General features: G+C 39.6%; 2 protein-coding genes, 1 long non-coding RNA gene and 1 pseudogene across 14 annotated transcripts in view; 3 read left to right on the forward strand and 1 right to left on the reverse strand.

Annotated features, from left to right (window-relative positions):
• The first annotated feature begins 239 nt into the window (after positions 1–239).
• On the forward strand, positions 240–18,420 carry LOC307143133 (NACHT, LRR and PYD domains-containing protein 1 homolog; annotated as a pseudogene). Its single transcript has 6 exons — positions 240–281; positions 5,002–5,032; positions 5,149–6,781; positions 12,052–12,093; positions 16,742–16,871; positions 18,358–18,420. The product of its transcript is annotated as an NACHT, LRR and PYD domains-containing protein 1 homolog (transcript).
• Positions 18,421–22,818: 4,398 nt separating this feature from the next.
• On the forward strand, positions 22,819–50,538 carry srsf11 (serine and arginine rich splicing factor 11). Of its 10 annotated transcripts, XM_079844169.1 has the most exons (15): positions 22,823–23,111; positions 26,045–26,178; positions 30,504–30,624; positions 30,855–30,964; positions 32,940–33,029; positions 33,123–33,172; positions 34,693–34,826; positions 36,107–36,188; positions 36,262–36,375; positions 36,470–36,559; positions 42,361–42,441; positions 45,715–45,807; positions 45,930–46,107; positions 48,251–48,304; positions 49,697–50,532. In XM_079844169.1, exons 5-15 carry the CDS (start codon positions 32,988–32,990, stop codon positions 49,889–49,891), a joined length of 1,113 nt encoding a protein of 370 aa, XP_079700295.1. In that variant the 5' UTR covers positions 22,823–23,111; positions 26,045–26,178; positions 30,504–30,624; positions 30,855–30,964; positions 32,940–32,987; the 3' UTR covers positions 49,892–50,532. The 10 variants fall into 10 exon arrangements, with proteins under 10 accessions (XP_079700297.1, XP_079700292.1, XP_079700293.1 ...); XM_079844171.1 differs by lacking the exon at positions 48,251–48,304 and having other exon boundaries at positions 22,819–23,111; positions 49,697–50,531; XM_079844163.1 differs by lacking the exon at positions 30,504–30,624 and having other exon boundaries at positions 22,824–23,111.
• Positions 29,610–30,087, forward strand: LOC307142955. The gene is made up of 2 exons (XR_013818536.1): positions 29,610–29,743; positions 29,945–30,087. It is a non-coding gene; the product is annotated as an uncharacterized lncRNA (long non-coding RNA).
• A 2,978-nt stretch (positions 50,539–53,516) lies between the features above and the next one.
• The window catches only part of ankrd13c (ankyrin repeat domain 13C), a 37,568-nt gene continuing 25,160 nt past the window's right edge, over positions 53,517–65,924 (reverse strand). The window contains exons 5-13 of one of the 2 annotated variants that reach the window (XM_079843881.1): positions 65,433–65,478; positions 63,558–63,624; positions 63,199–63,343; positions 62,987–63,118; positions 60,870–61,031; positions 59,612–59,691; positions 59,426–59,524; positions 59,243–59,343; positions 53,519–55,197 (exon numbers count right to left, since the gene is read on the reverse strand). In XM_079843881.1, the coding sequence (XP_079700007.1) occupies positions 55,067–55,197; positions 59,243–59,343; positions 59,426–59,524; positions 59,612–59,691; positions 60,870–61,031; positions 62,987–63,118; positions 63,199–63,343; positions 63,558–63,624; positions 65,433–65,478 (963 nt within the window). In that variant the 3' untranslated portion in view covers positions 53,519–55,066. Of the gene's footprint in view, positions 55,198–59,242; positions 59,344–59,425; positions 59,692–60,869; positions 61,032–62,986; positions 63,119–63,198; positions 63,344–63,557; positions 63,625–65,432; positions 65,479–65,924 lie in introns of both variants that reach the window. The other variant, XM_079843880.1, reaches the window with a different exon arrangement.

The raw sequence follows: 65,924 nt of genomic DNA on the forward strand, positions 1-65,924 counted from the left end.
TTATAACCTCCGAGTGGAGCCTGTGTCCGCTCGTGTACTCGCCCCAAATGGCCAGTAACTGGACAGGCTCAGGTGTCATCGCTTGCTGCGCCATTCCACTCCGCGTACTGGATACGTGCGCTATTCTACTCAGGTGAGCTTCTCAGTAGGCCCTGAGCTCCTCCAGCACTTATGATGTCGACGGCAGAGTGTTTGCCAAAGTGGTCAGCTTTCGCGTTCGGCTAGGTGCCGCCGTGTGCATGGTTCCCCCGTTGGGTAACCCCCACATGTGTATCTCCACCGTAAGTCTCTCTGAGCACATGTCTTCCCTTGGCAAGTCACTTTGCCACGCCTGGGGTTTAAAATGTTTCAACCTGCGGCTGGATACCCCGGTTTACTCCATATGTTAAGTCCCCCCCTTAGGGCAGGCATTATGTTGCATTTCTCCACGTGGGATATGCTTCCCACTGTATCTTGGTATTCTTGTTTAGTGCAGTCCTTCGTCCGTTTAAGACAGGGAGCTTGCACTGCGCAGGGCACTGGAAGACAGTCGAGTGGCGGGATTTAATCGGGACCCCCATTCGTCAGTCACTGACGTTACTCAGAGTGACTGAACGAAAGGGAACGTCTCAGTTACGTATGTAACCCTCTTTCCCTGAGAGAGGGAACGGAGACGTAATGTCCCTCAGCCACTTCAGCTGTACCGCTGGAACGGCCGGCCGCTCAGGCCGCTATGCGACACCCTTTATACCCACGCGGTTGGGTGGGCTTGCATTATGGAAATTCCACAGACCCATGGCCTTTTCATGCCATTGGCTCGGTTTGTTAGAGCTCAAAGGCGATTGGCTTCTAAACAAAACCCCCATTCGTCAGTCTGACGTTACATCTCCGTTCCCTCTCTCAGGGAACGAGGGTTACATACGTAACCGAGACGTTCAGCTTCACAAATAACCCAGCGTTAAGGGAACAGTGGATGCAGTTTGTGTTTTCGGAGTTCTCCAAGTGTGTGTGTGTGTGTGTTTGTGTGTGTGTGTGTGTGTGTTCCCGGTCATGAGTGGAAACCGCAGGCGGTGAGTGAAACTGAACAAATAAGTGTTTTGTTTGCATTCGGTGTGTAAGTGCATATAATGTGAACAACACCAATGTATAGTGTGTGTGTGTGTGTGTGTGTGTGTGTGTGCAATACTACTCTATAGATACTCAAGATTAACATGAGACTGGCAGAAACTAACCCTTTAAAATAGAAAGCCACTATTTTTGATTGGAATAATATTTCACAATATAACTGTTTTTTTCTGTATTTTTGATCAAATGCAGTCTTGGTGAGCAATTTGACCAGTACTGTATGCATATATGTAGTGTTGCTTTTGTCAACGAAAAGTATGACTAAATATCGTCGTCAACGAACCTTTATCACATGACGAAAACGAGACGCAACGTAAATGCTGGTCATGCGACGATGACTATAATTAAATGTACAATGCAATATTCTTGACAAATAAAAACGAGACTAAATGTGGTTCACAAAAGAAAAACTATGCTAAAATGTCTTTTCGTTGTTATAACGTTATTCCGTCTCGTTATTATTATTAGGCAGTATTTCTGGTCATTCAGGGGCGGTATCAGGTCGCACTGCGCAGACGCAGGCGGCGTCACTCTCTTCAAACCCCACTCACACAGCATTATTTAGAAGATGCAGCTGTGTGGAGTCTTGCTCCACTCTGCAGCGGTGAGTTAACATCAAACAAAGTTAAGTCTGACACAGAGAAAGGGGCAGATGGCCGGGCTTCGTAAGCCCTGTTCGGATGGTAGTTGTTTCTCCTGCGGTCGTATGGTGTTTTCATCATTTACAGGGGCTAGTCAGTGATTTTATTGTTGTCAGAATATCAGTGTTTTCCTCCCACCACCCGTGTAAAAATCCCCGGCCGAATTATCTAACGTTACTGTTTGACAAACACCAAGGTCGTGTGGTGCCGTCGGAATCCAATATATCACTTCAGAATTCACTGTTTATATTCTGCAGAGCACTGGGGTCCGTTCTTCGTACCTCGCTTAATACATCTGAGATGATTTGACAGATCCCAGATCTTCTAATCCTGATAACTGATCTCTGGCTAATTTGGTTCTTCAAACGAATTTGCAGATTGGATTTAAATATCTGGATTAAATGATCTAAGATCACTGCGCGTTCTTGTGTTCCCTGAAGAGGGCAGATGCATCGATACTCGAAACCACGATCAGCAATGCAGCGATTGGCTGGCGTCAAGACAGCAACGTAATGACATCATATAATTAAAAAAGCCACCTGGCAAAAAACTTGGCAAATTACACAAAAAAACCCCACAAATTTCTGGACCTTTATAAGGAAACAACCAAACCAACATTAAAGTTATAATAGATAAATGATAAATTATTATATTTTTTTTAAACATGATTACGAATTATTTATATTCACGATTTTATACATTATTTGTACACCCTTTACATTTTTATTTCAATGTTGTAATTCAATTTTTAAATCAATTTGAAGCAGATTTGTAACGTGACAGTATTCAAGTTTCTTAAGGGTCAAGATCAAATTCTCTGCATCTCCTGCGCTGCATCAAGCCATCCCATAATATCCATCATCACTTAAATTAATGCACGGCTCAGATTAACTGTACAACATGTGTGTAAACCTCCAATAAAATTATAAAGTAATTATTCCATTACAAATAAATCGCTCAATCAAGTGGCTGTGTCTATAGTATTATACACTTTATACATTATATAAACATTATAATATTATATACATTCTCATATACATATACAATATAACTTTTTTATATTATTATTATTATTATTATTATTTAAAATGATTATTATTGCCCCTGGTTCAGTAATGAACTCTTGTAATAAAGTAGCAGTGGCTGGGACAGATTTTAAGTATCACCTCAAGATGTGATCTAATCCTGTTTACATGGAATAAGCCGCTCATGAGCAGGTTTGAGTTTACGGAGCTGTTGCTATGACAGCAAGTCCAGGATGAGCGTCAAAGAACCAAACAATCCAAGATCATGCCAAATCATCAGCAATCAGATCCAGAGTTAGCGAGGTACGAAGAACGGACCCCTGCTCGCGAGCGGCTTATTCCATGTAAACAGGATTAGATTGCATCTTGAGGTGATACTTAAAATCTTTCCCAGCCACTGCTACTTTATTACAAGAATTAATTGCTGAACCAGGGGCAATAATCATTTTAAATAATAATAATATCAAAATGTATTTAAAAATAATATTATAATGTTGTGTAAAAGGTGTATACTACAGACACAGCCACTTGATTAAGATATTTATTTGTGATGGAATAATTACTTTATAATGTTATTGCAGTCTTACACACATGCTACAGTTACTTGTACAGTTACTCTGAGCCGTGCATTAATTTGAGTGATGACGGATATTATGGGATGGCTTGATGCAGCGCAGGAGAAGCAGATAACTTGATCTTGAACTTTAATACTGCCACAATAACAAATCTGCTAAATTAACTTAAAAATGAAATGAATTGCTAATTACAACATTTAAAAAAAATGTAAAGAGTGTACAAATACTATAAAATCGTGAATATAAACAATTGGTAATCATCTTTTAAAAAACATAATTGATCTATTATAACTTTAATGTTGGTTTGGTCGTTTGGCTGGTTCCTTATAAAGGTCCAGAAATTTGTGGGGCTTTTTTGTGTAATTTGCCAAGTTTTTTGCCAGGTGGCTTTTTCAAATTAGGCATGATGTAATTCACGTTGCTGTCTTGCCGCCAGCCAATCGCTGCAGTGCTGATCGTGGTTTCGAGTATCGATGCATCTGCCCTCTTCAGGGAACACAAGAACGCGCAGTGATCTTAGATAATTTAATCCAGATATTTTAATCCAATCTGCAAAATCGTTTGAAGAACCAAATTAGCCAGAGATCAGTTATCAGGATTAGAAGATCTGGGATCTGTCAAATCATCTTAGATGTCTTAAGCGAGGTATGAAGAACGGACCCCCGGTTACACGTCGCTGTCATTTGGATGCATTTTAAAGATCTAGACTTTTATTACTGAAGTATTTACAAGAGCAATATATTTCATCACCGCTCAAAACAAACAAAACAGAAAACATTCGAAATGGGCCGTTATAACGGCAGCAATTATACATGATAAAATAACTGCAGCATTATGTTTACCTCATAAGTGAATAAGAGGCTGTATTCACTTATTTCCGCTCATTTCCATGTGGAGTAAAATGACATCCTTTATTTTGAGATAAAATACAAGACAGAAAACCATTTTAACGATAATGTGGGTCTAATTTTAAACAGATTTAAATAATTAATAATTAGGCTTTTATTTTAAATTAAATATGCATTTATTCTTATTACGACATTTGGAAAAACTTTAATAACATTGAAGTGGAAAATAAAACGTAATGTGTTGTGTAAAAAGATGGGGAGAATGTGGCCACAAAATCACAGGAAAAAACACCACGAACCTGAAGAGACATCTCAATATTTTTATTTATTTTATTTAAATGTATGCGTGTGTACTTCTAACATGTTTTGTTGGTAAAATAAATATTTTGTAAATTCAAATCAGACCATGGATGTATTCTTGAGTCTATAAGGTAACCTTTTTTGAAATGGGTTTGGCTAAAAGAAGATTTTGGTTTTGTCTATACCACTAGGTACTTATACTATATTGACTGGGTTAAATACAATTGCATTACTAAAAAGAGACTAAAATCCAATTTTCGTCGACTAAAACTAGACGAAAATAGTCAAGATAATTCTGACTAAAATGAGACTTAAATGCTCAGACTTTTAGTCGGCTAAAACTTGACTAGACTAAAAATAGTATGAACGTGACTAAAACTAATAACTCAAATGACAGCTTGACACAAAGACTAGACTAAAACTAAAATTAAAACAGGCCGCCAAAAACAACACTACATATATGAAATGTGTACATTTTCCAATATTAATTGTCTCTAATGTTCTCCAGGTGTTTCTGGGCATCGCACACAAATCCTCAGGTGACCGATGGATTTAATAGTAATATGTTACCTTAGTATTTTCCTCCTGGTCTGACATTTTTCACTAATCAGAATGTCTAAAATCCACTAACTCTGTGCATTGATCATTTCTACAGATATCAGCTCAGTGATTGACAAATATAAGGAGCTGATCTGCAGTGAGTATCAGTATGTGAGCGAGTATAACTCACTGCCTGGTGAACAGGTGCTGCTGTCTGAGCGCTTCACAGAGCCCCTGATCATTCAGAGCCACAGAGATCAGAAAGAGAGAGAAGAAGACATCCGCTGCAGCTCCAGGAGCAGTGATCAATCTGTCCATCTGAACCGTCTGTTCGATCCAGATAACCGCAGAATCAGCCCTAGAGCTGTTATACTGCAGGGGAACTCTGGGAACGGGAAATCCTTCACTGTGCAGAAGATCATGATGGACTGGGCATCTGGTGACCTCTACAAACAGCGGTTCAATATCGTGTTCCACTTAAAGTGTAAGGAAATAAATCGCATGTCTGGAGAAAAGAGTTTGGAGGAGATCTTGAGCTACAGCTGCAGTTTAACATCAGATCAGATCTCACAGGTTTTACAGGAGACGCCAGAGAAGATGCTTTTCATCGTTGACGGATTTGACGAGCTGAGACTCACTCAGGACGATCATCCCAAGTCTCCACACACTGCCCTGAATAAAAGAGCCCCACCTGAGGTCACTCTTTGTGCCCTTTTGAGGGGTTGAATCCTGCCAGAGTCCTTCCTGCTGGTCACCACCAGATCTACAGCTACAGACACACTGAGTAAACTGCTCAAAGCACCTCAGAGATTCACTGAGATCATGGGGTTTTCAAGTGAAGGGGTTGAGAAGTACTTCCAGGGATTCTTCCGGACTGAGGAATTCTTCAGGAAGGCTTATGATTATGTGGAGGCAAATGAAACCCTCATCACCGCCTGCTCCATCCCTGTTATCTGCTGGATCATCTGCACGGTTATGCGAGAGAGATCCAATGACGGTTCAGATTTAAAAAGCGGCCTTGAAACCACGACCTCCATCTACGCTGACTTTGTGTCCACTCTACTGGAGCATCACTGCCAGGGTTTGAGTCAGTCCGTCCCGGCCCTGCTGAGGAGTCTGGGTCAGCTGGCAGAGAAAGGGATGCTGGAACAGCAAGTCTTGTTGGATGAGAAGATGGTTAAGGAAACGGTTGCAGACCCTGCTGGCAGTCCGTTCCTGAGTAAGTTCCTCTTTAAGAGGAGAGTCCACCAGGAGATGATGTTCAGTTTCATGCATCTCAGCTTTCAGGAGTTCTTCACTGCTCTGTATTACGTCTCACTGGATGGAAACGAGTTTGAGGAGAAATTCACAAACGTGTGTGAGAAGGGACAATTTGCAGCTGTGGTGAAGTTTCTTTTCGGTCTAATGAATGAAGAAGTTAGACACACACTTAAGAGGAAACACGGTGTGTGTGTTCATCCAAACACACAGAACATTCTGAAAGACTGGCTCTTCCAACAGAGGGATTCTCTCGAGACTCTTCATCATCTCTTTGAGCTCCATGAAGAAAGATTTGTGAAAGAAGTTCTGAACGTAAAGAGTGAAGTTTCGTTTCAGGATACACCTCTAAGAAGAATAGACTGCTGGGCGCTGCTGTACTGCGGTCCGTGCTGTCAGAGCATTAAAGAACTGAGTCTCAATGGATGCGATTTAACATCTGAAAAACTGGCTGTGATCCTGCCTGTACTCCACAAGTTCGAGGAATTAGAGTAAGTATCCAAAACAAACCCTCAGTGAACTCAAAAAGTAGGCATAAAAAGTCAAAAAATCCCTTTAAAAATTGCAGCTTTTTGAAATGTAAAAAAATTTACAGCAGTAAAATCATGTCAGATATTTTCCACCTTTAATTGTGAATGTATGCAACAAACAAAAGGAATCTTAAAGGGGGGAGGGTTAAATAGGCCTTTTTAAAATGTGCGTGTTACTTCACTATATTGCCAAAAGTATTGGGCCGCCCCTCCAAATCACTGAGTTCAGGTGTTCAATCCCTTCATGGCCACAGGTGTATAAATCAAGCACTAGGCCTGCAGACGCTTCTACACACATTTGTGAAAGAATGGGTCGCTCTCAGGAGCTCAGTGAACTCAAGCGTGGTACCGTGATTGGTTGCCACCTGTGCAATAAGTCCATTCAGGAAATTTCCTCACTACTAAATATTCCACGCTCAACTGTTAGTGGCATTATAACAAAGTGGAAGTAATTGGGAACTACAACAACATTTTCATGCTCAACTTTGCAGGAACATTTTGGCGACGGCCCCTTCCTGTCCCAACATAACTGCGCACCAGTGCATACAGCGTCGGTTCATAAAGACATGGATGAGCAAGTTTGGTGTGGAGGAACGGGATGAATTAGAGCGGAGACTGCGAGCCAGGCCTTCTCGTCCAACATCAGTGCCTGACCTCACAAATGCACTTCTAGAAGAATGGTCAAAAATTCCCATAAACACACTCCTAAACCTTGTGGAAAGCCTTCCCAGAAGAGTTGAAGCTGTTAGAGCTGCAAAGGGTGGACGACTCCATATTAAAAAAGTCCAAAAATTCTTCCTCCTCCCTCTCCCCGAAGGGGTCATCGGAGGACTGGGGACCTGGCAGTCTGTGAGGATAAGTGGGGGAGGACCAAGAGGTGGAAGACCCCCCTTCCAGAACTCTCCTCCACCACCCCGATTGTATATGAACCCCACAAACTGCCAGAATGATAAAATCCCCAGCATTCCCATCTCCCAGGTGCTGACAGGCTCATTCAGGCTGTTGTTAAAAATGTCCTTACGCTCTGTGTCACTGATGTTGAGCCCCTCCGCTGCGAAAACGAACCAGTAAGCAAACTCCCTCACGCTGGCTCCCTCCTGTCGAAGGGAAAGGAGCTTGCTCCGTCGTTCTGCCGTCTGTGCAACAGAGGGGCAGGGAGATGGGAAAAGGAAGGTTTTCATCTTCTGATGAGTTCTCTTTGGTCGGTTCGTTATGTTACGTTCAACACAAAGGAAAACTGAGGTGAGGACTCATGTGCAGAAAAATGAAGGTTTATTTAACACAGTAAACATAAACACAAAACAAAACCCATGAGGGGGAAAACAAAACTAGGAATAACAAAACCAACTAAGATAATACCAGGTGCGGGGTCACGGGGAAACAGGAGACGATGGACAAAACAAACTGACACAGACTGCAAACACAAGGGGACTTATAAAGGATTAATGATCAAGAGGGAACAGGTGGGTGAAATCAAACACTAATCAGATAACAAGAGGGAGGAATCAGACAACGACTCGAGCACATGGCCCAAAATAACAAAACACCCATATGCAGCACAAGACAGGACAGGCATGTGACATTTATAGCACAAAACGGTTAACGGTTAAAATTAACACCGCAACCAAAGTCTAGTAAGTTGTTTTGAACAAAACGTCCTTCCTCCACCAAGCAGAAGAGGAATGTCATATTTCAGCATTATAATAACCTCAAATACAAATCTAACTCAACAAATGAACAGCTTCAGAAATAGAAAAACTGAGTTTTAAAAATGCCCAAGAAGAGCCCAGACCTAAATCCAATTTAAAAAACTGGAATAGAATGACTAGAAGAGGGTTGTACACAGGAGATCCCCAAAATATGATCTGAAGCTCTTTTGCAAGGGAAAAATTGATAAATCAAGTTGTGCTAAGTTGACAGACTCTCACTCAAAAAGACTGTCTGCTGTATTAAAAGATAAATGTGTTTCAAACAAGTGTGAGTGTGCACACTTTTACAATCAGGTGTTTAAGACTTTTATATTTGTTAGTTTTTCCTTAAAAAAATTATTTTTGTTAGTTTTGAATCTTGTTGTTTGTTTCAATAGTGCATCAAAGGTGGAAAAAGATCTGACATGATTTTAAGTGCTTTAACAAAAAAATCTGTAATTGTTACAGGGGGTGTAGACTTTTATACTCACTGTGATCAGTTGAGGTTATTGGCACCTCTGGTAAATATGATCAAAGATGGCTGTGAAAATAAATCTGCATTGTTTATCCTTTTGATCTTGCATTAAAAATAATCACAAAAATCTGACCTTTCATTGAAGTAAAAGAATGGAAAGTGGGGTAAATCTCCATTATGAAATAAATGCTTTTCTCCAAAACACATTGGCCATAATTATTGGCACGCGTAGAATTGTTTATGAGTAAAATATTTCTGAAGTATATTCCCATTAATATTTAAATTTTTAGCACACCAGGGTGACTATGAGCATGAAACGGTCCAGCCATGACTTCCTGTCCCACAGGAGTATAAATATGAGGAAACACATCATCATCACAATGAGCAAAACCACAGAATATAGTTCTGATGTGCAGCTGATGAGTGTTGAGCTTCACAATATACAACCCCAAATCAGAAAAAGTTGGGACAGTATGGAAAACGCAAATAAATAAAAAAAAAGAAGTGATTTCTAAATTTACTTTGACTTGTATTTCATTGCAGACAATATGAACACAAAACATTTCATGTTTTGTCTGGTCAACTTCATGTCATTTGTAAATATGCATCCTTTCCTGTCATTCAGACCTGCAACACATTTAAAAAAAACTTGGGACAGGAGCAATTCAGGGCTAGTAATGAGGTAAAATGGTTAAATAATGATGTGATTTGAAACAGGTGATGTCAACAGGTGATTGTAATTATGATTTGGTACAAAAGCAGCATCCAAGAAAGGTCTAATCCTTTAGGAGCAAAGATGGGCCGAGGATCGCCAGTTTGCCAACAAATACGTGAGAAAATTATTGAAATGTTTAAAAACAATGTTCCTCAAAGAAAGATAGGAAGAGATTTGGATATTTCACATTCAACAGTGCATAACATAATTAAAAGATTCAAGGAATCTGGAGGAATTTCAGTGCGTAAAGGACAAGGGCGCAAGCCTAAGCTGAACAACCGTGATCTCCGATCCCTCAGGCGGCACTGCATCAAGAATCGTCATTCATCTATAAGCGATATCACCACATGGGCTCAGGACTACTTTGGCAAACCTTTGTTAAGTACCACAATACGTAGTTACATCCACAAATGCCAGTTAAAACTGTACTGTGCCAAAAGGAAGCCCTATGTTAACAGTGTTCAGAAGCGCCGTCGACTTCTCTGGGCTCGGAGGCATCTGGGATGGACCATCACACAGTGGAAACGTGTACTGTCGTCAGATGAATCAGTATTTGAGGTATTTTTTGGGAGGAATGGACGCCGTGTGCTCCGGACCAAAGAAGAAAAGGATCATCCAGACTGTCACCAGCAACAAGTCCAAAAGCCAGGGTCTGTCATGGGATGGGGTTGTGTCAGTGCCCTTGGCAAAGGTAACTTGCACTTCTGTGAAGGCTCCATTAATGCTGAAAAGTACATCGAGATTTTGGAGCATAATATGCTGCGTTCAAGAAGACATCTTTTCCAGGGACGTCCATGCATATTTCAACAAGACAATGCAAAACCACATTCTGCAGTCCTGGCTGCGGAGGAAGAGGGTTCGGGTACTTGACTGGCCTGCCTCAGTCCCGACCTGTCTCCAATAGAGAATGTGTGGCGCATTTTGAAGCGCAAAATGCGACAACGAAGACCCCGTACTGTTGCCCACCTTAAGACTTGTTTGCAGGAAGAATGTGACAAAATTACACCTGAAACACTTCATCACTTGGTGTCTTCAGTCCCTAAACGTCTTTTAAGTGTTGTGAAAAGGAATGGCAACATTACAAAGTGGTAAATGCTTTACTGTCCCAACTTTTTTTGAAATGTGTTGCAGGTCTGAATGACAGGAAAGGATGCATATTTACAAATGACATGAAGTTGACCAGACAAAACATGAAATATTTTGTGTTCATATAGTCTGCAATGAAATACAAGTCAAAGTAAATTTAGAAATCACTTCTTTTTTCTTTTTTCTTTTTTTGCGTTTTCCATACTGTCTGAACTTTTTCTGATTTGGGGTTGTAGAAAGTGTCTGTAAAGAATCCCCATTTCCACCATCAGGGCAATAATTCAGAAGTTCAATCAACTAAAGATGTTCTAAATCTGGAAGAGGACGTGTGTGTGTGTGTGTGTGTGTGTGTGTGTGTGTGTGTGTGTGTGTGTGTGTGTGTGTGTGTGTGTGTGTGTGTGTGTGTGTGTGTGTGTGTGTGTGTGTGTGTGTGTGTGTGTGTGTGTGTAGCGTCCTAATGCACAAGAGGAGGACAAACCCTCTCACAGGGTCACAGATGGAGAAGTGCAGAGATTAGTTGAACTAAAATAATGACCAAACAGCTCCTACATCAGCTCATGGTGTTCGGGAGGGTTTGAAGAACAATCCTCCTCGCTCATCCAGAAACAAACTCCAGCATATTCAGCTCAGACACGACTGGAGCTTCAGACGGACCTGCTTCTGTGGTCACATGACACTAAAACAAGAGCTTTTGGGCAGAAAACACACCAGATGGGATATAAAGACCCCATGCCCTCGGTTAAATACACCGCTGGATCTTTAATGCTGAAGCCTATTTTTTTGTTGGAGGTCCTGGACTTCTTGTTCAGACACATGGCATCATGGATTCTAGCAAACACAGCAGATAAAACATCAAAACCTGCTAGAAATCTGATAATGGGACGTGGTTGGATCTTCCATCAGGACAATGATCCGAAACAAACATCAAAATCAACACAGAAATGTGCAAACATCTTTAGAGTTTCTATTGTCTGTAGAACTGAAAACCGGAAGACAGAACACACCGAGCGCTGAAAGGGGCAGGGCTACATGAGGTTTATAAAATCAACATGAAATATAGTCTTCATAACTGGATATATTTTATTTGATTTTAAAGGTTGGACACAGAATCATATTCTGATGTGGTTGCTATAATTCATGCTGTCTTGAGAGGACGGACACTGAGCTCACAGAGGTAATGTAGGCTCACACACACAATGCTCTTTCACTGGTTTCTGTTTCTCACTTTAATATCTCAGAGACTGTTTTTCTCTTTATGCCTTTGCAGTGTTAAAATCGGGGGACCTGTGGTTATCCGTGAAGTTCTCAGGTAAAGAAAAATGTCATAATTGAATCTTTGGAGATTCTCCTCATTTGCAGTGTCAGTGACAAATGAAGCACCAGTTTTCTCTCTCGAGCTGTAAATGAAGGCTAACATTTGAGGTGTGTTTTAATGTAGAGAGATATTTTAAATCAGAAAACTATTGGGTAAAATAATGTCATTCTCTTGATTCGTGCTCGGGTAAAAGTGCAATAATTCTGATTGAATGTAAACAGAAATCTCTCAAAGGACAGCAGTCATTATCAATAATCATGATTATAAGATCAATACATTCTGATTATCAGTTTAGCCATTTTACAGTTTTCATTGACCATAACTAAACTAAAATCCCCAGACTAAAGAATAAAACTCGACTAAATAAAGAAATAAAAAGCAGATTAAACGAACACTAAGGGCCCTATCTTGCACCCAGCGCAATTGACTTTGTACACCGACGCATGTGTCATTCCTATTTTGCACCCGCGCAAAGCGCGCTTTTCCCTCCACAGAAGCACGTCGCTAAACTAGTGAATGAACTTGCGCTCCCTGGGCGGTTCAGCGCAAAAAAGGAGGCGTGTTCCGGCGCAAACAATCCCTGGTGCTATTTTGCTGTTCCATTAAACAATTGCGCCACTGACCAGAAAAAACCTAGTCTAAAGTCAGTGGCGCGTTGCGCGTTGTTCATTATGCTATTTTAAGGGCGCATGCTTGACCATAATGTATAGCGTGCACAACGCGCATACACTTTGCTCATGTAATCTACACAGATGCAACAGTTATTTTTGCAAATCATAAATTGTTACACTAAAAAATATTAACACATGAGATGACGGAAATCATTGTGGTGTGCCACGAAGATGTGAAAAAATAGACATAAATCTAGCTTACAAATTATTCAGGCTAATTGTAGTCTAATAATTAAGGAGACCTGTTTGCCCAATAGTGGCAACTTCTGGCAAGACGTATATGTATATAAGGACATCTAACAAATTGGTTTGTCCATCAAGAACCAGGAAAAAAAATGGGTGAGGGTGGACGCAGCGATGTCCTCTGCTGGCGTCAGGTCCTGAGTAGAGGCAGATCCACCTCCCGTTACACGGCGTGCCCGATTGATGCTGGCAAGCTTGGACTTTCCCCGTCTTCTAATGTCATTGTAGCGCTTGCGGCACTGGTGCGACGTCCTGGGGATGCCAGCTGATGAAACAATTGTGGCTATTTCCTCCCACGCCTGTTTAACCGACGCTATTTTGGGTGGGTTTCTCCCATCCCCATACAACACAACTTCTCTGTCTTTCACTGCTCTTACAAGCACATCAGTCTCCTCGGCTGTGAACCGCTCCTGGCGTGCGCCTGGTAAATACGCCATAATAATAGCAATCCATAATGGAACTTGCGCACCTGCTTTTAAAGGGAATGTTGGATGACGCTCTGATTGGTTTATTCACGTTACGCCCAAACCACACCTATGAATAATGAAGCTACTTCAGACCAACCCATTTTAGATTTGCGCCGGGCACAAGAGCCATTTATCCCGCCGGGAAAATAGCAACAGCGCCGAGACCCGCCCACAAAGTTACTTGCGCTTCGCGCTTTGACACTTGCGTTTCAGATCGTTAAAATAGGGCCCTCTAACTCATAGAGGTAATTTCTTTATTATACCAGACTCACATGCACAAATCCCTTCAATGTTTGTTTTTGACTTTTATATTTTTGTTTTTCTGTTTTTCTGTGTCTTTGCAGTGAAGACCTTAAGCAATGTTGCAACTATAATATATATTTGAATCTGTTAATCAGTGAAGATCTGTCCAGGTAAAGAAAAAAATCCCCTTTTCAAGCATAATTTAAACTTTCATGATTCTACATTTAAATATAAATTACATATATTAGGCCTTTATTATATTATTATTACATATCATATAATATAATATTAATATCTAATTAAATACATATAAAGTAAGTATTAAGCTGCTCAATTAATCTTGCTATTTTTTACTGCAATTCCAAAGAATTGTGATATAAACTACTAACTCTGTCCTTAATTGCTTTTTAGAGTCTGTATATATACATTAGGAACCAGTGTGATTCAAGTCACTTTCACGTTTCCACAGTCCACTATAATTCACTTTGACTGGACAAACATCTTTCAAGAAATTCAAGCTGGGAAAGATGATGAGAACAGAGATATGCCAATATTTTCCCTCCAATCTTTGCCTGGACTGAAGATGATGGAGCTGAGTGTGTGGGGTCTGACTGAACGTCATGTCACTCAAATGATCTCTTTCAGTGAAAACTGCCCCAGTCTAAGAGAACTCTGGTACGACATGATCTCATGAAATCACTCGTGCATACTCATATTATCTCATGCTAAGGTAACAAAGAAGAAATGACTTTAACTAAACAAAGCACTGGTCAGAAAAACATGGGCCCTCATCAGATTTATGTCCATTCATAAGTGCAATATTACACAGTGGAACAGAATTCTGTCACTCAAGATATTGCACAGAATGCCTGTAAATGTTAATACAGTGTAAACAATGCAAACATGAGTTGACTGTATTAATGTGTGAATATGTTCATACTGTAGGATAGACTGTGATCGTGTACCAGAGGATGGACTCAGGCTTTTGCAGAAGTCACACACAAGGCCAGACTGTGAACTGACAATTGAAGGGTTAGTATTGCTTTAAGGTTTATAAATATCTCATCATATTTGATATGTTTGCTCATAATTTATAGTGGAACAGAAATCAGTGCATCATGATGTAATATTAATATATTTGATATTGTTTGATTTCCCACTGACATACAAAAGTAGAAGATATAAAAGCATCTGTGAAACATAATTTAGTCCATGGACGTCAGAAGCAAAAAACAAAAGTGTGTGTGGGGTTAGGGTTTGTGTGTGTCTGTGTGTCTGTGTGTGTCCTTCCCAAAATAGTTTTTACTGGAGTAGATGCTATTTCCTATGGAAGCTTGTTTCCGCCACAGAATTGTGGAAAACAAGCTTCCATCATTTCCAGTATTCTGGTGCCTTTTAATTAAACAGTTGCTTTGTCTGACCTGACACAAAATGAACACCGCAACAAAAGTCACAAATACAGTATCCTGTCCCCTAACTGTAAACCTCCCCATCACTGAATAATTCTGTGTGATTTATAAGCTCGGTTCCTCGTGGACAACAAAACAAGGGCAAAATTTGACCTTGTTTTGTGGACACACACACACAAACACACACACACACATATATATATATATATATATATATATATATATATATATATATATATATATATATATATATATATATATATATATATATATATATATATATATATATATAAATATATATATATATATATACACTAAAGATATATAAAGATATAAAGACACTAAAGATATGTAAAAGATACTCCTCATAAATACATCAGCACATCTCTGTGTTATTTGCTACAAACAGCGGATATGACTCCACCGATGGGTTAATTCATCAGAAAATCTCTCTGACTGCTGGGGGCTTTTCCATGGAGGAGTTGCCGTAAGTTGACCGTCTCCACACACACCTGCTGATTTTCTTGCAGTCCATTTCCTCAGAAACACTTGTGTAAAGATTCAGTGAAGTCTTGTGCATGTGTTCACACGGGCCTTTCATGAGCCATTCTATGAGCATAAAGAAACATGTTATATTTGAATGAATAGGGTTTTGTGTGTATAGTTATATATTTAATTAGGGCTGTCAATCGATTCATCGCGATTTATCGCATCCAAAATAAAAGTTCCTGTTTACATAATATATGTGTATGTACTGTGTATAATTATTATGTATGTATAAATACACATCATGCATGTATATATTTAAGAAATTTTTTATTTATATATTAAATATTTATATTACTCTTTCAGTCGGTCACGTTCGACGGACGTCGGAACTGAATGTGGCCATCTCCCTGAGTGCTTCAGCACTTCTAAAAGAGCATTTCCTTCAGCAACATGGTTTGACCCTGCGTCTTTTTCAAGATGTCATTCAAACCGTGTGTTTCTGGATGTGGTTGTTTCCTGTCCAAATTTGACGGCCACGATGTCTCGTAAATAAACATGTGAGATTGCGATCACGAGAACGTGATCATGTCAGCGCGTTGTTCGTCTCACCTTTCTCGTAAGGGCTTGAGCGTTCAGACTATGAAACCTCAAACGGGGTTGAGTCCCTTTGCTTATTCCCCGATCTAGTTTCTTTTCTGGTGCACCAGAAAAGGGCTACTTTGGCTAATAAGCCTTGGTGACCTGAGGATTACAGTGGGGCTTCCCCGCCGGGTACATCTCCTCGGGCCCCCACTCCTCTATCGCAACACAAGCATGCTGTAACTGTTTCGTGGGTGGTTCAAGGACTCTCAAGAGAACATGGCCACGTCGGTGCGTTGTTCGTCCTGCCCCTTTCATAGGGGCTTGAGTGTTCAGCGCGCCGTGTGCCATTGAGTCTGGCGGCTACGCCCACTGTCTCACATGCCTGCTGGAAGCTCAGACAGGATTGCTGGTCCTTTTCTGTCCTCCGCTCTGGCGGATGCACAGATGTCAATTGCTGCATCGGAGATTGGCCTGTTATGTGCTGGAAATGATGCTGTGTTTCCCCCTATAATAGTGTGCTCATGCTGAATCACCTTAGCCTGTTGGGCCTTCGGGTCAGCCAAAGGAAAAGAGAAAACTCTGTCAGAGAAAGTACAGAGGATCTCTTATCTCGGCATGGAGCTGGATTCGGTCAACCAGACTACATGCCTCACAGAGGATCAAATCTGGTCAGTGTTGAACTGCTTGAATACGTTCAATAACGCCGCTCGGATTGCTTCATATGAGACCACTTCAGCACTGGCTTCATGGCCGTCGCAGCTCGGCGAGTACCGGGTCCCAGTTACTCCGTACTGTTGCCAAACCTTCAGTCCACCGACTGGGGGTCCACGTACAACGGGCATGAAGTTTCGGGTCTGTGGACGGGGCCCCAACTGCATTGGCATATCAATTGCCTGGAGTTGCTAGCAGCAAGTCTTGCCCTGGGCCGCCTCAAAATGCCGCTACAGGGCAAGCACGTACTGGTACATACGGACAGCACTGCGGCCGCTGCGTACATCATCTGTCAGGGTGGTCTATGCTTCTGTTGCATGCTGCAACTCACCTACCATCTCCTCCTGTGGAGTCAGAAGTTTCTGAGGTCGCTTCGGGCCATTCACATGTCTCATGTAAGGGGCATTCGTGGCCTAATGGTTAGAGAGTCGGACTTGTAACCTGAAGGTTGCGGGTTCGAGTCTCAGGTCCGGCAGGAACTGTCGGTGGTGGAAGTGAAAAACCAGCGCTCTCCTCCACCCTCAATACCACGACTGAGGTGAGACCCTTGAGCAAGGCACCGAACCCCAACTGCTCCCCGGGCGCCGCAGAAATATGGCTGCCCACTGCTCTGGGTGTGTGTTCATGGTGTGTGTGCTCACTACTGTGTGTGTGCACTTGGATGGGTCACCATACTTGGCCACACTTCACATCCCTGGTGCGCTCAATCAGACAGCCGACTAGCTCTCTTGACCTCCAGGAAAATCCTCCGCATCCACACTTGGTACCCTTTTGGGATCTAACTCTGGTGCTCAGGGCATTTCAGAGTCCTCCCTTTGAGCCTTTGTAGTCTGTAGAGTTAAAAATCCTGTCCATAAAGACAGTACTCCTGACTGCATTGGCCTGTATGCACTTTTGGTCAATGAATCGTGCCGGATACATGCCCAATGTTCCCACCACTCCCTTCCGGGACCAGGTGGTAAACCTGTAAGCGCTGCCCTCGGAGGCGGCAGACCCAGCCCTGGCTTTATGTCCCGTCTGCGCTCTTTGCGCTTACGTTGTCCGGACTCAAAGCTTTAGGACCTCAGAGCAGCTCTTCATCTGTTACGGAGGCAAGCAGAAGGGAAAGGCTGTCTCCAAGCTGAGGTTAGCCCACTGGATAGTGGATGCTATCGTCTTAGCGTACCAATCGCAAGACGTGCCTTGCACTCAACTAGAAGTGTTGCTTCCTCCTGGGCGCTGACTCAAGGCGCCTCGCTGACAGGTATATGTAGAGCTGCGGGCTGGGCGACACCTATCACGTTCACTAGATTCTATAGCCTCCATGTAGAGCTGGTTTCTCCTCGTGTACTCACCCCAAGTGGCCGGTAAGCTTGAAGTGCCCGTTCTAGTGTTGGCTTGCAATGCCACTCCCGCCTGCTGGGCCGGATATGTGTGTCTATTGTCTCCAGTTGTGTTCTCCAGAAATGGCGAACCCTGTTAAGCTCCTCCATCACCCCTTCGGTGTTAGACGTGGCGGCCGTCTGACGCCAGGCCTGCACCCGTATGCTTGTGGAACGTGTGTGTAGGCTAGGTTCCATATGTAGTAGTCCCCTCACGGCTACCCCATATGTGTATTCTTCCATAGTACCAGCTACCCTACTCGGCTAGCCCCGTGTCTTTCCCTTGACAGAGCTCGCTCCGTCGTCTCTGGTGGTGTTCTTTCCCCCCTGGGACCAGGTTGGATCCACCCCAGAGACTGCCATATGTTGCACTACCATGCTAGGTTAGTCCTTATGAGTATTCTCCACCTCTCCTCTGGAGCACGTGGCTCCGCAGCGCTCCATCTCCCCGAGACAGGCACGCTTTCCCAGCGTTATCCAATAGTCACACTGAGTGGGTCTTGCAGAAACAGCAGTGACAGTTCCGACGTACGTCAAACGTGACGTCACTTCTTCGGCTCCTTAGTTGGAAAAGGGAGGATGTGGTATTCCACTTCCGTATTTATACCCGCGCAGCAGGACGGTGCGTGGACCGCATGCCAATGTGTACTGGCTCGTTTTTATACACTCAAAGTAGTTGGGTCTCTGAAAATTATCCCCAATTCGTCGGTCAGTTTCTCCTTCAGGGAACAGGGGTTACATACGTAACCGAGACGTTATAATATAAAAATTAGGGCTGTCAAAAGATTAATCGCGATTAATCGCATCCAAAAAAAAAAAGTTTGTGTTTACATAATATATGTGTGTGTACTCTGTTAATTATTATTTATATATAAATACACACACATTCATGTATATATTTAAGAAATATTTGCATGTATAAATATTTATATAATCTATAATATATATAAATATAAATCTTTTATATATAAAAAATATTTTTTTCTTAAATATATACATGCTTGTGTGTGTATTTATATATAAATAATAATTAACAGAGTACACACACATATATTATGTAAACACAAACTTTTTTTTTTTGGATGCGATTAATCGCGATTAATCTTTTGACAGCCCTAATAAAAATATATACATAGTATATACATGCACATTTTCCTAAATATAAATAAAGGTTTTAATTTCCTGATAAAATGGACAGAATACTTCATATGTGCGTGTGTGAACTCGGATTGAAGTTCCGCGTGTAAAACAAGCCGACTGTTAACTGTTAAAGATTACATTCGGTACCGTTCAGCACACGCGTGCACCGCACCGGAAGTCCTTTACCCAAACGGTTCGGTATGAATATGTGTACCGTTACACCCCTAGTTCTTTGGGATGGGGTGATGGTGGAGCCTGTGAAGCAGGAAGGGACTTCACACAGCTCCAGTGATTTGCTGAAGATCTTTGTGACATCGAGACCTGCTGGTCCGCACAGGACTTCAGACAGGCTAGGCCTGGTGTCTTCCTTCTCCTTTCCTGTTTATGGAAGCCCTGACACACATCCTCTTAACACATCATAAGGCCAGGCAGGAGGGCGAGGGTTGCTGGAGGATGAGTGTATAAAGAGAAGATCAGAGCAGGTGTGAGGCAGTCAAAGCTAGAGTTAAAGGATTAGTTCACTTCAAAATGAACATCTCCTGATCATGTCCTCACTCCATCTCATCCAAGATGTTCATGTGTTTCTTTCTACAGTGGAAATGAAATTAAGTTTTTTGTGGAAAACCGTCCAGGATGTCTCCCCTCATAATGGACTTCAATGGGAACTAACGGCTGAAGGTCCAAATCAATGCAGTTTCAGAGGAAGAGCTTCAGAGGCTCTGACTGATCCCAGATGAGGAATAGAGTCTGATCTAGACAAACCATCGGCCACATTTACAAGCACAAATACACATTTATAGACTTTTTAACCTGCGTATGACGTCATCACGTTGGAAAGGTTCTAGGTAAATTGCATCACGATCTCAAAATAACATCTCATGTCTTTATTTTTAGGCCCTTTTTCCATTTTTAGCCACAGATTGAAAACTAGGAGTGAACTGAGTGACTGTCCTCAGACCTGTGGATGGAGATTTGGAGTGTCGTTTGATTTAGCCTCTTTTCACTAAAACTATCTTAATATGATGTGCGTGCGTGTGTGTGTGTGTGTGTGTGTGTGTGTGTGTGTGTGTGTGTGTGTGTGTGTGTGTGAGTTAACTTTGTTTTGACAGTATAAGATCTGATGTGCATAACTTATATCATGCAACAAAAAAAATAAGGTGATACTTTTATGCACCTGAACCCAATTTTTTATATAATTCTCAGGATAAGCATGTTAAGTGTAAAACACAAATATATAATCTCGTTAAGCTATAGTGTATATAAGGGGTGTCTTAAATATATGTGCATAAAGTATGTTTCATAATTGACAGTAACAGATTGCTTTCTTCTGATGTTTAATTATGCGTTAAAGATTGCTTCACATTTAATCTTTTGTAATGTGTTTTGAATGCAGGTATGATTTAGGATTGCTGTATGTCAAGTTGTCTAGAGATTTGACTTCTGTAGATGTTTCTTAGTTTGCTTTCTGACATGAACTCTGGCTTTGTAAAAGACATTAAACTACAGCTTAGGTGATGATTTAAGTTTATCTTAACCCTTATGTGATGTTGGGGATGTTTTCATCCACCATTTGGCCATAACTTTCTCTGTTTTTTGGTGACAAATCTTATTTTGACATATTGTGAAATTTTTCAAAAACTCAATAGTACACTCTGGGCAAATTCACTACCCTTTCGTTATGTTTGTGGATGAAAACAGACACTAAATGAAACTGCTGTTAAAATGTATCTGATAAATATTTTTTTTGCATAAATCTATTAATCAACCTCAGTCCTGATCAAAACTACTAAATGTAAAAAAAAAAATTCTGGATTTGAACTCTTTAATTGCCAAATTCATAAATGATGTCACTGATTTGGGGGAGAAAAACACACAAAATTACTTATTTTCAATATAGAATGTGATTGTAGACTGGATTTTTTTTAACCTTTTATCACAGTCTTGGACAAGATTAGAAACACACACACAGACACAATAATATGCTCCATATAAAACTCCATTGAAAAGCCAGAAACTAAGCTTTTTTTGCACAGTCCTATCTAAAGGGTTAATGGTGCCACCTGGTTATCAACTGTCAAATTTACAAATGTGACCTCTTCCCAACAGGGAAAACCATCAGCAATCAAAAATGCATGAGTATATGGTGTCATGGCGTTGCAATCAAAAAATGTGGTTATAATGGATGTTTTTTTCTAATCTTGTCCAAGACTGTGATAAAAGGTTAAAAAAATTCCAGTCCACAATCACATTTTATATTGAAAATAGTCATTGTGTGTTTTTTTCCCCCATAATCAGTGACATAATTTATGAATTTGGCAATTAAAGAGTTAAAATCATGATTTTTTTTTACATTTAGTAGTTTTGATTAGGACTGAGGTTGATTAATAGATTTATGCCAAAAAATAAATAAAAAATATTTATCTGATACATTTTTACAGCAGTTTCATTTAGTGGCTGTTTTCATCCCAAACATAACGAAAGGCTAGTGATTTTGAACAATGCACAAGGGTTAAAGGGGTCATGAACTGCTTTATTGTTTTATAATGTTTCCTGTAGTGTTCTTATAATGTTAGTATGATTTTTACATCAAAAATTATTTTGAAATAAAAGCATTTTTTCTATACACTGATTTTAACTCTTTGTTTGCTCACTAATATATAGAGTGTGTGTATATATATATATATATATATATATATATATATATATATATATATATATATATATATATATATATATATATATATATATATATATATATAAAAATACCCCCATGATATATCATGTTTAAAGAACCATTTATACAGTAAAAAAATGATTAAAAATATTTACAAAATGTACATATCTGTTTCCTGTTAATGTATGTATAAACCTGAAGAGAAACATAAAACATAACAAATAAACTGTTATTAATATGATTAGAAGCGAATATTTAGAAAAGAGAATAAACTGTAACGTCAAACTATGTCAATTTAATCATATTATAATTATATCAGGGACACTCTACGGGGGAGAAAATAAAAACGTATGCAAATGAATTAATCAATGTTATATATTTTGTTGACTTGTCTGCTTACATGTTTCCAAGAATGTTTAAATCCAGAGAAATCAGTGATTTTAACCAGGACACGGCCCGTGTGTGTGCGTCGCCTTTCAGTGACATCACACCCGCGTTATATATCCGGTGTTATTGTTTAGAAACCATGGTAGACGCTTTAATAATATGGTGTGTTTTATTAGAAAGATGAGCAACTGTGTTTGGATAATTCATGGACAGAATTGGTTTTGAATAAGAGACCTCTAGCGGCGAAAAATTGGGGTCCACAGCTCCAGTTTGAAAACAAACATCTGCGTGACTTTTATTTTGAAATCTGCCGCAGACGCCGCCATGTTCTTATGAGCGCGCGCTTCACACCGCAGCACGAGCGCCGCCATTACAGAACCCGCAGTCATGCGCGTGTGAGGGAGAAGGCCGCGAGACGATCGAGAGGATTCATTGAGACGAAATCGAGTAAAATCGCGTTTCGGATTTAAATGTCCTTCGATTGATGTCCAGCATCATCAGATCGGAGCCATAATGACGTCCAGCACCAATGTGATCCAGGTGACGAACGTGTCGCCGAGCAGCACCGCGGAGCAGATGCGGACCCTGTTCGGCTTCATCGGAACCATCGACGAGCTCAAGCTCTTTCCTCCAGAGTGAGTAGAAAACGGTTCCAAAACACTCCCATATAAACATCTTCAATATACAGAATCTCTTAAACACACACGCGGCCGTTCGGCTGCATAACAATACCATAGTTGTGTCTATTCATCCCGCTTAAGTGCATATATAGGCTCAAAACAGCCACAGTTTAGCTCTATATATTCTCGCCAGTGTAGCTAAAGCGCTCAAACTCATCCGTTTAGTTCAACCGGTTGTTTTGTCTTATTTTGTTTTAATAATATCTCCAGCTTATTAGCGTGTGATCGTTAGACCTTCTCATAATGAATTCGCATTATTAAAACACTAACAGCTAACGTATATTTCACAGTTTGTGTATTTTCAGTAGTTGCGCTTTATTGTATAAAAGGGCCGTCGTGACGTCACGCACGTAACTCTGCGTCTTTGCGTCATTACGTTACTTTGTTTAATGGAAGCCCGTTTCCGCCCCATAATCATGTTTTGGGTAAATCGTAGAACATACGATGTTATAAATATGAGATAAAAAGGCTAATTGGTCATTATGAGATTAAGAAGACATAAAGTTGAAATTGCTAAATTCACACAGAACGGCGCTACTTTTCCATTGTTTTTCAATGTAAACGCGCTACATCTTTAACGTTGCGTATTCACGTCTTTTTTATTCAAAGAACAATAACACAGTATCAAGAAACAGTATAAAAAGATGATAATTTACAATAAATAAAACAGTTGCCAGGGGGAAGTAAATATACAAATTCAGAGTAAAAACAGAAAAAAAATCAATTTATTATAAATTTTGCAAGCGCTCAAAGTTAGTTGTGCGTTTGCGTCTGACGCGACGCTACTGTTAAAATAAGTTCAGCTTTTAAAAGCGTTTCTAGGCCATGTGCTTTTAGCAAAGGGCGGTTCGCACAGAACACGTTTAAGTTATAATTATGAAATTAAGTCAAAATTATTGGTATGCTATTTAGTTAGTATGAGATTAAGTCGTCGACAAAATTGAAATTAACATACATATGTTAATTTCAACTTTTTTTGTGTAATCTCATACTAAGAGCGCAAGGTCTTGAAATGCGTTAAACTTTAGCGTTAAAAGCGCTACTTTTCCATAAAAATAAAACGTAAACGCGCTATTTGGACATCTTTTAACGTTTTTTTTTTTCCCAACGTGTTTTGCAGTATCTTGTGCATGATGTCATTCTAAAAACGTGGCGCTACAATTTAAAAAAAATTGAGTTTTAAACGCGTTTCTAGACCTTGCACATTGTGCGAACCGCCCTAAGTTATAATTATGAAATAAAAAGTAAAAAATATTGGCTTACTATTTAGTCAGTATGAGATTAAGTCGACGACAATTTCAATTTTTTTGTCTGACTTAATCTCATACTAAAAGCGCAAGGTCTAGAAACGTGTTTTTTTCCACACAGAACCGTGCTACTTTCCCATAAAAAACCCAAAAAACTTAAACGCGCTAGTTGGACATCTTTAACGTTGCGCGCTCGCGTCTTGCGCATGACATCATTCTAAAAATGCTGCGCTACTGTTAAAATAAGTTCAACTTTTAAGCGTGTTTCAAGACCTTGCGCTTTTAGCAAAAACGTGTTCTGTGCGAACCTCCCTAAATTATAAATGAAATAAAAAGTCTAAATTATTGGCTTACTATTTAGTAAGTATACGATTTAAAATTAACATAAGTGACGTTCACACAGAACAGCGCTACTTTTCCGTTGTTTTTCAATATAAATGCGCTAGATAGACGTCTTTAAGCGTTGCGCTCGTGTCGGAATTCAAAAAACGTTGTGCTACTGTTAAAATAAGTTAAACTTTTAAACGCGTTACTAGACCATGTGCTTTTAGCAAAAACACATTCTGTGTGAACCGCCCTAAGTTATAATTATGAAATAAAGTAAAAATTACTGGCATACTATTTAGTCAGTATGAGATTTAAGTCGATGACAATTGTAACTTTTTTGTCTGACTTAATCACATACTAAAAGCGCAAGGTCTAGAAACGTGTTTTTTTTTCACACAGAACCGTGCTACTTTTCCATAAAATAAAATAAAAAACGTAAATGTGCTAGTTGGACATCTTTAACTTTCGCGTCTTTTGTGTCTCGCGCATGACGTCATTCTAAAAATGTTGCGCTCAGGTTAAAATAACTTTTAAACGTGTTTCTAGACCTTGCGCTTTTAGCGAAAACGTGTTCTATGTGAACCGGCCCCTATAATTGCGCTTTAAAATTCGAAATTATGACGCAAAAGTTGAAATTATGATTGTAAAAGTATATTTTTTTTCCTAATGTGGTGGAAATGGGCTTCCATTGATGGACTAAATTAAATCACATACTGCGTAGTTACTACATTTGAGTTTGCGACCATTAAAAATATAAGTACGTTCTATATATATAGTGTAAATATGTGTAGAATGAATGGAATTCGGACGTCCTACATCCGCCATGTTACAGGCGTCGCTTTCACCGCCATTCCTAAATCCTCTCCCGTGGCCTCATGGGATAGTAAAGTGTCCATCGAACGCCAAATAGTAATTTTCCGGACGTGCTATTTTTCTGCCACACCCCACAGTCGGCGAGTGTTCGATTTGGGACATTTCCAGCCCTGACCAGACTCAGTAAATGCAGTTAATGTTGATTTCACTGCTCAGGCAGGCAGAATGTAGGGTTCTCCAGTAGCTAACTTCTGTTCTGTGCTTTTGTTGTTTTTCACCCATCGAAAAACATCTGGCGTCATCATATCTGCAGCGAAGGTAGGACGCTGGTGGATCTGCTCTGAGGCTGGCAGATCTAAAACTGAGCCGGATCTTGGATCTTTATGACATGCCGTAGATGAGATGCATTTGCTCGAATATGTCACTGCGGTGTTTGAAACTGCAGGAGGTGTGTTGATCCGTGTGTGTACATCTTGCAAAAGCATCTATATTTTCTTTCAGTGATTCTCCCTTGCCTGTGACTTCACGTGTATGTTTTGTAAAGTTCTACGAGCCGGAATCGGTCGGAGTTTCCCAGCACCTGACCAACACGGTCTTCGTGGACAGAGCGCTGATCGTCGTCCCCTTCGCAGAAGGTTTGTGCCGTTCATGTTTGCATTCAGACACGTGATCCATCCCTTCACAGTGTAGATGACGGCGCCATTAGCGCAGTGCGGCATTAGCGCCGCTCAAACCCTAGATGTACAGTTATACATATGATTGTGTATTTCAGAAATATCATTGAGATGGGTTGGGAGTGAATCCCTGAATGGCAGGAGCTCATGTTTAAAGGGTCAGTTCACCCAAAAATGTAAATTGTGTCATTAATGACTGAGCCTCATGTGGTTGGACACCCGTCAGACCTCCGTTCATCTTCAGACACAAATGAAGATATTTTAGTGTAAATCTGATGCTCTGAAAGGCCTCCATTGGCTCAACTTTACACTCTCAAGACCCTTAAAAGACACTAAAGACTAAAGTTACAAAGTCCATCTCACTACAGCGGCTCTACAATAACTTTATGAATCGGTGACAATAGTTTTTGTGCGCAAAAAAACCCTAAATAACGACTTATATAGTGATGACGATTTCAAAACACTGCATCATGAAGCTTCGAAGCGTTATGAATCAGTGAGTCGATTCAGCGGTTCAGAGCGTTATGAATCAGTGAGTCGATTCAGCGGTTCAGAGCGTTATGAATCAGTGAGTCGAATCAGCGGTTCAGAGCGTTATGAATCAGTGAGTCGATTCAGCGGTTCAGAGCGTTATGAATCAGTGAGTCGAATCAGCGGTTCAGAGCGTTATGAATCAGTGAGTCGAATCAGCGGTTCAGAGCGTTATGAATCAGTGAGTCGAATCAGCGGTTTGAATCGCCAAATTTCAGCAGTTTGACACGCGATCCGAATCATCATTCGGCTCATTGATTCATAACGCTTCGAAGCTTCATGATGCCGTGTTTTGAAATCGTCATCACTATATAAGTCGTTATTTAGGGTTTTTTTGCGCACAAAAACTATTGTCGCCGATTCATAAAGTTATTGTAGAGCCGCTGTAGTGAGATGGACTTTGTAACTTTAGTCTTTAGTCTATTTTAAGGGTCTTGAGAGTGAACCGTGCCATTGGGCCAATGGAGGCCTTTCAGAGCATCAGATTTACACTAAAATATCTTCTTTTGTGTTCCGAAGATTTACGGAGGTCTGACGGGTGTCGAACGACATGAGGGTCAGTCATTAATGACAGAATTTACATTTTTTGGGTGAACTAACCCTTTAACTGGTTAGTTCACTTCAAAATGATCATTTCCTCACCTCATCTCATCCAAGATGTTCATGTCTTTCTTTCTTCGGTGGGAAAGAAATGAAGTTTTTTGAGGAAAACATTCCAGGATTTTTCTCCTAATAATGGACTTCAATGGGAACCAACGGTTGAAGGTCCAAATCACTGCAGTTTCAGAGGCTCTGACCAATCCCAGATGAGGAATAGAGTCTGATCTAGATAAAAAAAACACACGTTTTATACACTTTTTAACCTCAAATGCTCGACTTCAGTGTTATTCTTCACGATGTATGATGTCATCACGTCGGAAAGGTCACGTGACGTAGGCGAAACTACCGACCCCGTGTTAAAACGAACGTGCCAAGACTAAATCAATCGCCCTTTACACAAATAAAGGGAAAACAACGATGACGGACGATTTTCGGTACTTCCATCTACGTCACGTGACCTTTCCGACGTGATGACATCATACGCCGTGAAGAAGAATAACACCGAAGTCACGCATTTGAGGTTAAAAAGTGTATATTTTTTCATAAAATAGCAGATGGTTTGTCTAGATAAAGATCGCTTTTCGCCAACTAAGTTTTCGGTGTGTTCCGCAACATCGGTTGAAGTTTGTCCTCGTCGGCTATTTTTGGGCCGATTCGACATTCTGATTGGCTGTTCAGCTAGCGAACCAGTGCACGAGAATACAAACCAGAAGCAGCTGGGTGCTTCTCAATTCTTATTTATGCATCCTTGTTTCCTTTCCTCGCGTCTTATCTCCACCCCTTCAGGATGTGAGGGAAGGACTCAAGGAAAAGACGCAAGGAACGAGGAATTGAATGAAGTGAAATATATCCTCGCTCACTTTAGCGCCACTTCAAATAATTAGTACACCGCTGGATTTAGTTTGCACATCGGGATTCTTGAACATTAGAGATAACTATATTGTAATAGTTTCAACCCCTACAAAATAACACATTTGTACATATTTTATTTAATATTACCAGTTATTAATAATAATAACGAATTATTCCCAGTTTTTAACTGCTTTTTATTTGTTGTTTATAGTATTACGGTTTGTTTCTTTCATTTTTTTGTGCTTTGATATAATTCTGCAACTGTCAGTTGTTATTTGACGTACATTTGTGTCTTGTACATGTAAACATAATAATAATAATAATGAATAAACTGTGGCAAGATGTGAAGGGGGAGGAGAATTAAAGGGATAGTTCGCCCAAAAATGAGAATTTGATGTTTGCCTTTTTACCCCCAGGGCGTCCAAGATGTCTTCGTTTCTTCAGTAGAACACAAATGAAGATGTTTAACTCCAACCGTTGCAGTGTGTCAGTCGTATAATGCTCGTCAATGGGGTCCAATTCTATTAGAGTAAAAAAACATGGGCAGACAATTTCAAATCAAACCCAGCGGCTCGTGAAGACACATTGATGTCTTAAGACACCAAACGATCAGTTTCTGCGAGAAACCCAACGATATTTATGCTATTATTTCACCTCATATCAGACGAGTGTCATCAGCTCTTCAGACCGCCATAACTTCCTGTGAGTAAGGTCAAAATACCAGCGCGATCATAGAAATATATATGTAGGATCCTCTTTCGACCGATCCGTGCAGGCACTAATGAGGCATCTATGTATATTTCTATGACCCGGCCGCTATTTTGACCGTACTCACAGGAAGTTATGGCAGTTTTTGGGTGAACTATCCCTTTAATACGAGCATCACATTTGGTCGATAAACACTTCCGTGAAGGATCCACCCATGTATCCTCACTCCTCGATCCTCGCGACGCAATTAGAGAATTGAGATGTCCTACAAGATGGCTGAGCTCGGTCTGTTTCCGGGTTATATGATGGAGGACGGGACTTTATATCCCTGTTTGTATCCTCGTCCGGTTTCCCTATTCCTCATCTGGGATCGGCTCTTATGCCCTTGCTTTGAATCTGCAGGACCATTGGTTCCCATTGAAATCCTGGAATATTTTCCTTTTTCGGGGTGAGGAAATCATCCGCTGTTGTTCATTTCGAAGCGAACTAATCCTCTAACTCATTGCCTTTTAACAGTTTAGTTCCATTCTTTTTTTTTTTTTTTTTTTTTTCGTTAAACTTTTCTCTTTGTCATTTGTGTGTGTGATTTTTATAGTGAACAAGGCAATTGCAGAGCCGGCAGATGTCTGAGTGTGACCCTGTAGAAAAATAAAAGCGGCCAGCCCACGTGTTTCCCTGCTGTAAACTATAATCCTCTCTCTTGTGTCTCCAACTGAATTCACTCGAGTTCACAGACAAAGATCGATCGATCGCTCTTGTTCATGCAAAGCACAAATGTTTAGGCTCGAATCTTCATTTCTGATTGAACTGCATGCTAGTCACGAGATAATCTACGGTAAGACGAGATGTAGCGCTTTTCTGCATGAGTGTTTTGCACATGTAATGCACACTATTGATAGCTAAACTCAGGGTCCAAGCTCCCTTTTTGAGTAAGAAACAGTCTGAGAATGTTCTTTTGTTCCTCTCCACATGACTGAAAAAGGCCTGAGACGGTTTTTTAACGGTCGTTTCTGTTTTTTGTTGTTGTGTTTTCCAGTTCTTTTCCCTGGTTCTGCAAGTCCTGTAAACCAGGCCCAGCAGAAAATGCCACCCAACAGTTTTGTCTTCTGCAGCTTGTCCTGTTTCTCTCTCTCTCTCTCTCTCTCTCTCTCATCTCTCTCTCTCTCTCTCTCTCTCTCTCTCTCTCGTGTGTGTGTGTAAGTGATGATTGTGTTGTTTGGAGTGAGATATTAATTTCAGAGGCGCTCACCCAATGGACTCCAGACGTTCATTTGTCATTTGAACTAGTTTTCTTTAGCATTTGACAGTCTGTAGTTGAGTTTAAACTGGGCTTTTGCTGGAAGGTGTCCTTTCTTCTCTTTATTTATCAAGTCCAAATCCACACACACTCACTCCACAGATGAGTTTAGATGTGCTTCCCCAAGGTAAAGGCAGTTTTAGCTCTGAAACATACCAGCAAAAGCCCCTAAACACATGTTATTTGCCTTAGTCATGGTAAGTCACACCATCAGTGGATTAATAATCTGTCATTTGATGCTGACACCCAAATCATAAACTCTGTTTTGTCTATCTTGATGTCTCTGTGTGCTTTATAGCGAAGCAGCCGACCTGAATCGCTTGTTCATTATACAACTTATGAAACTTGAGAGCACATCCCAGTGGAGATCCGGCTGTGCTTGCTTACATTTGGTTCATGACTTAAAAAATCAAGTTCAGGTGATAACATCTTGGCAGTGTGTCTAGTGTCATTTCCTTTTCTTGTAGTATTGTGCACTTCATGCTTATGTTAAGGGATGTGTTAGCTTCCTCTGACAAAGCGAGTACTGATGTGAGTGCAAATATAGACTTGCAAAAAAAAAAAAAGAAAGTTTCACTTTGTGGGGTCTGTTTGTGTGTGTGGTGCGCGAACCACGGCGTGGCTTAACTGAGGCGTTTCTGTCCTGCAGGAGTGATTCCTGACGAGTCCAAGGCTCTGTCACTGCTCGCTCCAGCCAATGCCGTCGCAGGATTGCTGCCAGGAGGCGGGCTCCTCCCGACGCCCAACCCCGTCCCATCTGTGAGTGCCAATCACTGTAACCCGAGTAGTGTAGGACCGATATATCGGGCCGATATTTGCAATTTTTACCAGTGTTAATTTCGTTGACGAATAATTTTCAGGGTTCCCACTTGTCCTGGAAAACACATGGAAAGTTAGAGAAAATGTAAAATGTCCTGGAAAAACTTGTTGTTGTCCTGGAAAATTATTTTAAAAAAAGTTAAAGGGTAACTTCAGTGATTTAGCATTAAGCTTTGTATCAGTAGAAACCCGGTAGTATATTTGAATTATGGTACTTTCCCCCCTCATATCCCCCTGAGACGAGAGAATTATGCATTTTATTTCTGGAAAAAATCCTCAGATGATGCAAATATCTTCATTTTGTGTCATCGGAGGATTTTTGGCCAGAGGCTATAGACTAAAGGAGCCGGTTCTGCATGTTTTCAACCCCATAACCCCATAACCAACGCCCATAGGGGTGGGATCTCACTCAGAAATATTTTGAGATAAGTCAGAAATTCGCAATTCTGACTATTTTTTTCTCGCAATATCGAGTTTATATCTTGCAATTATTACTTTTCTCAGAATTTACATAACGTCCAAAAGTTTGAGGGGAAAAAAGACAGATTTTTTTTTGCGAGAATCACAATTGCAAAAAAAAAAAATTTAGAATAGCAAGATAAGTCGCAATTACCCTTTTTTTTTTTTTATTCTGTGGCGGAAACAAGCTTCCTTAGTCATAATGTATGATTAAGAGCTCATATTAAAAACTGATTTTATAGTTAAGTCATGGCAATAAACTGTGCGCCTTAGAGAGACTTGGAGAGCAATATATTACTTTAGGAGTGATCCTTGTTTTTTATTATCACTGTAGTAAAATGTAATATATCCTGGAAAAGTCCTGGAAAATGATCGCTGAAAAAGAGTGGGAACCCTGATTTTCTTCAACGACCTTTTTTCACTGGCGAAAACGTCAGAACGGGTCACGATCAATGAATAACACACATTGTTATTTATGAACTAATGCTGATGAATAATGACACTGTTTACTTTACGATGTTTATATAGTAATGTGTTTTAGACGGTTGTAAAAACGCATATTTTTATCTCCTCATCTGAACTTGAATGAGCTCCTGCAACTGCAATAGTAAGGCGAGATTTCAAAATAAGAGTCCCAGTGTATTTCCAGCTGGTTTATAATTAAAAGTCACGCATTATATATTCGTTTTTGCTTACACAATAAACTGTATTTAATTTCATTCCCATTTAATTCGTAGTCAGGAGGAAAGACCAGTATTTGACACATATTCAATTAAGTATCAGGGTTATAATAGTTCACTTAAACCATTAAAAACTAAACATAACTAAAACAGAAATACAAAGTTATAAAAACTATATAGATGTTTTTAAAAACAAACAACCCAATTGCTGGGTTAGTCCATATTCAACCCAAATTGGGTTATTTTTAACCCAGCATTTTTTAGAGTGTAGCCATTAAATGACTAGGTTGTAAATAGTTTTAAATGGAGTATAGTACAGTCAGTGTGCACTTTATTATGCTGCTCGCTTGTTGATACTGTGTGCAATAGTGTAATTATTTTATTTATGCTTAAATATTTATTTTCAGAATTTTTCACCACTGAACTCTTTTTTTTTTTTTGAACAACTTTTTATTTTTTTTCTCCTTGTTCTACCTCACCTGTTTTTACTATTTGTTAAATATAGTTTTTTTTAGTTCAATAAATGTTCCTTTTTTTTTATTTAAATTTTAAAATGTTATCATCACGATCATTGTGTCATTATGATGTAAATTGAGGGAGCAAAAGCAGTATCGGCTCCAAATATCGGCTCAAGAAAATCGGCAGCCCGTATCGCTCATCGGCTAAGGCTGATGACAAAAAAATCGGCATCGGCACTAAAAAATCCATATCGGTCGATCCCTAAACCGAGACGCTCGCCCGTCTCTGTGCACTAATGATGTTTTGTCTGTCGTCAGATTGGTGGAGTTTCTCTTGGCGGTCTAGGAGGGCCTAACTTGGACCCCATGGCGGCTCTGGCAATGGCGGCTCCCAATATAAACCCTCAGGTGTGACATCCTTCATCTCCTTCAATGGTTCCAGACCTTCAGAAGGATTCGGCTTCACTCTTTCACTAATCGTTGATGTGTTTTTCTTCGTAGACGTTGTCGGCGGAGCAGCTCATGAAGCTCATGGCATCCATAGACCCCAAGTAAGTCCTTCATTATGGTCTTCTCTTCTAGGGCCGTATGAGCAGGTTTGTTTCTTTCTGGATCTGGCGTAAACAATCTCGGGACAGTTGACGTAACTGCTACATCACGAAAGTTTAAGCCTTGCCATTTGAAATATTCAAGTGAAAGAACTCAGGAGTGAGAAGTTGTGTGTGCGCACGCAGAAAGCCGCTTCTCAGACAGCGTGCGAACCGGAACCGGCCGGTTTTTGCTTCTAGCGGGCGATCGGCAACCGGACGGTTTTCTTTGTATTTTTCTGCCGATTTTTTTCCGGAAGTGTGCCCGCGTGCACATGCGCCTATATTGCAATCATCCGCGAACATGTCACTTGTGTTACAAATGGAACCTGGAGAACTGAGGGAAGAGACGAGATACGCTGAAGGGGATGAAGAGCCGCTTTCCTGCGCGAGCTGAAGTTGCGCGAGCTTACCTCTCCGCACCTGCATGAGCAGATAGTGAGCGTTTGTTCAGCTCAGCTTCTCACGTGTTGGATCGGATGAGAACTAAACAGACTAACTTGTGAAAAAGCCGAAATACTTATTTTTGTAGCCTAAAGAAGAACATGCTGCACTTAAGAAATGAAATGCTATCAGTTCTGTAGCCAATAGGATGATCATTATCTGGTAACACTTTAGAATAATGGTCATTAGTTAACATTAGTTAACATGAACTAATAATGAACTGCACTTATAAAGCGTTTATTAATCTTTGTTAATGTTAATTTCAACATTTACTAATGCATTATTAAAATCTTGTTAACATTAGTTAATGCACTGTGATGTTTATATTAACTAACGTTAACAAAGATGAACAAATACAGTAACAAATGTACTGCTCATGGTTAGTTCATGTTAGTTAATACATTAACTAATGTCCATTATTCTAAAGTGTTACCTTTTATTTTACCTTAAAATGACATTGACTTAATTTGATTTAAAAAGCACCTTCTGTAGCATCTTAGCTTTTTTCGTTACACTAAACATTATTTGATTTAACAGTTTGGAACAATTATATACTTTGGTTTTATTGAATTTCACTGGTAAAGACTTTTTTTCTTTACACTGAATTTAAAAACAAATGCTGATTTAAGGAACATCTTTGTTTGGATTGCAGAATATGCAGTTGTTGCCTTTAATTTCACCTTTCAGCCTTTTCATTTCCAATTCAATTTCCTGTTAATTTCAGATTGCGGACTTGTTTTCATTAGCCAAAAGCCAATTTAGCCTGTTAAATACCAAATAAACATCTTGTTCATGAATACTTTCATTACTTTATTGTATCGGAATCGGACCATTTTCTTGAAAAAAATCGGAATCGGCCATGTAAAATCATGATCGGTGCATCACTATTCTTGACAACTCAAAATAAGGGCTGTGCAATTAATCGTATTTTGATTTCGATTTTGTCTTCCAACGATTCTGTCCGTATGCAGTAATCATAGGGCCCTACTCGTGTGCTTGAGCTTGAGTGTGTTCTCATCAGTCACTTCCTGTCCCTGCAGGCTGAACCCTCTCGCCGCCGGGCTGAATCTGACCCCTGGACTGAAGGCGGACGCCTCTAATAAAGAGATCGAAGAAGCCATGAAGAGAGTGAGAGAGGCACAATCTCTGATCTCCGCCGCAATCGAGCCTGGAAGTGAGTTGACTACAACCAAAACACCCTAGCAACTGCATATCAGCCACCCAGAACACCTTAGCTACTGCATGGCAACACCTGAGAAACCACCCTGAACATCTTAGCAACCACCAAGAACATCTTAGCATCTCCCACACCCTAGCAACACCACAGTTACAACCCAGAATACCTTAGCAACTGCATAGCAAAACCCGAGAAACCACCCATAACATCTTGGCAACACCAGTTACAACCCAGAATACCATAGCAACCATCCAGAACACCTTAGCTACTGCATAGCAACACTTGAGAAACCATCCAGAAATATTAGCAACCACCTAGCAACACCAGTTACAACCCAGAATACCCTAGCAACTTGCACAGCAACCACCCAGAACACCTTAGCAACTGCATGGCAACACCTGAGAAACCACCCAGAACATCTTAGCAATCACCCAGAACACTCTAGCAACCACCAAGAACATCTAAGCATCTGCTTACCAACACCCTAGCAACACCAGTTACAACCCAGAATACCTTAGCAACTGCATAGCAACCACCCAGAACACCTTAGCAACTGCGTAGCAACACCCGAGAAACCACCCATAACATCTTGGCAACACCAGTTACAACCCAGAATACCCTAGCAACTACATAGCAACCATCCAGAACACCTTAGCTACTGCGTAGCAACACCCGAGAAACCACCCAGAAAATATTAGCAACTAGCAACCACCTAGCAACACCAGTTACAACCCAGAATACCCTAGCAACCTGCATAGCAACCACCCAGAACACCTTAGCGCAGCAACACCCGAGAAACCACCTAGCAACACCAGTTTCAACCCAGAATACCCTAGCAACTGCATGGCAGCCACCCAGAACACCTTAGCAACTGCATCGCAACACTTGAGAAACCACTAAGAACATCTTAGCAACCACCTAGTAACACCTTAGCAACCTCCAAGAACATCTTAGCATCTGCTTACTAACACTCTAGGAACCGCCTAGCAACCACCCAGAACCTCTTAGCAACTAGCAACCACCTAGCAACACCAGTTACAACGCAGAATACCCTAGCAACTGCATCACATCCACCCAGAACATCTTAGCAACCACCCAGAACACTGTAGCAACCACCTAACAACACCAGTTACAACGCAGAATACCCTAGCAACTGCATCGCAACCTCCCAGAACACCTTAGCAACTGCATAGCAACACCTTAGCAATCACTTTCTAGATCAAATCAGTGTTTTAGCTTTAAATGAGCACATTGTGCTAAAGAGTTTGTTTCTTCAGGTAAAAAGGATGACAAACGGAAGCGCTCGAGATCCAGGTCAAGATCCCGACGCAGGAGGTCCAGGTCCCGCTCCAGACACAGGTTTGTGGAGACGCCATCTTGAGCTGAAATGCACATCCCATCATGGGCTGATTTGAATATGTCGTGACCGCAGGCGCTCCAAGAGCCATTCCAGACGGAGATCTCGCTCCAGGAGCCGGAGGAGGTCCAAGAGCCCCAGGAGGAGGCGCTCTCACTCCAGGGACCGCAGCAGACGCTCCAGGTCCAGGTGAGTTGGGTCATCAGGTGAAGCCATGCAATAGCAGCGGCCCATTTCCTCAAACGCGTGTGTGTGTGTGTGTGTGTGTGTGTGTTTGATGTAGAGATCGGAGGAAGGATGAAAAGAACCGAAAGCGTTCAAAGACTCCACCGAAAAGCTACAGCAGTGCCAGGCGGTCCCGCAGCACGAGCCGGTGAGTACGGCCATCTTGGACGATTTCGGCGCCGATGATATTTGAAATCCGCTCAACTTTATGGTAATGAGCAATGACGCGGTTCGGCGGCAACCAATGGGAATGTAGAAGTGCTCCGCTTGAGAGGATCCCAGAGAACGCAGTGCTGTAAACTTTTTGGTTCTGACCATATTAGTTCCCAAGCAAAATAGAGGAGAGGTCGATCATTGCTGTGGCGGCGGGTTTGATAAGAAGACGCGCAACATTATTTATAGGCAGTGTTGGGGGTAACTTGAGTTACGGAAGATTACTTTTTCCAAGTAACTGGTAAAGTAACGCATTACTTTTCAAATTTACAACAAAATATCTGAGTTACTTTTTCACATTAATTTGACTGACAGCTCTCCTGCCCTCATGTTGAGAAGAATAAGAGCAGAGGTGTTGATGGTTATTGTAGTTCTAGACTAAATATGAGCATTTATTTATCTCACTTGCACAATAAAGATTCTGTTCTCCTCAAAATGAATAAAATCAGAGTACTATGCAAACCTCCAATAATTAAATGTTCAATAAAACAACTATTTTTATGCATAATCTACCTTTATATTTAATTTACCAATGTCTTGCTGTTGACCTTTGATGATGAAAATGACTAGATTATTAGTTTTTATTGGTAAAACTCTACTGTTCATGAGGGAAGCTGCATTTTTACCTCAGCCTGGGGCTTATTTCAATTTTGGTATGAAGAGGTCTTTCCCGTTGCACAAAAATATAACTTTTTTTTTTTGTTATAAAACAAAAACAAGCCCAGCCCAGGTGAAAAAAAGTAACGTAACGCATTACTTTTCAAAGTAACTCAATGAGTTACTTTTTAAGGGAGTAACAGAATATCGTAATGCATTACTTTTAGGGCTGTCAAAAGATTAATCGCATCCAAAATAGAAAAAAATATTATTTTTATATATAAAACATTTATATTTATATATATATTATAGATTATATAAATGTATATACACTATATACATGCAAATATTTCTTAAATATATACATGAATGTGTGTATTTATATATAAATAATAAACAGAGTACACGCACATATATTATGTAAACACAAACTTTTATTTTGGATGCGATTAATCGCGATTAATCTTTTGACAGCCCTACTTACTTTTCAAAGTAACTTTCCCCAACACTGTTTATAGGGAACATTTTCACTCTAGAACGCTTGATTTTCAGCGGGAATGCAATTAATTAGCTCAAAACGACACCAATTTGAATGGCATTAATGCTTCACTTCACCCAGGACAGTTACTGTAATGTAGGCTGCACACAAATTAATGTTAAGACAGAGGCTAGCAAACGGCTGCATGTTGAAATTAGACTAGCGCTTAACCATGAACACAAGCCACACCACACAAATGGCTTTAATTTTTTTTTCGTTCGCAAACATGTAAAGTGCTTTCAATCGATCTTTTTTTTTTTTTTTTATACTTTCACCGTTAAATGATTTCATGAGTTAATCTTATAAGGTTATACCCCTGTGGTCAGTTTGCACAAATGCCGATCAACATGATTGTTTGCTTTGGCTGCTTTAAATAACGTTTTAAAAAAGCCCAAGTATGCGATCTATGTCATCGCGTCCACAAATCTTTCTACAGCGTCGTTGGCAGGGCGGCCGGAGTGAAGTTTGACGCTCTCGCCGGCGGTGGTGTGAACGCGCAGTTAGTGTGAGCGCGAGAAACACACCCGTCTCATGTCACGCTTTCTCCATCGCCACAGAGGATGTGTTAAATTGGACATTAGGCCTTGATATTAGAGGCACTACCCTAAGGAAAGCCAGATGGATCTCTGATGCAAAGGAAATGGGTTATAGTGTATATAAAACTAGAAATTGTAATGCATAAGCACACAAACATTTCCAGTACGCATGTGAATAGCTTCTCAAAGGCATGAAAAAGTTTCATATATTTATATTTAGGGGCTCTGTATGTTGTCACTTTGAGAAAATCAATGAAAAGACCCTTTTATTTGATTAAAGCACATTTATTTTATCGTGAGATTTTGCCTCTGACCATTACTGTACCCCTTCTAGCCACAAGTCTTCTCTGTTTTTAGTGCATTTCTGTGGCAGAATTACAGCACCACCTCCTGGTCTGGCATGTGTACTACAGCCGGTTTGTGGTTTCGTGTGTGCGCAGATATTTCTTGAAATGAGGGGGGGAAAGATCAGCCAGGGAAAGCTCTGGCTTCGTCTGGATGTGGCCTCGTCACCTGTAAACATTTTTATCTTAAAGGGACACGCCACTATTTTTGGGCTCATTTTCCGTCTCCTCTAGAGTTGAACAGTTGAGCTTGACCGTTTTCCATTCAGCCGATCTCCGGGTCTGGCGCTAGCACTTTTAGCATAGCTTAGCATAGATCATTGAGTCTGATTAGACCGTTAGCATCTCGCTCAAATGACTAAAGAGTTTCCATATTTGTCCTGTTTAAAACTCTACTCTTCTGTAGTGACATTATGTGCTAAGACTGACGGGAAATGAGAAGTTGTGATTTTCTCGGCCGATTATGGCAGGAACTATTCTCTCATTCCTGCGTAATGATCAAAAGCTGTGAGCCGCCCCATGAGTGCAGCGGCGCAATATTACACAGCGCCTGAAAATAGGCTAACATCTGTCAACATAACCAACGTGACGACCGGCTCACACTGGGAGCGCTGGGACTATTTCCAGTCGCTGTGTAATATCACTGCGCCGCTGCACTCATGGGGCGGCTCACAGCTCTTGATCATTACACCGGAATAAGAGTATAGTTCCTGCCAAAACGGCCTAGAAATGCTAAAATTGCTACCGCCAGACCCGGAGATCGGCTTAAAAGGATTTGAAAACGGTGAAACTCAACTGGTTAACTCTAGGGGAGACGGAAAATGAGCCGATTTTCATATGGTCTGAAAATCTACAGAGAGATCTGGAAAAGCATGGAATTTAAAAAGGAAAATGTGTAGGAACCCTGGTCTATAATTAATGAATAGAATCTAAATTTTCCACATTGTGAGAATCAGGCCCTTTTAGTGTTTCGCAACCTTTTTTCCAAGTACGTCTTTTAAAGTGAAATGATTAAATGTTCGCTAAGGCCGAGTTCAGACTGTTTTCAAACTCGTCAGATCACTGTGTTCACACTGCATGACTATCTGGACTAGGGCCGGGGGCGATAAAACGACAACGATATGTATCGCGATAGACACGTAATCGATATCAATAAAAAAAAGTGTTCAATAAAACGTTTTTTTTTCGTCGGAAGAAACCAGAGGTTGCGAAGCAAGTTTGGTTGCATGAACAAAGGCACTCACTCTCTGGTAACTAAGCAATGTTGGGAGTGACAGGCTAACAGCCAATCAGGTAACAGTATCATGTTTGGCTGCGCCATATCATTCTCGTATTGGATTCTTCGGTAACCGAAACGGCGTGGAGTGATCAGTGGAAAGCGAGTGCCGCAGCGAGTGAGGAAATTGTTGATAAAAAAGGAAAACAAGTCAGCTCGCCAGTATAGCAGTTTTTTTTTGGAGACAAATTGTTTATGCTTTCGTCTGGCTCCGCAGCCTCGTTCATTTGGGGACGTGTTTATACTCGACGCGCTCGAGTTGTGCTATTTATTTTTTTAAACTACATGGAGAGGTAATCTGCATCAGTGCCTTATGACAAAGCGTCTAAACGGTAACAGTTTCAAAGAAATAATGGAGGCACTGCATCTTAATGTGAGATAATTGTGTTCATTGTGATTTTAGAATATTTTAATTATTTGAGTGTTTCCTTTGGTTGTGTTGACATTTCTGCCTTTATAACTGAGGGGATTGTAATCAGAGGATGGTTACATTTAAAATAAAAATGTGTAAAATAGTTTTTCTCCTGGCCCTCATTTTAAATTTAAATATAAATAATTATCAATATCGACCGATATGAAACGCTTATATCGTGACAAACTAGGGCTGGGCGATATGGAGCAAAAAATATATCTCGATATATTTTGCTATATCTTGATATACGATATATATCTCTATCTTTACAGGAAAAATAACCCCCCAAAAACTACTGCAAAAACATATATGCCAAATACCACAAAGTCTTTTTTTTTATTGAAGTGCAAAGAGGTAGGCAGTTCATGTAGGAACAAAGTAGGGATGCAACAATACAGTAAGTCCACAGTTCAATACATACCTCGGTTTTTTTTACCACGGTTTTCGGTTCGGTTCTGATGGCTAGTCGCAACAGATTTTTGCTATTCTATTCTTAGCCGAACAGCAAGAGCTTAAGGAGGAAAAAATACTATTTTTTTTATTGCAATACTCTTTCTTTATTTTACTTAAAAGACTTGAAAAACCTTACTTAAACTTAAAACTTTACTTTTTAAAAAACTTGTACACATTCCTAGTGTACTGTATAATATAAAACAAATATATATTTATAAAGATTTACAGTGTCAGCTCAGAGCTGTACAGCAGCATTTAAGTATGAGATTGAATTAATAAATGTAAAAATAAAACACTACATAGACTTCCCTATAAAATATACATTGATTCTTATTAAAGCTACTGTATTAGTTTTTCAGTCAAGAGCCGTGAGTGATTTTGTCTTTGTCTTTTGTTATTTTATTAACCACTAAAGGAATAGTTCACTCAAAAATGAAAATTCTGTCATTGATTACTCACGCTCAAGTTTTTTTAAACCTGAATAAAGTTCTTTCTTCTGTTGGACAACATGTATTTTGAAGAATATTGGAAACCAAACAGTTGCTGGTCCCCATTGTAGGAAATAATAATATGAATGTCAATCGCTACCATCAGCTGTCTGTGTTCAACAGAAGAAATTAATACAGGTTTGGAACAACATTAGAGTGAGTAAATATTTACATAATTTTAGAGTGAACTGTCTCTTTAAGGACAAGCGGCAGCGTGTTCACTATAGGCTGCCCTGCTGTAATTTAAGACTTTCACGCATCTAATATACAGACACGCGCCGATTTTACTTTCACTTTAGACATAACCGACTGTTTATTTTAACCATGTGTGTATTTGACAGTATTAGCGCAGTAAGATTTAGTCCAGTAGTCACTTGTTAGACAGGCTTTTAGTGCGCGCGCTCGGGAAAGCACATGCGGTGCCCTACGCGCAAGGCTTTAAAACGCATGCAAATAATGAATTTTCATTCAAAAATAAAACAACTCAAATCAAGGGCATAGTAAGTAACCTTCTCCAGCAAGCAAGCATCTCTCTCTCTCCGTAGTGTACAGTCGCGGGTGTTCTTGTCTCGCAAAGTAATGCTGCCTAGGTAAACTGTATCTTGGATCAAGTGTTTGAGAACCAACTGTCGGCATTCATGGCAGTAGACTTCTGTCTGCTGTTCGTCCGACGCCTTAAAACCGAAGTATCTCCAATGGAACGAGTTCTGTAGCCTCCGAGCTGGTTGCGGACGCCGCCATGACAACACGCGAGGGGAGGGGGAACAAAAGCAAGGAGGCGGGGGCGAGCGAGCGGGGGCGAGCACAGCACAGAGAAGGCAAACATGTAAAGTGGCGGAATCAGAATTAAATATAACAATATATCGATATATACGATATGTCAAAATCCATATCGTGTTTAAAAAATATCTCGATACATTTTAAATATCGAGATATCGCCCACCCCTATGACAAACTACGTTTCACCATCAAACACACGCGAGAAGTGACGGGGAAACAACGCGAGTGCACGCGTGCCACACTGAAATTGTGATTAAAAATGATGGCCTGTAGAAAGCTTGTGATCCAAATTGTCTGTGTGCTGATTTTCAGCGAAAAGGAGAAAAAGAGAAAAGATTATGGCGGAGGGGAGACACAGGGAGCAAGGATTGGGTTCTTCAAAGAGAGTTTGAGGTGAATAAATCATTTTGCAATGTGCTGCTGCTGCGGCTGGTCAAGCAAATGTGTGTGTGTGTGCTTTGTTTCTGTTTGATATAATTGTAAATATATCTATTAAAATACTGATATTATGGTCTATCTTCTCCTGAACTTCCCGCTGCCCTGTATCTTGCTCTCTCATTGGCTGTAGGTCATTTTGAATCGCTGACAGGTCCAGATATATTCTCTCAGATCGCATCTTCGATAACTCGCACTGTGATTGTCACCTGTGTGAACGAGCACCGATTTGCCTGTGATTTCGGCATTTGTCTGCGATATTCGCAAAACCTGTCTGCGAGTTAAAATTGGGCATTGTAAACTCTGCATTAGGGTACGTTTATATGGAAGCATATGGGTAGCAATATTCAATTTTAAATGTAATCTAGTAATGCAGTGCCATTTTGCATATTTAAATTTAACATTTTCAAATTTATATGGAAGCATATGGGTAGCAATATTCAATTTTAAATGTAATCTAGTAATGCAGTGCCATTTTGCATATTTAAATTTAACATTTTCAAATTTACAGCTTGCCTAAGATTATTTCTGCGAGTAAAAGTCACTGGACCGCACCACACGATAACGTTCACAAGCGTCTCTGTGACGTTCTAACCATAAATATCTATGGTTTTCATTGCATCACTAGCCACGTTTCCATTACCCTTCAAATTACACAAATTGAAAATACGCCCAATCGAAAGGCGTCAATTTCATAATAACTCCCATATATCGCAAAAAAATGTTACACGTGCATGAGGTGGCAATTTGAAAAAGGAAATTTCCGCAAAAATGCAATGGAAACAGTTTTTTCGCATTTGGGTCAATGACAAATAATAAAAATAAGAATTTTTCTAAAGATAAAAAAACAAGAATTTTAAGCAAAATAGTTTTAAAATGTATTTTTATGTCCAAAAAACGTATGGTGTTGATTCATATTGGTTGTACAGCTTTTAAGACCGCATTAATTTATTATTATTCATTATAAGATTTCTGATTTTTCCACCCAGAAAATGTCAAGTGGTGCGACCATATATTCATTAAAAATAATATACAATATACAAATGAATTATTGTATATGTATATCACATGGTAGATTCACTTTTCTATGTATTGCCCTTTTAGTCCAATTCATATAAACGGACACTTTTTGTGTGTTCAGAACACAATTTTCCATAAGGAGTTTTTTTATTTATTTTTTTATTTTTATTATTTGTATACATTATATAATGGTTACATTTATATTTCTTACTTCATTTTGCAATTGCAGTGGGAGTTGATGATACTTTTAAATGTAAATTTGCCGGTCGCACCACCTGACATTTTAGGTCTTTGAAACGCCACAACTCAAAGTCAATTGAATTTTTTAAAAATTAAGAGTTTCCTGAAAGGAAATATTGTAGATCAATTTGATATGTGACATGTATTTATTTTTTTGTAGGAAAATAATGAATTCGGACAGTCATGTCATTGACCCATTTACAGGTCACCTGACGTATGTAACAGTCGATCATTCTTTACAGATGACGCTGTGTTTGGACAGAAGTTAAATTAAACTCTTAAAAGACAATAGAATTACAGGAATACTGGATTCTAACAAAGAAATGCCACAAGTTATCAAGACCTTGAAGCAGATCTGAGGGAGAAACACCCACAAACACCTCATGTGGCCTTGCCATTAATGCTTGGATAACACGTCTATGTCTCCTTCCATTAATAATAACAGCCAGTGCGGTGGATGGGATATACATTAACCCGACATGCGTGCCAGAATTTTTGGAAAGACTTCTCACAAGAGGGAAAAAATTAAGTTTTAGGGTGGGTTGCACCAACAAGGATCAAATTAAACTCCGTTTAGAGCTAATCTAGGATTTGTTGATCTAGGCTTTATTTTAAATCGAGTTGTTGCACAACTTAATTTTAAACCCAGATTAACAAATCAGGGATTAGAATTTAACCTGCGATTAAAACCTCCATTTACGATAAATTTTCGCCGCCATGATGGATTCGCCATTGACAGCAACAACACTAATTTTCAATTTCCTTCTTTATTGACCACCAGAAACTCTCCCTTTGACATAAGTATCTCTTGCCAATAAAGGAAATAAACGTGTAAAATGTCAGCTGTCTTTATAAAGCGCTACGTAGAGACACCGTTACTGATCAAGCAATGAAAACAGGGCATGCGTAAAATATATTTATAGTAGCCTATCAATTAATAATGGGGTATATTGTAACCCACCCGTAGTCGCATAACATAACATCGGTTAATGGAAACGCCGTCATTTCACAAAAGTTTAGAACATTTAGAAAATATTGCAAAAGTTTGTCGCACATCTGTAATGGAAACGCAGCTACTTTCGAATGTGCTTAATCTTCAGGATCATTGACATTTCTCTGATCTCGGTCCACTTTATCTGCCAGTAAAGGCCTCGCTCTAATAGCTCTGGCCCCGCCTTGATGCAATGATTGACAGGCAGGGACGTGATCGGCGCGGATTGCATTTTCAGTTCCACATTGAATTTTTCTACATTCACTGCGGGACATTTAATGCAATCGCAAGCGTCTTAACCGTGAGTGGAAATGCAATTAAGATTTAAATTATCATTTTGCTAAAATTTTTAACTTGAACATCTGATAATATCTGGAATACATTTTCATTTTAATTTCGCAAATTGTTTAAATAAATAAATTTAAATTGTCAACTAGTTTAGGAAATCGTAAATGTAAATTATATTGGATTTCAATATTATTCCACATAGAGTATGGATAATTTAATTTAAATACAGAAATGCATTGCCGTTTTGCATTACATTTAAAATTGCTAGCCATATGCTTCCATACATTTACACTACAACGATATACTAAAGACGGAGAAGATTTTCCTTACAGACGACGACGTTGTCAAAACGATCCCCATTCATACGTGTTCCCGAAAACGACTAAAATCACTGTATTCTGCTGCCAAGCCAATAGATGGCGATGTTCTTTGTAAATAAACGCATACACCTATAGACGTAACACATGATGCACTTCACATTTTCTCGACTATAACGTGATTGTAAAAAACTTGCACTTTAAAACCCGTTTTCAGGTCCCAAAACGCTGTTGTCGTGTAAACAAACGGCCAATACGCATAAGGTTTTCAGCTTTTTAGTTTAGAACTGTGACAATAAAACGCCCCCATATGACTCTTGTTTATATCCGGGTCAAAGCTCCTCTTAACCCATCAAATGTTTCTTCTTTCTCCAGCAAACGGCACCGGAGAAGTCGCAGCATTACTCGATCCCCAAAGAAGTCTCGCTCTCCCAAGAGAAAACTGTCCCGTTCCCCATCTCCTCGCAGGTAATGCACACACACACACACACACACACACACACACACACACACACACACACACACAGTTCCTACACAATCCCGCCCCATTCCTCAGACCTGCTTTAACCCCAAACATGCCTTCCCCTCAGACACAAGAAGGAGAAAAAGAAGGATAAGGACCGCGAGAGAGACCGTGACCGTGAGAGGAAAGACGATCGGGAAAGGAATCGGGAGAAAAGGGAACGTTCCACCAGCAAGAAGAGCAAAGATAAAGACAAGGAACGAGACCGGGACCGAAAGTCCGACAGTGAGAAGGGAGATGTGAAGGTACGACCATCTTGTGTTCACTAAACTGTGCTTTACACGCTAACCAGACGCGACTCCATGAAACGTGACTGGATTCTATTTTAGAAATGGTTTCTGTTTCTACAACGTCACGACTTGAGCTACAAAATGCAAAGTATCATTATAACCTGATTATGTGCAGTAATTCATGTTGGAATGACCTTTTATAGCCGTACTAAAAGTGACAATGGGTAATTCGCCTCAGATCTTAAAACTAAATTACAGGACATTAGTGTTCAGTTTAAACTTCTATATCAAATTGTATTTTTAATGGCGACATGTATAAATTTGATTATGTACTTGTTAGGGGTGTAACGGTACCGAATGCAATCTTTAACAGTTAACAGTCGGCTTGTTTTACGCGCGGTACACACTTCAATCCCAGTTCCCACATGAAGTATTCAGTTCATTTGATCAGGAAACTCAAGCGATAAATGCCGTTTTGCCGCTCTTTAATGTGGCGTGACTGATCACTGTAAAGACGAGTGATCGTCATAGTCACAGAATAAACATGAATGAACATCTGAAGGTATGTTGAGGAGACGTTACACCTGAAACGCATCATATGTGGTGTAATCGCTCAGTGTCTCAACGGCGGAAAGACGTCAATAAAACAGCTTGAGAACAATATCACGCAGCATCACATGACCTCAGAAGTCCTTCAGTGTCACAGAGTTAATTTCTCTAGTGAACTCGCAGCTATTACTGAATATATGACCTATATTAGCCGTTATATTCATGATATTAGCCGTTATATTAATTACATTAGCCGTTATATTAACGATATTAGCCGTTATATTGGTAGCCGTTATATTCACGATATTAGCCGTTATATTCACGATATTAGCTAATATCATGAATATAACGGCTACCAATATAACGGCTAATATCGTGAATATAACGGCTAATATCGTGAATATAACGGCTAATATCGTGAATATAACGGCTAATGTCATGAATATAACGGCTACCAATATAACGGCTGTTATATTCACGATATTAGCCATTATATTCACGATATTAGCCGTAATATTAATTACATTAGCCGTTATATTCATGATATTGGCCGTTATATTAATTACATTAGCCGTTATATTAACGATATTAGCCGTTATATTGGTAGCCGTTATATTCACGATATTAGCCGTTATATTCATGATATTGGCCATTATATTAATTACATTAGCCGTTATATTAACGATATTAGCCGTTATATTGGTAGCCGTTATATTCACGATATTAGCCGTTATATTCACGATATTAGCTAATATCATGAATATAACGGCTACCAATATAACGGCTAATATCGTGAATATAACGGCTAATATCGTGAATATAACGGCTAATATCGTGAATATAACAGCTAATGTCATGAATATAACGGCTACCAATATAACGGCTGTTATATTCACGATATTAGCCATTATATTCACGATATTAGCCGTAATATTAATTACATTAGCCGTTATATTCACTACATTAGCCGTTATATTCACGATATTAGCCGTTATATTCATTAAATTAGCAGTTATATTCACGATATTAGCCGTTATATTCACAATATTAGCAGTTATTTTCATGATTATTCACGATATTACCCGTTATATTCACGATATTAGCCGTTATATTAATTACATTAGCCGTTATATTCACGATATTGGCCGTTATATTCACGATATTGGCCGCTATGTTCGCGATATTGGCCGCTATGTTCGCGATATTCATCTGAACCTGTTACTGATGTCTGGATTATTAATGTGTGTTTAAATAAATGACAGCCACTGTGTGTAAATGATTACATATCAACAACAAACTGGAGTAAAAACAATTTTATAAACGGATTTAGAAGTTAATGCAAAAACTGCCTTATGTGAAGTTTACATGTGTGCACACAATGTGTTATTTGAGTGTTGATTATTATATCTAAACATGAATAGCGTCTGAGTTTATGCTAATAGTTTGGGCTCTGTTTAATATTACAGTAATGTGTGAGTAAGGGCTCCTATAGTTTACAGCTTTATCTTTAAGAAACTTTGACTTCTAATTGAATTAATTTAAGCACTGACACAATGTGTTCAGTAAACCACTGTTTAATCAAAGTAAATAAAAGCAATTTTATATATAGGTTTCTCTCCCCTGCTGTACTGAACTCGTACCGAACCATGACTTCAAAACCGAGGTACGTACCGAACGTTACACCCCTAGTACTTGTACACTTGCAGAGCGACTCCGTCCATGTGCTGTATTGATTTTGTCGCATCTTGTAGTCGTGTCTGGTATGGACAATTTGCTTGCTAGACTCTAATCGTATGGCATCTGATTTGGACACAATGTTAACTTATTTTGTTGAAGGTGCAATATGTAAGATTTTCTGAGTAAAATACCCAAAAACCACTAGATCAGTGTTTTATATATTGTGTTGACTTGTGTATTTTATCTCGAATGTTTAAATCTCAGATAAAATCAGTGATTTTACCCAGGACACGGCCTGTGTGTGTATATTCATGATATTAGCCGTTATATTAATTATATTAGCCGTTATATTCACTATATTAGCCCATATGTTCGCGATATTAGCCGCTATTTTCACGATATTAGCTGTTTTATTAATTATATTAGCCGTTATATTCACAATATTAGCCATTATATTCACTATATTAGCCATTATATTCACTATATTAGCCGTTATATTCACTATATTAGCCGTTATATTCACGATATTAGCCGTTATGTTCACGATATTAGCCGCTATATTCACAATATTAGCCGCTATATTCACGATATTAGCCGCTATATTCACGATATTAGCCGCTATATTCACGATATTAGCCGTTATGTTCACGGTATTAGTAGCCGTTATTTTCACGATATTAGCCGTTATATTCCCGATATTAGCCGTTATATTCCCGATATTAGCAGTTATATTAATTATATTAGCGGTTATATTCACAATATTAGCCGCTATATTCACGATATTAGCTGCTATATTCACGATATTAGCCGCTATGTTCACGATATTAGCCGTTATATTCACGATATTAGCCGTTATATTCACGATATTAGCTGTTATATTCACGATATTAGCTGTTATATTCACGATATTAGCTGTTATGTTCAAGATAATTGCCGTTATCTTCACGATATTAGCCGTTATGGTCACGTTATATTCACGATATTAGCCGTTATATTCACGATATTAGCCGTTATGTTCACGATATTAGCCTTTATATAAAAAAATATATAACAAAAATGTCATATCGTAGCTGCTATATGAAATTGTTTTGACTAGCATATAAAACTGTTAGCAAGCAAAAACGAAGCTACAGCCAATTTTACTTTGAAATGTGCGTTCCGAGTCGTAATGTCTGACTCCGCCCACTTCCAAATTACCCAATAGTATTTCGATACCCTGGGTTGCCACTTGGCGCAAACACACTGGGTCAAAGATCGCAGATTCTACCTGACATCCAGACAACTCTTTAATATTTTGTCGTTTGAACCGCAGTACCCATGTCAACCACTGGCTGTCAATATTACACACTGCACCTTTAAAACCTTCCATTTCCCGCAGGTGACCAGGGACTACGATGAGGAAGAGCAGGGCTACGACAGCGAGCACGAGGAAGAGCGCGAGAGGAACTCTGACGCCGCCTCGTCGCCGCAGGCCAAAGAGCCTCAGGCGGACAGTGCAGACGACGCCGGCCGCGGCGAATCGGACGGAAACAGTGAAGACCAGCGAGACGAAGACATGGACATGAGCGACTGAAACGGCCCTTTCCCACTGATCAGTGTTTGAGATGTATTGTTAAATAGAGTTTAGATGGAGGAAAGCTCGTCCTAGATCAGTCTACAAACTTTCCCGTCTGAACTCGGTCATTCCTTTTTTGGTTTTTTTAAAACTCTGCATCCCCGGAATCTGCTGTATTTACTGGTACATGCTCGTCTTAATGTTCTCTCTCCGATTTTAGAGCTGTTTCTTTCCTCAAGGCTGATGTGGAACGGTGTTATACTGTATATTTAGTGTAGAAAGTCGATTTCTCCCTGAAAAATACAACCAGTCGCTGTGTCTGTTTGCGGTTTCTATTTAAAGCAATTACCCTCTAATTAAAAGTGCTTGAATAACATTGTCAAGCAGTTTTTTTTTTTGTTTTCTTTTAACGATATTGCATTTTGTTTTGTTTTTTTTATAGTTAGCCTGAGTTAGGTGGAAGATGTTTGTCTTTTTAAAGTTGCGGAACGTTGTGAAACCACGTAAACTGGATTACTTTCTCTCGCAGGTCATTCGACAGTCCAGCTGTATGTTTATCTGTAGTGAACACACACGTCGTCATAGACTGTAGTTTACTAAGAAAATGATTTATCTGTACGGTTTGCAATGTTACAAAATTGAAAATAAAACTTCATATAAAATTCTTGGCTCCTATTTGTTCCATTGCTGGGCATGTTAAGAGGAAATTATACAGAATACTCACCCCTGAGTCTGATTCCTGTTGTATCCAAAGTGTTTTTGTAGGTCTTGTGTCAAGTCGCGCTAGCGGCTCTTCCCGCAGTTTCTCCTGAAGCCGATACTAAAGTGACTTAAACTGCAGTTCATGACTGACTCATCACACAGACTGATATATTTAAAATGTTTATTTCTTTTAATTTTGATGATTATAACTGACAACTAAGGAAAATCCCAAATTCAGTATCTCAGAAAATTATAATATTGTGAAAAGGTTGAATATTGAAGACACTTGGTGCCACACTCTAATCAGCTAATGAACTCAAAACACCTGCAAAGGCCTTTAAATGGTCTCTCAGTCTAGTTCTGTAGGCGACACAATCATGGGTAAGACTGTCTTCTGGACAATTGTCAAGTCAGCAATCATTGACCCCTTGCACAAGGAGGGCAAGACACACAAGATCATTGCAAAAGAGGCAGAGCTCTGTGTCCAAGCACACAATAGAGAGGCGAAGGGAAGGAAAATATGCAGTAGAAAAAAGTGTACACGCAATAGGGATAACCGCACCCTGGAGAGGATTGTGAAACAAAACCCATTCAAAAATATGGGGGAGATTCATAAAGAGTGGACTGCAGCTGGAGTCAGTGCTTCAAGAACCACTATGCACACACGTATGCACGACATGGGTTTCAGCTGTCGCACTCTTGAACAACAGACAGCGTCAGAAGCGTCTCGCCTGGGCTAAAGACAAAAAAGACTGGACTGCTGCTGAGTGGCCAAAGTTATGTTCTCTGATGAAAGTAAATTCAGGGTTCCAGAGTCTGGAGGAAGAGAGGAGAGGCACACAATCCATGTTGCTTGAGGTCCAGTGTACAGTCAGTGATGGTTTGGGGTGCCATGTCATCTGCTGGTGTTGGTCCACTGTTTTCTGAGGTCCAAGGTCAACGCAGCCGTATAGCAGGAAGTTTTAGAGCACTTCATGCTTCCTGCTGCCCATTTGAATTCAAATATTCACACGCTGTCGCCTGCATGCAAACTCCGTAATGGCGCGTAATTCTGAGGTGAGACTTTCTCACATTTATAGTACAGTAATAATACAAGACTGGAGTCAAAGCAAAAACTTAACGCTATCAATATTCACATTAATTCGAGACAAAATTAACTTGAAGCTAACGAGTTCTATATGCCTTAACCTGTACATTACATCAGCTTTAGCTACGGAAAAATAGGCCATTACAATCAGTATTAAAGTAATATTTAGTTCTCCGAGTCAAACGATCAGCGGTATGTTGCCGTAATATTTATGGTATATCTTACTGCTGAAGTTGAACACCGCAATTGACCAATCAGAATCAAGTATTCCAGCAAGCCGCTGTTACGTTTCTAGAACTAAAGTCAGGGCAACGAGATTTTTGTGATGGACGTTTTCGCATTTCCGGGTTTCTGGGTTAACTTTTATAGCGGTGAATGAGTGTATGCATTAAATATATTTTTTTTGTGTCCCCATTTTCTCAAATAGCAACAGAAAAACTCCACAATAGTGATTTCACAACTTTCAAAAAGACGAAAAAATAGAGTGAGATTGATAACCACAGTGAAAAGAGAGAAAGATGTTCATTTTACCGCTGTATTAGAAACACCCTCACAGCAGCGTTTTTTTTTTTCCGTAATTTGATCAAAAGTAATATAATACAAAGTATTAGTGTTATAAATGTACATACATCTACAAAAGAAAAAAATGAAATTCAAAAAACTTTGCAGGATTTACCGTTAAAATGCATCATCACAGTCTGTGAAAAGGGTCTATTGGGCAGTTTTGTAGCTAATTTCTAAACCTAAAAAGTTTACTTTTAAGAACAATTACATGTGGATACTTAAATGTGCTCCCTATAGGCATGAAATGACAGAATACATTAATGTAAATTAATACTTACCTCTGAGTCTGATTCCCATTGTATCCAATATGTTTTTCTAGGTCTTGTATCTGTTTTCAATTTGCCAGGTCAAAAGCATCAAGTCTTCTAACATTTAATGACATTTTCGCGGTATTTGAATTCAAATTTCCATACGCTGTCCTGCGCGCGAACTCATAAGTAACGGCGCGAAATTCTGAGGCAATACTTTTCACACATTATATTAAAGTAATAACACTGGTTTAGTCGAATGGGCTATCAATATTTACAAGAATTCAACAATAATTTGTGAAAATGAACTTGACTCGAAGCGTTCTATATACATCTACATGTACATTACATCAGCTTTAGCTACGAAAAATAGGCCATTACAATACATATAACAATATGCACTGCAAAACACAGCATTAAAGGGATAGTTCACGCAAAAATGAAAATTCTGTCATCATTTACTCACCCTCAAGCTGTTCCAAATCTGTATGAGTTTCTTTGTTCTGCTGAACACAAAAGAAAATATTTTGAAGAATGTTTGAAACCAAGCAGAGCAACCATTGACTACCATAGTAGGGGAAAAATACTATGGTAGTCAATGGTTGCTCTATCTGCTTTTTTACATTTTTTATATCTTCTTTTGTGTTCAGCAGAACAAAGAAACTCATACAGATTTGGAACAGCTTGAGGGTGAGTAAATGATGACAGAATTTTCATTTTTGGGTGAACTATCCCAAAAATGAAAATTCTGTCATCATTTACTCACCGAAGTAACAAAGTAATATTAATACTTTGTTCTCTGAGGTGCCAGTTGTGTTGGCCTATATGAGTCGAAAAATAAGGCTATAGGCTAATTTTCGTGAAATGTCTTCCCGCGGACACCGCGACTGACCAATCAGAATCAAGTATTCCAGCAAGCCGCTGATATGGTTTCTAAATCGAGAATTTTGATTGGACAAGTTACTAACTAAATTAAATTGACTTCTTAAGTCAATATTTCATCAGCTAGTTTACTATTAAGAACAATTACACGTGGATACTTAAAATGAACCCCAGTAAATTTTAATTGAGTGACATTTTGACACAGTACACTTTAGATTTGAGTACAAGTCTGTACTTTTTTTTTTACCTTTTAAACATACTTAAAATAAAAAGCTTATTCACCAACAAAAAAAGGCATGGTAAAACATGTAAAAAGCAGCAGATTTACACAATAAGACTAACTGTGTTGAGCTGGAGAACATCAATGATCCAAACAGTGTCTAATAAAACACATCAAATATTAAAGCGGCGCTAATGTTGCGATGGTTACTACACAATAGCACCACACACGGGCCGTGTCCTGGTTAAAATCGATGATTTCTCTGGATTTAAATATTCTTGGAAACATTTGGGATAAAGTACACAAGTCAACTAAATATATATAACACCGTTCTAGTGGTTTTTGGATATTTAAATCCAAAAATCGTACATATTGTGCTAATAAAAGTGACCAAAACAAGGGATTGATACGTGGACATTTTATTAATTACAATTTGTCATGTAAAAGTCCAACAGGTTCATACAAGGTTCCTGCTGTACATCAGGGATTTCAATGCATTTGGGTGAACATCTGTGTGTTGAAGGCATAAAGCAAATCTAAAAACAATGAAAACAAACACAGGAAAAGAAGCTGGTATTAAAACATAATAAAAAAGGAATACAGCAAAAACACAAGAGATTTCCACACTAGCCAGTAGTGGGTCATGGAAGTGTTGCAGCTCGTTTCCATTCTGAGGAGGAGGAAAAAAAAACACACGCCATTTTGAAACGGGATTTTGCTGGTGCAAACGTGACAGGAGCTCCTTTTCCCTCGGCACACAGAACGAGAACATATAAAACACTCCAGTAAGATGTCGTTGTCACACTAATATCTCAATAAACATACTCGTCAGTTGTACATGTCTACATTGGAGAACGTTTTTAAATTCGAATTATTTACATCCATCAAAGTGAAACCGTTCCCGTCCACCCGAGCGCTTCTGCTACAGTTACATCGGTACCTTCCCGTCGTCTCAAAAACACCGGTTATTAGGATGTGAGAAAGCAACGAAACCACCTGAACACAGTGAAGCCACCGTAAGCCCGTTTCCCATAATGCAACAGAAACACAAAGGACAAGCAAAAGAACTGCTATTTACAATCTGTAGAAATGACACGAACATTGTATTCTCAAATCATATACACACACACACACACACCTCCCACTTCCTTCCTAAATATACACGTTTCCTTTAAGTGAAGTATACAAGTCTGTAACAGTTGTACAAAGATATAATATGAAAACGCGGCTTATGCAATAATTTATAATGCCATATTTCCTGCTGATGTGATCCGTGTTTCTAGCGTGTCCTGAGCTCCACACGTCTGCGGTTCCTCAGCGGTATCATGTAGTGCAGCAGTGTTGATCACTTCCCTTCGATCCCTTTGTGTCCAAGTGTTTCCTACACGAGACGTGTTCGTCTCCATCTGCAAACGCCCCAGGAGTGACCGGAGGGATGGATGGGAGGATGATGGAGACGGGGGGGGCGGCGGGGTAAAGTGGGACGCAGCTCAGAGGTCTGGGAAGCGGCTGGGATCCTCTTTGTACTCGCTGGGAATCGTGAAAATGGACTCGTCGAACTCGTCGTATCGGAACTCCTGAAAGGTCACGGTGGCAGTGATGGTGGGGAACACAGGGATGTCTGCGGACAGGAAACACATCATCATCATCATCATCGTCGTAACATGCATACATAACAGTGTTGGAATCAGTGCCATCGCGATCGGAAATATATATACAGGGTTAAAGTGGGGGTCTAATGCTATTTCCTGAAACTGACACAGTTAAAGAGTTGATTCTCATGATAAACGAGGACATTTCAAAACACGAGTTGGACCCTAATACACTGTCACAGGAAGGGGCCGTCCCCAAACTGTTCCCACAAAGTTGAGAGCATGAAATTGTCCAAAATGTCTTGGTGAAGCATTAAGAGTTCCTTTCACTGGAACTAACCCCTGAAAAACAACCCCACCCCATAATAACTTTAGACTTGGCACAATGCAGTCAGGCGAGTCCCGTTCTCCTGGCAACCGCCAAACCCAGACTCGTCCATGGGATTGTCAGACAGAGAAGCATGATTGGTCACTCAGAGAACACGTCTCCACTGCTCTAGAGTCCAGTGGCGGCACGCTTTACCCCACTGCATCTCACACTTTGGTGATGTGCGGCTTGGATGAGCTGCTCAACCATGGAAACCCATTCCCTGAAGCTCTACACACTGTTCTTGAGCTCATCTGAAGGACACAGGAGTTTGGAGGTCTGGAGCTCTTGACTCTACAGAAAGTTGGCGACTTCTGTGACCCTCAGCATGTGCTGACCCCGCTCTGGGATTTCATTTTGTGGCTGAGTTGCTGTTGTTCCCAATCGCTTCCACTTTGTTATAATCCCACTAATGTAGCGTTCACACACCGGACGCGAATGACGCAAATAAATCGTGCTATTCGCGTGAAGTTGGACGCTTGAACATTTTGAGTTTACGAGCTTCATTCGCGCGTGACATTCACTGCACAAAAGACTCGAAATCGCATCATGGGCGGGGCTTCTGCTCCAGTCTCGTTGAGAAATGGCTGACATGGGCTGTGTTTACACGTCTTTTTTGTTAAAATCTACTGTTAATGTGTGACAAAACGTAGTGTTAAGAATTTTTCAGGCGATAATGTAGTTGTTTAAAGCTCAAATCTGTGGTTTATTTATAAAGAGAGCTCCTCTCTGATCATGTGATCTGGCGTTTTCGGATAAACTACTTTTACTATAATTCGTCTTGTGTAGATCTAACGGCTGATCTTTGCTCTCATGGATCTATAATTTGTTCCCTGGCAAATCGTTTAGGCTGAGGACAAAGTGAAGTTTCATTACTTTTTTATTTTTAGGCTATTTAACTTTATGTTAGCGTTGTAGCCGACTAGCACTGACTTTGAATGTTTGACTGAATTGTTTGCTTTATTTCATGTATAGTTTATTATACCTTTAACTTATACTTTTGTATTATTGATCAAACATAAACTTGCATTTAACAAAAAGAGACTGGGTTGTGTTTCATGTCATTTAATGTTATCACAGTGATAATCATATTGTCTGAACCAGATATTAATATACAGATTTTTCCCTCATTGTTGTCACTACTAGAGCAAGCTCCTGATTGGTTAACGCGCCAAAGTTCAGATTTTTCATCTCGAGCAATAGGCGAATGTCTTTTCGCGTCTTTGCATTGACTTAACATGTAAATCACAATCAATTGTGTCATTCGCGTCCGGTGTGAACGCACAATAACAGTTGAGCGTGGAATATTAAGTATAATATTTGGACTTATTGCACAGGTGGTCACTGAGTTCTCTGAGCTCCTGAGAGCGGCCCATTCTCTCACTAATGTGTGTAGAAGCGTCTGCTAGAGCTTGATTTACACACCTGTGTCCATGAAGGAGTTGAACACCTGAACTCTGTGATGTGAAGGAGCGGCACAATATTTTTGCCGATATAGTGTAACACTCACCTAAAGGATTATTAGGAACTCAAACTAATACTGTGTTTGACCCCCTTTCGCCTTCAGAACTGCCTTAATTCTACGTGGCATTGATTCAACAAGCTGCTGAAAGCATTCTTTAGAAATGTTGGCCATATTGATAGGAGAGCATCTGCAGTTGATGGAGATTTGTGGGATGCACATCCAGGGCACGAAGCTCCCGTTCCACCACATCCCAAAGATGCTCTATTGGGTTGAGATCTGGTGACTGTGGCGGCCATTTTAGTTCAGTGAACTCATTGTCATGTTCAAGAAAACAATTTGAAATGATTGGAGCTTTGTGACGGTGCATTATCCTGCTGGAAGTAGCCATCAGAGGATGGGGACATGGTGCTCATAAAGGGATGGACATGGTCAGAAACAATGCTCAGGTAGGCCGTGGCATTTAAACCATGCCCAATTGGCACTAAGGGGCCTAAAGTGTGCCAAGAAAACATCCCCCACACCATTACACCACCACCACCAGCCTGCACAGTGGTAACAAGGCATGATGGATCCATGTTCTCATTCCGTTTACGCCAAATTCTGACTCTACCATCTGAATGTCTCAACAGAAATCCAGACTCATCAGACCAGGCAACATTTTTCCAGTCTTCAACTGTCCAATTTTGATGAGCTGGTGCAAATTGTAGCCTCTTTTTCCTCTTTGTAGTGGAGATGAGTGGTACCCGGTGGGGTCTTCTGCTGTTGTAGCCCATCCGCCTCAAGGTTGTGTGTGTTGTGGCTTCACAAATGCTTTGCTGCAGACCTCGGTTGTAACGAGTGGTTATTTCAGTCAAAGTGTCTCTTCTATCAGCTTGAATCAGTCGGCCCATTCTCCTCTGACCTCGAGCATCAACAAGGCATTTTCGCCCACAGGACTGCCGCATACTGGATGTTTTTCCCTTTTCACACCATTCTTTGTAAACCCTAGAAATGGTTGTGCGTGAAAATCCCAGTAACTGAGCAGATTGTGAAATACTCAGACCGGCCCGTCTGGCACCAACAACCATGCCGCGCTCAAAATTGCTTAAATCCCCTTTCTTTCCCATTCCGACATTCAGTGTGGAGTTCAGGAGATTGTCTTGACCAGGACCACACCCCTAAATGCATTGAAGCAACTGCCATGTGATTGGTTGATTAGATAATTGCATTAATGAGAAATTGAACAGGTGTTCCTAATAGGGCTGTAATCTCCCAGTCGATTAGTCGATTATTAGTCGATACGTTCTGGCTCGACCAAAATTCTGATTGGTCGATTTTTTGCCGCGTTCATTTCTTTAGTTTTGCTGCGTTCATTTAATCAGTTTTGCCGCGCCGCGTTCATTTCATCAGGTGGAAAGCACTAATTGCTAATGGGGGTGTTTTCAGAGCAGCTGTTTCACAGGTATCAGTCCGTCTTCAGAACACCCCCATTGTTTTCACTTCTTTTGGATTAGCCCAACCCACTGGAGAAGAGAGACAGATTGAAGAAGGCTAGTTTTCTTGTATATTATTTATTTAATTGTGAGAGCATTTTTTCTGCTCTTGATCTGGCTTGTTTAATAAATATTCCTTTTTTATTAAAGTGGACGTGCCTTTTGTGTTTAAGAGTAAAAGCTTTAAGTTAATAGTCTATTCGTGTCTCAGCTGAGCTCCTATGTTTGAGCGTCACAGAGCGGCTGAAATGATACTGTCTGTCAGTTATTATAATACATATGACAAAAACAATTGTCTAAATTATGTTGCATATTCCTCAAAAGTTCTTGTGATGATATCTAGTTGACAACATAGTACTATATTCTCGGAAGTCATAGGCTATGATATTGCGCAGGTGCACGTGATGCACCGCTGTCAGAGCCGACAGACTCGTGTGTCAGACTCATTTGAGTGCAAAATAATCAGCTCAAAAATGATTTAATATTCTGCAAATAGCCTACTAGTTTATTTATGATTAATTTAGGCAGACAACAAGGCTACCAAGTACTGCGCACAGTGCGCAGCTAATTCATTTAACGTTTTTTTTCCTAACGTCATTTTAGTCGAAAATTTCAGGACTTCAGTCGACCAAGATTTTCTTTGGTTGATTACAGCCCTAGTTCCTGATAATCCTTTAGGAGGGGGCATTTGAGTAATTTCAGATTGTTTTTATAGTTAACAAGAACGAACAGTGAATGATGTAATGATGATGTGAGGTAGATGCGTTTACCTAATTTGACAGGAAATCCGGGTGGGAGTTTCATCTGAACAAATTCTCTGAGTTTATTGAAGTGCTTGAAGGGGGCGATGACCTCCAAAACATTTAACAGCCTGTAAAACAAGTCACATGACATGTGGTCAGTAAGCGTCCGGCGGACCGACTGGAGCCTGTGAGCGGAGGCGGGGCACTTACGACTCGATGCCCAGAGGAAAGTCTTGACTCATGGCCACCGTGGCTTTGAAGTTCTTCTTGCTCTCTTTGCACACGAGCTCCCGGCCCAGATGAGGAGCCCTAGAAGAGAGCAGAGAACATGAGCGGCCATCAACCCCAGTGTCACAGCGCTTCTCTCCAGTGAGCTCGAGATGAGGGCGGACGTACTTCCCCGTCTCAGCGGTGATGTACTCCTCCCAGGAGATGGTGTTCGGAGATGGAGCGGTCAGCGACTGACGCCTCATCGGCTATCAGAGGACAGAGAGAGACACAATATTACTCATTATAATAATTAATGCGCAGAATAAAGGGGCGGGGCCTGGTTGAGTTCATTAGTCGTGTGTTGAAACTGGAAAACCTCCTCTAGTAGCGATTGACCAATCACAGCAGACTGCGGCCAGCTGACCAATCAGACCTATCACTAAAGGGTTAGTTCACCCAAAAATGAAAATTCTGTCATTAATGACTGAGCCTCATGTGGTTGGACACCCGTCAGACCTCCGTTCATCTTCAGACACAAATGAAGATATTTTAGTGTAAATCTGATGCTCTGAAAGGCCTCCATTGGCTCAACTTTACACTCTCAAGACCCTTAAAAGACACTAAAGACTAAAGTTACAAAGTCCATCTCACTACAGCGGCTCTACAATAACTTTATGAAGTGACGAGAATAGTTTCTGTGCGCAAAAAAACCCTAAATAACGACTTATATAGTGATGACGATTTCAAAACACGGCCTCATGAAGCTTTGGAGCGTTATGAATCAGTGAGTCGATTCAGCAGTTTGAAGCGTTATGAATCAGTGAGTCGATTCAGCGGTTTGAAGCGTTATGAATCAGTGAGTCGAATCAGCGGTTTGAAGCGTTATGAATCAGTGAGTCGATTCAGCGGTTTGGAGCGTTATGAATCAGTGAGTCGATTCAGCGGTTTGAAGCGTTATGAATCAGCGAGTCGATTCAGCAGTTTGGAGCATTATGAATCAGTGAGTCGATTCAGCGGTCGCGATTAATCGCATCCAAAATAAAAGTTTGTGTTTACATAAAATATGTGTGTGTACTCTGTTAATTATTATTTATATATAAATACACACACAAGCATGTATATATTTTATTTATTTTTATATATAAAACATTTATATTTATATATATTATAGATTATATACTGTATATACATGCAAATATTTCTTAAATATATACATGCTTGTGAGTGTATTTATATATAAATAATAATTAACAGAGTACACACACATATATTATGTAAACACAAACTTTTATTTTGGATGCGATTCATCTTTTGACAGCCCTAATATATATATATATATATATATATATATATATATATAGAGAGAGAGAGAGAGAGAGAGAGAGAGAGAGAGAGAGAGAGAGAGAGAGAGAGAGAGAGAGAGAGAGAGGAATCCTCCGGTCACCTCAAAGTTCTGCTCGATGAGACTTCCTCCTTTGCTGAAGCTCTCCATGATGGCCTTGTTCCTCAGGATGTCCTCCTCGCTCAGGTGCTCGCGTCTCTTCCTGGACTCCAGAACCAGACCATTGACCATGTAGAAATCAGCCAGGAAATTCCCAACACGCTCCTGCGGGAACACGGAGAGCGGGATTCAGATGCTTCCACACTGCAGAAGTGAGGCTAGCAGACTAATGTCTAAACAATACACAACGCTTTTCTTTCAATTAAATGAACTTTAAATATGAGTTAATAAGCGAGTCATTGATTCACACACACACACACACACACACACACACACACACACACACACACACACACACACACACACACACACACACACACAGACACACACACACACACACACACACACACACACACACACACACACAGCTGAATCATTCTCTTTATTGAATTATTGACGGTTCTGTTGTAGTTTTATTTACCATTTTTGTTGATGAAACAGCAAAAAAAGACAATATTGTGTCTAAAATGTAACTCACAATATTAACTTCTTGTTTACTGGTGTATAAAATCAATATCACATTTGCAATCGTGCTGATGTTGAGGTAAAACAGCACTCTTGCTCATGTGATATTGTAAAATGTCAAAATAGTTATTTTTTAACCCTTTCATGCATGGTGTCCACATTTGGGGACAGTTAATTTAACTCCATTTAGGGTTCATTAATCTTGATAATTCTCTCCAAACCACTTGAGGGCAGTGTCAGTAGATTGACAGCAATATTTTAACAGTGGCCACTGTCTTGAATCCCAAATATTCATTGCTTGATGACATCATTAATCCAAGATGGCTGACAGCGATAGCCATGTGCCAAATGCCCCAGGCATATCTGTGTAAAACTTTTACATAAGGAGATCAATTGAGCTATGTACAGTAAAGTATGATGAATATGTTAGTATTTTAAAAACTAAAATTTAGAGTAAAATGACGTTTTTATACACCAAAAACTAACTGGACGTCATGCAACAGTGGAGTCAGATTGCATAAAGTCTGACTTCTGTAACCTGCTAGTATATCTGTTCTGTTTTTGCAAATATGTTTTGAATTGTCTTATACTGTAATAAAACAGACATTTAACAAATATATCAACATAAATAACCATTAAAAATGACATATTATGGCATTAAATGGCAACTTTACACATTCATACCGAGACAAATTAGCATTTTGCCAACCAAACAGGGACAGCACAGGTCAAACACTCAGTCCAGAATAACAGAGAATATCCCAGAGGACAGTGTGTGTGTGTGTGTGTGTGTGTGTGTGTGTGTGTGTGTGTGTGTGTGTGTGTGTGTGTGTGTGTGTGTGTGTGTGTGTGTGTGTGTGTGTGTGTGTGTGTGTGACCGCACTGATGAGGAGTGTGTGCCAGCAAAGCCCAGCCCATATTGCTATTAGGTTTCCACATATATGTAACTAGCATTATAGTTCCTACACTATGTGTTTTATCGTTGTTATATTGTAATATTAATGTTTTAAATATCTGAGCTGTTATGCATAGCATAAAATTACATAATAAAAGCACAATATTCCATATTGTCATTTGTAGCTTTTTGTCCCATTTTACGCCTTTGTTGCATGGTGTACACATACGTGGACAGTTAATTAATATTTAAATAAAACTGAATTTTGTAAAAATTTTAATAATTTAGCATCATATTAGAGTAATAAAAAGAATCTTTAAAAAATCTAGATAATGTTCTCCATAATATTTCAGTGTTTATTATAAATGATAGTCAGAATAACTTAATCTCGTCTAATAATAATAATAATAATAATACATTTTATTTTTAACGCACTTTACATTAAACAAAATCTCAAAGTGCTACAGATTTAAAACAATAAAAAAAAAAAGAATAAATAAGACGGAAAAATTCAATCAAATCAATCAAAAGCTCTGCTAAAAAGGTGGGTTTTAAGACCGTGATGACGAGGGCGGGGCCACCTGTCACTCACATGAGATCCACAACCATCCAATCAGCTCCCCACACGCTCACTCAAGCCCCGCCCCTACATCAGTTCTTGTTTGCGAAGCGCGATAGAGAAGATGTGTGTGTCTCTGACCGTTTTGTCCTCTCTGAAGAGCCAGCCCGTCTGCGCCCGTGAGAAGGTGATGGATTTGGTGGACAGGGTGGCGGAGTAAATGTCGCTGCTCATGAGGATGTCCACCTCCTCCTCCGTCTCCATCTCAGACTCCTGAAACACACACACACACACACGCGAGCGTTAGGGACAGGAGCACGCGTGCCGATGGCGGATGCAGATGCAGGACGTGCCTCGTGATGGATCCGCTGGTAAACCTTCTGCTCGTTGTCCAGAACCACGAAGGACTCGGAGGGGGCGGCGTCGCCACAGAAGATGAAGCTCAGGTCTCCTCGCTGACACTTCATATCGGTGAAATCAATCAGTGTAGTGTCCAAACTACACACACACACACACACACTTACAGTCACATTTCTGACCATTACACAAACATGTCAACAAACTCAGATTCTCTGCGACTGGTCTTTACTGGAGTGAACATGACAAACTACTGACCGTTTCCTGTCAAACGAACCATCATCTGTGACGGTTTAACTAGTGTGTGTGTGTGTGTGTGTGTGTGTGTGTGTGTGTGTCTGGAGAGGAAACGTACCGGATGTTGATGCCCTGTTTGTAGATCTTGCAGGCGTCCGAGGGCAAAATCCGTGAAAGTAAAGGCACTGAGGAGAAGAAAACGAACAACTTTACACTAGGGCTGTCAAAAGATTAATCGCGATTAATCGCATCCAAAATAAAAGTTTGTGTTTACATAATACATGTGTGTGTGTGCTCTGTTAATTATTATTTATATATAAAAACACACACAAGCATGTATATATTTAAGAAAAAAATATTTTTTATATATAAAACATTTATATTTATATATATTATAGATTATATACAGTATATACATGCAAATATTTCTTAAATATATACATGAATGTGTGTGTATTTATATATAAATAATAATTAACAGAGTACACACACATATATATTATGTAAACACAAACTTTTATTTTGGCTGCGATTAATCGCGATTAATCTTTTGACAGCCCTACTTTACACACATCTGAGGGAAAATACATAATCAATATATCACTGAATATAAAACACTGAGTCGTGACTTCAGTCATATTCACGGGTCTTGATTTAACGTCTCAGAGAAAACAGAAACCGGGTCATATTTCTCCACCAAAACCCAAACAAAGCCTATTTTAGGTCCAGATGATTTATGACATTTCCAAGACATAATTCTTGATATTATGAAGTATTAGCGTTAACAAAAACTTAAAACTAAAACCATAAAAAAAATAATTTCTCAATAATTGAAATAAAATAAGCTACATCTAAAATAAAATGTATTATAATTTATTTATTTTCTTATTTTTGTTTAGTTTAACTTGGGAGTACAACAATTAACTCAAACTAATAAAAACATTTAAAAAACTGAAAATATACAAATAAAATATATTTTAAAATATTAACAAAAACTATAATAGTACTCTAATGATACTAACTTTTTTATTTTTGCGGTTCTACATTTTAATTTAATGCTGATATATATATTTTTAACTATTTAATTTATATATATATATATATATATATATATATATATATATATATATATATATATATATATATATATATATATATATATATATATATAATTTTTTTTTATTCTTATTATATTATATAATATTATATGAATAGTTAATGGATATAAAATACATATAAAATAATGAATCAATAATGAATATATGAATAATAATGAATCATTATAATAAAAACATTTTAACAATAAATCAAGTAAAAATAATTAAATAATTAATTAATAAATAAAAGAGAAATAATAAATAAATATTTTTCTTTTTTAAAACAATTTAAGACACCTGAAATTAATTAAATAAAAGTTATAATAAACAAAGAAAAATATTATAATGAAAATTAATTAAATACTAAATACAAAAAACAACAATAAAAATAAAAATAAAAATAAAAAAGTGAATCAAGACAGCTGTGATGAATTAAGTAAAATAAAAAATGACAATAATAATCAAAACAAATCATCTTTGTAAAAGTGCATGAATACACCTGAAAAAAAAAATAAAAATAATAATTCATTAATTCTAGCTAGGAACACCAACTCAGTCAGGAAGAGACCGTATATATATATATATATATATATATATATATATATATATATATATATATATGTATATATTAATGTATTACAATAATGATAATCTGAGGTTAAAAATGTTTAATTATCATGAAAATATCATAAATCTTTTGTCCTTTGAGGACCGCAGTGACCGTGTGTGTCCAGCAGGGGGAGTGTCAGTGTTACAAGTGAAGGCCACGCCCATAGAGATGACATCATCACCACACACAACCCCTCCCGTCTACAGTCACTCACACACACACACACACACACACACACACACACATAATGGACTCACGATAAACACACAGATCATCATGAACTCACCCCAGCTCTGGAAATCCCAGTGGAGCTCCAGATAGAAATCTCCAAGCTACAGAACCACAGAAACAGAGAGAGAGCTGGTCAATAACACACACACACACACACACACACACACACACACACACACACACACACACACACACACACACACACACACACACACACACACACACACACACACACACACACACACACACACACACACACACACACACACACACACACACACACACACACACACACACACACACACATGTTTGTTTTTGTGAAATGTGAGGACATTCCATAGGCGTAATGGTTTTTATACCGTACAAACCGTATTTTCTATCCCCTTACACTGACCCTAAACCTACCCATCACACACACACACACACACACACACACACACACACACACACACACACACACACACACACACACACACACACACACACACACACACACACACACACACACACACACACACACACACACACACACACACACACACACACA

The sequence above is a fragment of the Gobio gobio genome, assembly GCF_949357685.1.
Source record: "Gobio gobio genome assembly, chromosome: 19".
Taxonomy (NCBI): domain Eukaryota; kingdom Metazoa; phylum Chordata; class Actinopteri; order Cypriniformes; family Gobionidae; genus Gobio; species Gobio gobio.

Coding starts and splice junctions, on each gene's coding strand:
- srsf11 (XM_079844163.1), top strand. CDS start 22,990: ATGACGTCCAGCACCAATGTGATCCAGGTGACGAACGTGTCGCCGAGC. Junction 36,560..42,360: donor CGGTCCCGCAGCACGAGCCG/GTGAGTACGGCC, acceptor GCTGATTTTCAG/CGAAAAGGAGAAAAAGAGAA. Junction 46,108..48,250: donor GTGAGAAGGGAGATGTGAAG/GTACGACCATCT, acceptor TTTTATATATAG/GTTTCTCTCCCCTGCTGTAC.